The 72,089-nt window shown below is 45.0% G+C and overlaps 2 long non-coding RNA genes and 1 pseudogene across 5 annotated transcripts; 1 reads left to right on the top strand and 2 right to left on the bottom strand.

Annotated features, from left to right (window-relative positions):
* Positions 1 to 22,071: 22,071 nt before the first annotated feature.
* On the bottom strand, positions 22,072 to 55,095 carry LOC109276326 (uncharacterized). Of its 4 annotated transcripts, XR_008419735.1 has the most exons (6): positions 53,901 to 55,095; positions 32,177 to 32,593; positions 24,105 to 24,386; positions 23,367 to 23,435; positions 22,439 to 22,636; positions 22,072 to 22,143 (listed from the first exon to the last, which is right to left on the bottom strand). It is a non-coding gene; the product is annotated as an uncharacterized LOC109276326 (long non-coding RNA). The 4 variants fall into 4 exon arrangements; XR_008419732.1 differs by having other exon boundaries at positions 23,367 to 24,386; XR_008419733.1 differs by lacking the exon at positions 32,177 to 32,593 and having other exon boundaries at positions 23,367 to 24,386.
* LOC109276325 (dCTP pyrophosphatase 1-like) lies at positions 24,396 to 28,635 on the bottom strand (annotated as a pseudogene).
* LOC109276327 (uncharacterized) lies at positions 53,268 to 56,777 on the top strand. The gene is made up of 3 exons (XR_002084601.2): positions 53,268 to 53,648; positions 55,924 to 56,051; positions 56,613 to 56,777. It is a non-coding gene; the product is annotated as an uncharacterized LOC109276327 (long non-coding RNA).
* Positions 56,778 to 72,089: the final 15,312 nt, after the last annotated feature.

Raw genomic sequence — 72,089 nt, 5'->3', positions numbered from 1 at the left:
AGAACAGTCTGACAGTTTTTCTAAAACATGAAGGATCTTTCTGAGGTTCTTTGGGAATCCTGAAATCTATCATAGGCATTGTCCCAATGTCCTTCTCTCCTGGAGAGGTGGGACAGGGGCGGGGCATGAAATGAATAAATAAACTGGAATAGGAAGAGGGACCGTTGAACAGAGAGACCAGCAGTGCTGAGGACCATCAGCCCTGGGACTGGAGCCGAAGGGGGTGGGGAGGGCCTCCCTCCCCCAGTGAACGAGGAACGTGCAGGTTAACATCAGGGCCTCAGCTCCAGTGACGTGCCGAGAAGCCTGATGGAGAAAAGTGCCCTGGGACGCTTTGGACTTAATATCCGTGGGTCTCTGTTTGCCCTTTTTACCCTCAGCCTGTTTCCAGCTGTTTCCAACTTCAAAAGGATTAAAGGATTGTGGCTTACTTCAGGAGTTGGAGAGTAGGAGGGTATTTATGGCTGATCCCAAGGCTTAGGAGCCAGAGGAGGAAGGAAACCTTGATCCCAAGAAACAGGTGGGTACAGTGGAAATCAAAGCCATAGGACAAACCCAAGAATTCTTGGGGAAAAAAGAATTAATTGACCCAAGGCAAAGAAACAGCCCAGGGAATAGCCATCTGGAAGCTGAGCCCCTACAAGCAACCCCATTCCCATCCCTGGGAAGTCCCTTCTCCTAGAACCACTCACTAGGTACTAGGAGTCAGAGATCCCTGTCCCCATCATGTAGGAAGTGGGGGAAGACTAAAGGAGCCCCTAGAGCCTTTGCTCAGAGCTGAAGGGCACTTTCCTGAAGAAATATTAGGGTGTAGAAACACAAATAATGTAACAAAGTAGGAACATGGAGGTTGCCAATTTCGGCTCAATACAGTTAAATGATGAGGCAAATGAAAAAGACAAAGGATGTAACAGGAAAGACTGGGACTCAGATTTATTGGAGGTGATTCTTGAGTCACCAGGGATGATGTTTGGCTGTGACCCAGGATTGGTGCCCAGAAAGTCTGAGCTTCTGGTGGTGAGGCCCAGGAATCTGCATTTTAGCAAACACTGTAAAACTTTAATATTCTTCTGCATGTCAATATTGGAGAACTACTGGTTTAGGTTTTATTATCTAGAAATTCAGGCACCCGGATGGTAAATGAGAACAAGGATCCAATTGTTTTCCAGAACTATGAAGTCTGAGCCTCCATGAACAGGCCATAGTGTTGTAATTGAAAAAACAAAACAAACAAAAAAAAACCCTCACATGCAATGTCCCTAACACACATAATCATTACTTTACTGCAGGATGATTAGGCATAAATGTGAAACTGTTTACCATGTTACTTTAAAACATTTGAACTCAGGAGTGCCTGGGTGGCTCAGTCAGTGAAGCATCTAACTATTGATTTCAGCTCAGGTCATGATCTCACCATTCATGGGACAGAGCCTCATGTCAGGCTTCGTGCTGAGCATGGAGCCTGCTTGGGATCCTCTCTCTCCCTCTCTGACCCTCTCCCACTTGCGGTCTCTTTCTCTAAAAATAAAAAATAAAAAAATAAAAATTTAAAAACATTTCAGCGCAGCATTTCTGCAGTCAGTGGGAGACAGGCATGAGCTGGAAGGGTGCTACACAAGGGAAGAACACCAACTCCTACTAGAATGGGATCTGGGTGGTTAGGTGGGCTCTTTCCTACAGTTGAGGTACCAGAGAAATGAGAAGTCATAACTAATCTCTTCCTTTCCTGGATAGAAGGCAGCACCGGTCACAATCTTGACTTTCCTGTTCCATGTGAATGTCCCCTTAACGTCCCTGCTCCCTGATTCCTTCCCAGAGGCTCAGCACACCCGTCACTGAACTTCCCAGGGCCCTGATTTTTCCTTTCCGTGGCTTGTCTGGACTGGGAAAGGTAGTGGGGCAGCCATCACGGGGAGTACATGAGAGAAGATATGGGCAGGAACTAGCAAATGTTCTTATGCACCGTGGCCAAGGGGAGCAAAATTAAATTCCAACATTGCCTGTGGTAACTTTGAAAGGCTGAGGTAATGTAGCTTGGAAGTGAAGCAGGTTTCTGGGGACAGACGTGACAACACTCAATCCAGCCCAGTTCAATTTCTTTGCGCTGAGGTAATTGGCAAGGCCTGGGAACTTCCTGGGACATTAGACTCCACCCCTGCCCATAAAGACCGTGTTTTTCAGAGAAGTCTGTAGGCCGTAGGGGAGCATCCTCAAATCTCTCAAAATCTTTATACTTAAGAAGAGCCATGCCCCCTAAACGCCTGGTGGAGAAGTTTGGAGAAAAAAAATAATCTAAGTCCTTGTTACTTCTCCACCCAGTTGTCAAGGAGCATAGGAGACCAGGAGGGCATATGCTTTCAAAAGGCACACCTGTTTCTCTGTAGGTGGCCTTTGTTTTAGTGGGACTAAGTGGACGTGAAGATGTCATTTGAAGCAGGTCCTTTGCAGGAGTTTATGCACAGCCTGAAAAACTCCCAGAGACATCACATGAGTATGCTTAGCTCCTGTCGAGTGATACTCTATTGCTCTACAGGGGAAAAGAAAGGCCTTCAAGTACCCGTGGTTTCTAGCCAAGTACGAGCAATTTGGCAAGTTTACCGGGGCAGGCTGCTAGATAATTCTTCTGAAAGTTGTCCTGGAATGGTGACAGCTTTGACTCTAATGGCCTTATCCAAGAAATCCCCAGAAGTCCCACACCATTGTGAACTCCACATTCCTCTTTTTGGAGCAGATAAATGATCCTGTCAAGAATCGACCCCATGGCTGCAAGGAGAAGAGAACAAAATTTTTAGTAGAAATTCAGTCATCACTTCACTCCTCTGCAAGAATGAAGGGGGGAAAAGGTGTTAGTGGCAAATAACCAAATATAATAGCTTCGGCTAGGTGAAACTCTTTATACATCTTGGAATTTTTGAAGCTAAGCTGTCTATGCCAAGATACACTTGGGCAATACAACCTGAGAAAACAAAGTTTTAAATAAAGCGTTCTGACATCTTTTTCTAATGACACATGCAATTTTGTAATATACCAAGCTTACGTCTTTCCTTCCAGCTTGGGAGAGTGCAACACCATATGTGTCTGGCCCCAAACCAGGAAGAAAGTTGGGCTTGGCCTCACCCTTAGATTCCCTGTAGCAGCTGATCCAGGAGGGCTAGATGCAGAGAGTTAATACATCACCCTCTTAAGCTGAGAGGTTTGAGGGACCGGTTCCCATTCCCTCGGTCTCTAAATTAGATACGACTTAGGCTGGAAATGGGCAATGCTGTTGCAAAGTCATTCTGGACTCGAATGAAGGTGGGATGAGTGATCCTTCATGCTTCAGAAGTTACTCAGGAAACCCAAAGTCACCTTTCGGTAGGGCGATCACAGCAAAATCTCCATTTTCTAGCTATGAGAGCCAAACTCAAAAGTTAATATGATTTTCTACAGTTTAAAACATTCTAATTAAATACCTGAATTTCTTTTTTGGCAAAAAGAAAGCAGAACATTTATTTCAGTCATAGAAATAACCGTATCTTTGGCTCGTATTAAAGACTGTTGGTCTCCCAAGCTCTGTTTGAAATTCACAACATGGGAATTTACAGAATTTTCATAAAAGCAATCGAAATTACAGCGTCTCCATGAACTCCCAGGGTGTACTTCTATTAACAAAAGATGTTTTGCTTTACTCACACCTGCTCAGTTCTCCGTGGGGGCTCAAGCGATACACATTCCAATCGAGCAGCGTCAATAAAATCAAATAAAAATTAAGTTCCAAGGAATGGAATGGAGATATGCGATATTACCACACAAAGTGCATTTGAAAAGAAGCTGAGCTATTGGAACTGGCTTTTTAAGTAGAAAATTGTTACAGGAAAATAGATTTTTCAACCATAAATCTTACAATTTTGACTGCGTTAAATTCTCTGACAACTTTAACACACCTTTCCTCTGTTTCTGCATGTGCGTGTATATGGGGGGGGGGGCAGGGAAGGACACAGGGGCAGGGGAGGCTGGGAAGAGGTCAGAGAAAAGGATAAAAGAGCTAACAAAATAGGAATTTTGTATTCCTCTTTGCATGTGACTGGACAGAATTGGGGAACTTTGACAAAGCCTGCGTAAATTAATGTGTTTATACTCATTAGATTAAGGTCTTACGAAAAGGAAACTCATGTTCTCTTTACACTAAGTCCATAACACCCCACTTCTCTTAAGAGGCCTTCTGTGTACTGGAAAATAAGGTAGGAACTTAATTCCCTCTAATTGCCAACACGCTCATGTTTTTACACAGTATCAATATCCCTAAGGTGGCGGTGGTGGTGTTCTGAGAGCCACAAAGCTCTCATGAAAGAACCCTCCATGTGCAGAGTATGACAGTAATAGTCACCCTCCCCTAACACCCTCCCCCCATGGACCACTAGAATTACAAGTAAAAGGCACTGTCCCTTGCCTGTAAAGAGATTACTCCTCTGGGGGAACAGAAACATGACAAATACACAACAGGAAAATGTTAGTTGTTGCGTGGGGAGTGTTTTGTCCTTTACAATTTTCTGGCTGCTTTTGAAAGATGGAGGCCCCTTCGAGGGGGCCCTTTGCAGAACGAAGTGTTGGGTGTGGGGGTGGAGGAGCAGGAAAGAGCTGTGTTGGATGGTGGGGAGAAAAGGGGAATAGAGGGGACTCCTAGAAGCAGGAAAGGCTGGCTCCAATCTTTGAAGGGGAAGGAAGGAGAGCAGGCTGAGGTCCCCTGTGGCTGAAGAGAAGAGCTGGGAGGGGAACAGAGACGTGCAATGGGAACTTCAGTGATTTTTCATTCATCAGTGAATTCACTTGTTCCAACATCTTTCCCGAGCACTTGCTGTGGGCCAGGCTTTGTGCTACATGGTGGAGATGAAGCAGACCCGACCCTCGGGAAGCTTCAGTGAAGTATCTCACTTTTCACTGATCCCTTATGGAGCGAACTTTTCCCCTGGGGGAGGTAGGGAAGTGCTTTGAGACGTCGCCAAGACTGGCTCAGCATAAGACCATGGGAAGCTGCTAGCGAGGACTGCCACACCAGCCTTACTCATATTTTTGGGGGGTGGAGGAAGGGTGTCCAAAAAGGAAAAAGCCAATGAGTTCTCTCTTACTTGTCATAACCGCCTTGGGAACCAAGAATTGTAAGCATCTAAGTGTAGGAGGAACACGCACAGCTATTCAGGAACGTGGAGGGAAGGGATAATTTGCCTTGGATTGGGTTATAGTCACGTTGCAATGTGTTCAGGTGGTTCGCTTGTTCTTTCACCTTGGTCTGGAGCAGACTTTGGAGTTTAAACCTCCACAGCAGCTGTTCTCAATGGAGGTGCCCCGACAGCCTGGTATGTTGGAATGAGTTGTGAGAGGTGCAATAATTTCTTACTACTAATAAAGTTCCAAAAGTATGCAAAGGAAGCCACAAGAATTTTTTAAGTGAATATTATGAAAACTTGCATACTTAAAAACAGCCCCACCCCACCAAAACTCTCAATCTTCTCCATTGCTGTGACACATGTGACAGTTTATGTTTGTTTTTACAGGCATGACCTATGCGTGTGCCCCACTTGGTAGCTGGACTCTACTCCTTTCTTTCCCATTCAAGAAGGAAATACAAGGAAAGGAGAGAGATATTATTATAGGCATTATTGTTTCTTTTTTAAAAAAATATTCTGAAAGAGAGAGAGAGAGAGAGAGAGGGTGGGGAGGGGCAGAGAGAGAGACAGAGAGAATCCCAAGCAGGCTCCGCACTGTCAGCACAGAGCCGACCTTGGGGCTTGATCCCATGAACCATGAGATCATGACCTGAGCAGAGATCAAGAGGTGAGAGTTTAACCAACTGAGCCACCCAGGTGCCCCCTAGGCATTATTATTTCTTAAGGCTAATTCTGGGCTCAGTGGAAAGAGTACTGTGACTGACTGATGTTGTCAGCTGTGGATCTGGGAAAAGGGTGCAGCAGGACATTGGCAGGGAATTGCCATTTCTGAGTGAGAATATTTCTCTGAACCCCATGGTGTTGCAATTGATTAATTTGCCTTATGTTGTGGTCACCTATGTTGTCATCATGTCTACGGTTACATCTTACATAGTTTTGATTCACTCATATCATCCAGCTCAGCCAGGTCTTACACTACTGGGGACTCAAGATGCTGTTAGAATTCAGTTGACCTTATACACCATTTAGCTGAGTGCCCCTAACCTGTGTTATTAAGCAGCTTCACAAAGGTGACACACATGCACCTGTGTCCGTATAACCCTCAATATAAAGTACACAGAATATTTTTCTCTTCAATTGTATTGATAAAATAAAATAAATTGTGGCCAATACTAAAGATTGTATTCAACCAGAAATTCAGGGAACACATTATCAACTCTTTTTCAGAACCAATGCTTTTTCAGAACCATCAAGCCTTCATGTCTGCTTTATTGACTTGGTAAACATGGTCCAAAGGACCATGGAAAAGGAAGCTGGGGCAGCATCTCATGGTCCTCATGCTAAAGATCATTTGGATGGAGGAGACTGGGGCCAAATTATATAAACTCAAGGCAGCCACTAGAAGTTGCTCTAAAAATAAATAAGGAAACAAACAAACAAGTAAACAGCCTGCTCAGAGTATTTTGTTGATAGTGACGTCTTTGTGAAAAGACCAGGTAAAGAAAAAAAAATCCAGTAATTGAAGGTTCTGGTAAGCCAGGGACAGATAATTCTAGGTTTTTCTATATCTAGCTGCCCAAACATGGGTAAGAGGTTAGAACTCTGAACCATCAAATATTTGGCATAATGTCCTTAGCTTGCAGATACTCAGCCTGCCTTAATTCACTCCCTTGCATTTCTGGCTCCTTAATGTTTCATTCTTCTATCATTTGAAAACAGTCAGTCACCGCTTTGAATAAGGCAGCACCACCTGTCCAGCAAACTCACACCCACCTTGTAGAATCACATAAAGCAAGCAAATCAATAAAAATAATTACTATTACAAAATGTTTGAATGAAAAATTTTTTTTTGAGAGGTAACATAATGTAGGGGTTGGAAGCATGAAATCTGGAGCCAGATTATCTAGGTTCAAATTCCAACTCCAACATTTACAAACCATGACCTTGGGCAAGCATTGAACCTCTGTGCTTCACCATTCTCATCTGTAAAAGCGGACAGGTTCAGAAAAGACCACATATGCTGGGATGTGGACAGGGTGTCTGGAAAGTAATTACAAGGCCTGGCTGGAACACCATGTCACCTGATAGAAAGTCATTAAAATCATCTTTATGTTGCCCTTTTCTAATCAATCAATTACAATTATTTTCTCTCTGAATATTGGGTTGACTCCCGTACATGCAAAGCTCTACTATGTATTGCTGTTCTCTAATTACACGAGTGAGGTCTGGTGCTCACCATGTGCACACCTAGAGAAAATCAATTCTCAAGCACACGTGGCCTTTCTAGCTACATGATGCACATTTAGCTTTTCAGTGATGACCAAATTCTAAAGTCTTCATGTCAGCCCGTTCTTTCAAGTGGCTCAAACTAATTTCTCACAGGATAAGAGGAGATGTGGGTCTGGGGTCTGTTGCTGAAGGCAGAGTGACCCTGGGGGCCAGGCACTCTGGCATGAGAGCACCTACCAGAGAGAGGGTGAAACCCGGCTCAGAGCAGCCGTGAAGCCCTGTGAGAAAGGGACAAAAGAAAAATGGATCGAAGGAAGGAAGCCAGGGGTCAGCCTGATGGAAACAGTATGGGACCACAGGTCAAAGGAGCAGGAAACAGGTCTAGGGCCGTGACCTGGGACAATCAGGACCATCTGGGGAGGGGAAGTGGCCAGCAAGATGGACTGAGGCAGAACCTTTAGGATGCAGTCCGGGAGCACATAGGAGATGCCGGGTGCCTTGGGAATCGGTGCCAACCTGTGATGTGGGAATGGGCCTGCTAGCTTAAAAGTTTGCAAATGACTTGAAGGTCCTCTGAGGTGCAGTATTTACGCCATGAATAGTCTAAAATTCCATTTCTTCAGAAACCTCACAGACCTTTTGAAGTTTGAGACTGAAGTGAGCAGGCCCAGGAGTTAAACTCTGACACCTTACCTTCTCCAGGCCTCATGCCTTAGTTGAGGATGCCTCTGGGGCAAAACTCTTTTAAAGTGAAATTATGTTCGGAGCACCTGGGTGGCTCATTTGGTTAAGTGTCCAACTCGGTTTCGGCTCAGGTCACGATATCACGGTCTGTGGGTTCGAGCCCTGCGTCAGGCTCTGCACTGACAGCTTGGAGCCTGGTTGGGGTTCTCTCCTTCTCTCTGCCCCTCCACCCCTCTCAACATAAATAAATAAACTTAAAAAAAATAAAAATAAATGAAATGAAATTATGTTCAGGAGATACATGAGCAACATTGGTGGGCATCACAGAGCTGAATGACCAAAGTTGAGTTTATATCCAAGGATGCAGTTGTACAAAGCTGAAGTTGCACAGGCCAACCTCATGCCAATCCAGGACCTTTATTCCTTTCCTTCCCTCTTTCCCCTTCTTGTGGCCAGCGCCATCCTGCCTTCCAAACCACTCACCGTATGAATAATAATAGCAACAGCTGCACCTATGTATGTATGGAATTGTAGCCTGTGCTGGCTCCTTTACACATAATAGATGATTTAATCCTTGCAGCAATCCCAAGAGTAAGTGTTATTGTTGTCCCCATCTTATGGATGAGGAAACTGAGACTCATGAAGATTAAGCAACATGCACAAGGTCACTTAACAGGCAATTGGCAGTTATGGGAATTAAATCCAAGTCTGTTTTTTTTTTTAAAGTTTATTTATATATTTTGAGAGAGAGAGAGAGAGAGAAAATGAGGTGAGGGTAGAGAGAGAAAGAGAGAGAGAATCCCAAGCAGGCTCCACACTGTCCGTGCGGAGCCCACTCTCGGGCTCCATCTCATGAACTGTGAGATCATGACCTGAGCCAAAATCAAGGGTCGGCTGCTTAACCAACTGAGCCACTCAGGCACTCCTGCAAGTCTGACACCAAAGCCCAAGCTTTTTACCACTCTTCTCAGGTTCCAATAAGAATGGATTACAGCTAAGGGCACCTGGGTGATTCAGTCAATTGACTGTCCAACTTTGGCTCAGTTCATGATTTCATGGTTTGTGAATTTGAGCCCCATGTTGGGGAGCCTGCTTTGAATCCTCTGTCCCCCTCTCTGTGCCTCTCCTCTGCTTGTGCTCTCTCTGTCTCTCAAAAATAAATAAACATTAAAAAAAAAAAAAAGGAATGGATTACAGCTACTGATGGATTCATTACACCCAGTGAACATAAGTTTCAGGCAAGATGCTACTACTCTCAGGATTCACATGTGAAGATGTTTTATCTTCAACTGTAGAACAAAAGTTTGTGTCCCAAGTTAAAAGGAGGGAGGCGGCAGGAAGGAGGGGCTGGGTGATAGAATGGATGGAACTGTAGAAGGCCAGTTGAATCGATTATCTTTTTAGCATTGACTGGAGTAGGTGATCTGAAAAGATCCGTAGGCTCTGACCCACTTCTTCCAGAGATCCGGGCAGAGGACCAGCTCAGGGCTGCCCGGGCCCACTGCCAAAACTATTTTCAGAACTTGCACATATTTGGCCAACTTTCTTATCAACTTACCCTGTGGCCTGGAACCCCATGAGACCTAAGACAGATGCGTACTTGGACGCTTTTCCTCCCGCTGTCCATCCTCTGTCCTCCCTCTGAACCCTTCCCCTTCCTCCGGCCTTTTCCTCAACTGGCCCATGTGACGCTGCTGCTAACAATAACAGCAAACACTTCCATTACATTTACTATCCAAACACTCAACACATCTCAACTCCTTCGATTCTATTTTCCTAAGCGTTGTAGATTTTTTTTTCCCTTAATAATCCTCTCTTTGCTGTCATCCCAAAGTGCATTCTTAGGTTCCTTATGTCATTTCTTACTTCTGATGACAATGTTTTTGACAACAAAGCATGTCACTAGAATGAGTCCTTTGTCAACAGAGGAACGGTGTTAACCTCTCTCCCAAGTTCTTCTGTCACCCCTGCTTTGCCCCTCCGCCCTCCCACTCACCTCTCAGGCACCCTGCTTTTACATGTGTCACATTTTCCAGGGCTTTCCAGGTGCTTGCCTGTGAATTAGCTTCTATTTTCCCCCACTACCTGTTTTTCCTCTCAACCACGTATTTGCAGTATTGGGACCGTCCTTCAAAATTAGCTCCAAATGTGGCTCCTCCTATTTATTTATCTTTAAGGGATAAGGTCAGCAGCCCTGAAACCTGATGCTGGCCACAAACATGGTCTCCTCTCCCCACTCTCTGGCTCTGCTGTTGTCTAACATGTAAATTGGGAAGAACCATAAAGCAGTCACAGTTGTACCCCACACCCTGCAACACCTCACACAGAGGAAGGTCCACGGACCACATTGAGGCTGCAGCCTGTCTTCTCCACTTCCCTTCCACACCTTTGAGAGAAAAGAAAAGCACCCAACAGACTTCCACGGACCTTGCAGGGCCAAGGGATGAAACAAAGAAAATACCTTTACCGCACACCGTAAGTCACTGTGAGATACGTGCCATCATTTTCCTGGTTTTGATAAGTAGGAGGTGCGCTGAAATTAGGGGTCATAAATTTGGGCGCTGAAAGGAGATGACTTAGATTTAATAGCACAAACTGCTACATGAAATCTGTCTTATTAAAGTTAATTAAAGGAAGTGGAAATGGTCATCTATTACCAGAATCTAGCTCTCTGAGGAAGAGCTTGTGAATACAAATTTACAAATGAATGTACAGATTTGGTTGTAGGTACACTACAATATGTGTGTAGATATACAGCGTGTGTCTGTATTTACATTTGTATATAAATGTTTTGGGTCTTCTGATTCAAAACAATGAGACCCAAAAACATTTTTTTTTGACTTGTTAATTTATTCCAAGAATATTATAAAGGTATAGAATCAAACAACACATCATTGTGTGGTCAATGTATACTATTATTGTAAAGACTCAAAATGCTTTGGAAAAGGTAAAGTGGCTTTTGCGTATAGTCTGTCATGAGTTTTGTATTTGCATCAAGCTCTTTATTTTTTATCTTCAGGACTCACCAACTGAATGGATCCCGGCTTTCACTGCTTACTCCCACGGCTTTCAGAGAGATGGGGCCAAGACGTGGGTAGGACTCCTCCTAATAGTTTCTGCTCTTATAGAGGGCTAAGCTCTTGGGGTGCAGGAGCTCAAAAAAACAATTAAAGGTGAAGAGAGAAGGAAGAAAGGAGCTTCTTCAACCGAGTTGCCTAAACCAAAAACGTAGCCTTTGAGCCATACCGAAAAGTTTGCATATCAAATCACTATATATTCTAGCTTAGAATGTTAGCAAAAGGGTTAACATGGATCTTAATTGCTATAAGCTACACAAGAAAGCATTTGTTTATTTGTTCATAAAATCAGGAGCGAAGGCAATGTCTTGAATGGAATGAGGGCACCGTCTGTGGATGTGGTAGGCGATAGCCATTTGTACCGCTAGTTGTATTTTTACGTTCTGCACGTAGCAGCACAAACTGAGACGACCGGCTTGAAAAGCATTTTGCCAATGTGCCTTAGAGTCATAACGCTTTTATCCTATTCTTTGACACAGAGAGTATTAGTCTTTTGAGAACTTATCCTAAGAGAAAGGAAAACCAAATGCACGATTTCCATTGCATCTTTATACTTTCGAAAGCAAAATCTTGGCCATAAACTGGAATGTTCAGGAATAAGGAAATGATTAAGTAAATGAGGTACAACCACCGTGTGAAAGACGGTGCAACCATTTAAGATATAGGCTGTGTAGTCACATCCAAAATAAAGCTTTGAAGGTATGGGTTCCTTACTAAGCTACTGTCCCCCATCTGGGAACCCACTTTGCTCCGTGGTGCTGGGAGACGGAACTTTGCAAACTCATTTCTGCTATGCCTGCTGGCTCCCTATTGGATCCCAATAGGGTGCCCTGGAGGGAGCATGAAGGCAAGAGTGGGGAGAAGGGCAGGAGGCTTCCCTAGTGCTTCCTGTCTCATCAGTTACCCCGCCAGTGGCCCTGAACTCTGGACAGTGGCAGTTGATTTCACCAGTAGTTGGCTCTAGTTTCTGTTTGCCCACACCCCATCACCCCTCCTTTCAGAACTATGAGTGGAGCCCTGGTGGGGTACCATCCCTGAGGTTTGTGTCCCAATTTTGCTGCCCCTCCCCCAAGCTTCTAGGTTCTGATTACCTTGACCGTTTCTCTTTGTTCCTCCAGCCCTAGGGGTAGTAGCTGCTTCCTGCACTGACCATGTCTGTTTTATTTCAGAGTCTCCTTTATGTGTCTTCAGTGCTCCAATACCTGTTTACCTAGTTTCTTATATTAATCCTTTGGGCTAAGTCATTAGTGTTGTTTCGACTTTCCTGACCGGTTAGAAAAGTCATGAAATATAGTTGTATGTATACTGAATGAAACCATATGAAATGATGTAAAAACAAACATATAGGGAACATTATTGGAAATTTACCAAAATCCTAACGGTGGTTGTATTAGAGAGTTAGTCTTAGGAGTGATTTTCTTTTTCTCCCTTCATCCCTGTTTTCTGGATTTCTTGGTAATGTAGTTACATTACTTTCATAGTAAAAGTATACATTTATATGTAAAAGAGGATTTGATTCCCAGTGAAAGAGTACGTAGCCTGAAGAGAGCTTGGCCTATAAAACCAGATGAATTATAATCTGAGTAATGGAAAGTGATTGCAAATGTGACCCCGATTCCACTGGGGTATCTTTTGAAAAAGAGGAGCAGTACAGGAAGACTAGAGTGAAGTCAGTGATATCACAGCTGTCTGAGAAGGGACAATGGTATATAATTCCTAAATAACAAAACGAGAAGGTTGATGTGACTCTCTAGCAAATTCTACAGCAGCCTACTACACAGAGGACTCAACACTGGGAGGAAGCCTGGATTTATAGAGATCAGATGATGCCAAATTCACTTCATTCCCTTCTTTGTTGATCCTATATTTATTTATTTAGCTATTCATTCATTTGTAAACATTTATTACATACCTACTATGTTCTAGGAACTGTCTTGGCAATGAAGAGAGAAAGATTACCTGCTAGAGAGACAGACAGGTATGTGACATTTAAATGCTGTTGACATATAGCCTAGGAAACAAATCAGTCTAATTTAAGCTTTTAATTTTGTCCAATAATATGCAAAACAGACATCTGTACTTCATACCTGAGCCTCACGCAGCCCTTTCCCCCACCCCCACTTCTGCAGGGGGGATTAGGTTACAGGGACTGGGGATGACTAGGGAGAGTGGTTGGGATACGGCAGAGATTGGCATGGGTGGGAGTAAGGGAAGGTTCAGGGGTGGGGTAGGGTTAGGCACCATCTGGCAGGCAAAACACATAAAACCAGGCAGCATATGTTTTTCACACTTGCTCATCACAGCAGGGGCCATCAATCATTCTAAATAAGATGTCTGCTCCTTCTCTTGATTTCACATGAATCTTGAATGGTCCACATATCAGATTCTCTTAATTCTCCCTTAAAGTTGCAGTGGTCAAATGCATTTACTCTCCAATAATTAACAGATTTTGCTGTTTAGTAATGGGACTCACTCCACTTTCAATAAGGACATTCTTGCCTTTTTGGTTTTCTTTCTGATTTGGTTGTCCTTGTTGATTTAGTGTACATAGAACATCAGAGTAGGGGGATATTTTGTCCATACTATGATCCTCTATTCTCAGCTCTAGACTAAAAAATTACTAGCTTTTTTTTTTTTGTACTCTCTGTTGTATGCATACATCTTAGCTAATACTCAAAAACTCCATTATAATGATGGTTGAGAGGGAAAAGCTAAAACTTCTTAGAGGATAACCTATATACAGAATTTCATCTCTCTTTATTATTTTTCCCTCCAATGATAAAGAAATCATACCCATAAAAATTACAAGCCATATGGAAATGAATGAAGTGGATGGTGAAGTTTTCCCACCATTAGCAGTAGAGGGTGTGGGAGAGGGAATAAGGGAGAAGGTTTGGCTGAGCATGACACTTGGTAACTCATAGTGATTTTATTTTTTTGCAATGGCTAAATTGATAGGGCTACATCAAAATACTCTTCTCTAAGGCAGGCAAGATTCCCAAGCAAATATTGGTAATAAAATGTGGTAGACTCCAGTGGAAGATCAAGAAGAAAGCGGTGAGCATCAGGGCAGAGTGACAGAAGAGAGTGGGGTGGGTGTAAAGCTGAAGGTTGAGGCTAAATCATGGCTCCATGTTACCAGCCTTAGCATTAAACAACAAAACAACAACTAATTCACTTATACCCACACTGTATTTCAAAACATATAATGTGACCTATTAAAATGTGTGCAGTACAAGAAGAGAATGTAAAAATGAGTAAGTTGTGAACATGGGACAAAAGGATTAGGGTAGGTAGGAAAAATAAGATTAACCCATGAGTAACGTTGATCCAAAATCAATATGTATTCAAGTAATATACATAAATATTTATAGGCGTTCCTGTGCATTTGCCAAAAAATAGACTACAAGTCCAGTTCCAAGTTTCAGGCACACATTTACAAAAACAGAGAACTCAGATCACATTGTCAATTACTTAATTACTTAATTAATTTTCTTAATTATTTAATTAGTTAAATACACAAACCAATTGCCCAAGTAAAGCACAACTCCTCCCGGGATTGATACTTGAGGGAATTTTTTTCCCCATGGGTCTTCAAAAAGAAGGCCCTGAGTAATATGTGATAAGTCTCCCACTGCCTTTGAAAGTGAAAAAGGCAATGAGTGTTGTGAAGATGTTTCTTCTATCAGCTGTCAAGAGGGCTGCATCCACCCTTCTGGTCCCACAACCACGTTCACACCAAGACTGTCATCCCTTGAGCTGCTACCAATGCCAGTCAGTGACTGAGCACAGCAGAGAGGGGAGTTACTGTGATAGCCAGGGATCCTGCTCGCATGGAGTTTCCATTCTAGTGGCAAAAGGCAGTCTATAAACAAGAGGACAAACATGTAACTGAAGTGGTTTTCCTATGGTAATTAATACTCTGAAGGAAACAAAACAGAGCGAGGTGATGAAAAAGAATGAGGGAAGACTACTTTAGATCAAGCAGTCAGGGGTGGCCTCATTTATTAAGCATGTAGCTAAATGTTGGAGGCCTGTGTGACGGAGTCATGGGGGACAAGGGGTTGGGTGTTCAAGGACTGAACGGGTTCGTGTGTGCCTACTGGAGAGAGCTCAGAACAGTTGGAAAGGCTCACATCAGCACTGTAGGCAGGGGTGAGGCAGGGGTTTCTGGGAAGGAGCTCAGATTTTATGCTAAGTGTGACAGGTAAATTAAAGGACAATTTCTAATTTTAGGGGCCTTATAGACCTCCTAAAACATATACATAGGATATAAAATCAAATTTTAAATGGAAATGCCTATGTGTTAGGCAATTTTCCATAAATATCATCTCTCTTTTTAACAAATAAAGTTTACCACTTTTGAAAACATGCTACATCTTTACTGTAAATAAAAGTGTTAAATATACAGAAAAATACAAAGAAGGTAAAATCATCTTAAATTGCACTACATAGAAGTGACTATTGATAATATTGGATAAACATCCTCATGTTATTATTTAACATCCCTCAAGTTAATTTCATATTAATATAAATACATGTACGTGTATACTTGTATATATACTACATACATTTATCACTAGACATTTTGTCACTCCTCAACATGTTTTGGACATATAAGATATTTAATTGATTCTAAAACGCCTTATTTTTATTAATTCTTTTTAATGTTTATTTATTTTTGAGAGACAGAGAGAGAGACAGAGTGCAAGTGGGAGAAGGGTAGAGAGAGAGGGAGACATAGAATCTGAAGCAGGCTCCAGGTTCTGAGCTGTCAGCACACAGCCCAACAAGGGGCTCAACTTCACAAACTGTGAGATCATGACCTGAGCCGAAGTCAGACACTTAACCAACTGAGCCACCCAGGCACCCCTCTTAAACGCTCTTTTTAAAAAACAATTTGCACCCCTGGAATGAGGCTGCATCTGAACAAATCGTGATGCCTGACCAGGCAGCCGTTGTAGACACATTCACAAAACCATCAAAACATTCGGAATGGGTGTTAATGGATTAGGAGAAAATTCATGAGCAAGAGGTGAGTTTTCTTTTAACTGTTGGGAGCAACATCATTGAGGGAGGAGTGTGGGAGTTTTGTTGGAGGTAAATATGAAGTGGTTTATCAATATTCCTCAAGCACAAGTCCAAAATTGGCCAATTCTACGTAACTGCAAAGCCAACTGAGGACCCCAATGCCTTTCTCTCTTTTGTGCATTCTTAAGAAACTCAGCATCCAGACACTCTTGATGGCTTCAAAAAATACCTGGACATTGACACGTCTGAGTTAATAAGCATTCAGAAGAGTTGGACTCTAAATACGAAGATGTTCCAGAAACATATTAATTTATCATGCTTATATATTTTTTTCAGGAATGCATTAAGAGTAATGTATAAAAATATGCCAAAATGTAAAGGAGCTAATAAGTATAAAGTAAAAATTCTAGATAACAGGAGAGCACTGTCTTTTAATTGACAGCACTTATTTTTCTTAGTATCATAAAATAATGATGCATTTTGAAAATGATGGTATCTCAGATTTGATGAAATACAGTAGACTCTCCTTCTTCCATTTTAAGGTTGTTTCCTATTCCGCTGGGTGTTATATTCCATAATTGATGGGACCAGCCCTCTATTAATGGACATTTGGGTCACTCCAATTTTTCACCATGATAAACAATGCTGCAGCAAATATTCTTGTGCATACATCTTTCACACTTGCATGATTTTCTCTTTAGGGCAATAAACCAAAATTTTGATAAGTGTCAAGTAGCAGGGATATTAAAATGATACACCCTGACTGGTTGTGCCTGAGGTGCCAGGGAAGAGCAGACCCAGAACCTGAAGAGTCAGCGAGCTGTGGCAGGGGGTGGTTATCGCTTGTGGAAACCCAGGATGTGGACCAGGGCTTGCCCTGCCTGGAAACCAGTCCTCTTCTTTTTGGAGCAGACTAGAGGGGGAAACTGCAGGCAGGAAAAAACTGCCTGGCCATTCATTCATTGCTACTCTGTGCCAGCTATTGTGACAAATGCTAAGTGACGAGACAGAAATGGTCCCTGCCCTGTGAGAGATGACTATACTGTGTAAGCCATGCTAAGAACTTTGAATTTGATCCTCCAAAGTATTTTGTTTGTTTGTTTGTTTTTAATCCCCAAATCCTTAAAAGACTTGAGGAAGAGAAATGTCACAATCAGATTGATTTAGTTTCTCTGAATCAAAATGCTTGACATTTGATATAGTTGAACAGGTGGCAGGAACGGGAGCCCACCATTGGGACCCATCTGTCTGAAGGCAGGGAATCTTCCTGGAGCTTTTGAACCAACTGTACTATATGGGGAAATGTTGCTGAGAACTTCAGAAAACAGAGGTGGGAGGTGAGGAGCTCCTTCTCTTTCACAATCCATCACGTTTGAGTGCAGCTGATCTGGATTTGGAAAGCTCGAAAAAGAAGCCTTCCAGATGGCACGCAGGACTGAGCCGCCATGGCATTCCTTATATGTACTCCTTGGTTAACTTGGCCCTACCACCTCTTGTCCCTGCCTCTGTCTACACTGTTCTTCTTACTTGGGCAACGCTTCTTCCTCTTGGTCTGGCTAACTCAGGCTGATCTTGAAGTCTCAGGTATAACGCCATTTACTCCAAGAAACAACCTCCTAGGCTAGGCCAGGGGCTGGTACTATGTCTCCCTTGGCACAGTATGACCTCTATCACTGTTTACATAGCACACTTTAGAAAACTTGCCTCGAGGGCTGCCACCTCTGTAGTTGGACAGGTCATGCCTTGCAGTGGGGCACCCTTTATACTGTACTCTATGTGACAAATGTCCCCTGAAGTTGTCCAGTGCACACTCTGTGTGGCTGTACGTGTCTGCCCTGATTGCTTATTTTACTATAAGTCTTCCCCATTAGATTGTCAACTCCGGAAAGTCCTGGACCATGTCTTCTTGCTCGTGATTTTATTCCCTGCCCCCCCACCCCCAGCTAGTAACTATTAGTACTTAAAGTTTTCTTTTTTTTTTCTTTTTTCTTTCTTTCTTTATTTTGAGGGGGGAGAGAAGAGGGGAAGAGAGAAAGAGGAAGAGAGAGAAACCCAAGCAGGCTCCACACTGTCAGCGCACATCTTGATGAAGGGCTTGATCCCATGAACTGTGAGATCATGACCTGAGCCGAAATCAAGAGTCACATGCTTAACCAACTGAGCCACTCAGGAGCCCTTATTTATTTATTTATTTGAGAGAGAGAGAGAGAGAGAGAGAGAGAGAGAGAGAAGGAGAGGGAGAATCTTAAGCAGGCTCCACGCTCAGCACAAAGCCAGATACAGTTCAATCCCACGACCGTGGGATCATGACCTGAGCCAAAACCAAGAGTCTGACGCTCAACTGACTGAGCCACCCACGTGCCCCAGTACTTAATGTTTTCTAATTAAAATAACAAATCTATCCTTGTTAATGCATATAACCTTCCCATTTGGATTTATCATACCTAATTTTTTCCAAGGCATTGTGTTTGTAATTAGACCTAAATTGGTAAGATCCTCACCGGTGTCTTTCCATTTTTGTTTTATATCCTGCTTGCATTAACATGATCAGAATGTTTCCTTCTCTATTACTTAATAACTTTTATCAAAATACTCACTGGAAGGGCAAGCCTCACAATTGCACAAACATGAGCTAAGACCAGTTTTAAGGACTCAGCAATCCACTGAGAGAGGATGAAAGGAGAAACTTCTCCCATAAGGGAGCTGACAGCCAGTCTAATGGAAAAAGTTCCACCCAACAACATAGGCCTCCCCCTCAGTGGCCCCCTGCCCTCCCCATCTACAAGAGAGTCTGGCAAATGAAATCTTTCTTTGGGCACGTTGCTGGTAATAAGCAAGAATAGACACTGAACAGGCAACCAGTGCTCATGACACAAACTCTAAAAGAAGTTTCTGTCAAATGCTGAAATTAAGGCAATTAAACACTTTCTACTCATCCAGCTCAGAATACCTACCTATAAAATAAAAGCTATCCTGAGGGCTGGGTATCTATTGTGCTGGCCACTAGAGTTGAATAAAAGCAAATCATGCCTACACCTATTTTCCCAGAGGTCCGGCATATACATAATTTTGGAGAAAATTTCCATCTTGGTGAACACAACTATCTTGGAAACAGTGACCCCAAAGGAGAAACTCCCCACTTCCCTCATTGCTTCAGGAAGGACCCAGTTCCAGCTTTAGCAGTTATTCCCCAGAGATCCTTAAAGGCAAATGATATATGGGAACAGAAAAGATAATGTCCCCCGTTAAAAGGACAAGGTAAGAATTCAGAAAAATCGTGTCCTGCTTCCTCCTGTAACTCAAGCAAGCTACTTTCATAGTTAAAGCAAACTCCACTGTCACTCTCTCCCCCACTAAAAAAGTCCTGTATATAGAACACCCAGGAAGAAAAGGAGAAGAAGATGTGTTAAAAGAAACTTCCAAACATTGGTTTGGAGAAAGTGGCAAGATGCTCAATGGGTTAGATGGCACCTGGAAATATGGAACTATGATTTGCTGACTGAAAATGGATTTGTTGGCTAACAGCCAGAGGAGGAGGAGTACGGAAACACAACAAATTCTTGGAGGGTTTCTTTCATGACTGGTCACCTTCCTGGCTATATAAAATAAACAGAATCAAACCCTTTGTAGTCAACCCATGTCTTCAAGAACTCAATCAATGAATAATGAAAAATGTCTATACATTTGAAAGGTAAGAGGAATAATATGCAACTAAGAAACACACAATGAAAATGATCTGAACTGATAAATCTTTGGCAGAAAACATGCTAAAGAAGTGTGTAAATACGTCATTATTTGCAGTATAATTGAGGAATGTTTTCTTCCATCTGAAATTAAATTTTGCAATTTAAAACGATCTGATGAAAAGGCCATTTATTCAATAAGAAAGCTATTTCTTTACAACATTAATCATCTTAAACTCACGGTCTCTCCAGGGGGATAACCCCACTTTGCTTTTCCATTGATATTATCTTTAACAGGAAATAAATGACTATGCTGGAGTTGTATCCTCACTGATACTGTTAGATGGAACTTAGGAATATGACGGACTTTATGACTTCCCTATGGGCGTCATAATCACCAAACAATGGCATTTTCTTTGAGTGCGATGAAAACTACATTAATGAAAACAATCAGGCTGCAGTGTACTTCAGTGCTGATGGAATTCAAGGAAAAAGACTCATTTGTGAGTTGCTTACATAATTGGAAGATTTTGACTGATATTCACTACCGTAATGATGACAGACTTAATTTCCAGAATTTCACATAACAATTGTAACATGTTGAGAAAAATGAATAATCCTTACTCTTTTAGACACCCAGATATGCATTAAGTATTTTTAATAATACTCTGAAATCTAACACTATTTGAAGTTATCGATTGAGTCTTTGCTCTGGCAAAAACTGTGTCATCAGAGGAATTCTTTATGCATCTTTGTGCATAGTGAAATACACATTTGCTACATATTTTAGTATTTTCCCTTTCCTCCCACGGCAGAGATGGCACACAGATGGCACCAGGACCTTGTCCTTCCATGGCAGACATCACTAATCCATCTCGCACACACGTTTGCTGAGCCCAGACCAGCTTTCTCAGCATGCCACTTCTGTGAACTGCCCAGTTCGTGCTCGGATGAAACCCATTTGTGATTCCTATCCCAGAAAGTAGCTCTACCTTCCTGGTTTAAAAAACTAGCTAAGTTCCATATATGCAACTGTATATGAAGTTTCTCCACAGGCTTCTGTGAAATCAGATGTGATGTAGACATAACTAAAACACCATCAATCTTTTAGGTTCACACATGTAGAAGATAAAAGATGATTAAAGCAACGGTCAGTCTACTAAATAGGTTTCTCCACAGGCTATTGTGAAATCAGATGTGATGTAGACATAACTAAAACACCATCAATCTTTTAGGTTCACACATGTAGAAGATAAAAGATGATTAAAGCAACGGTCAGTCTACTAATTTATAAAAGTCTGGGTGATACTTTTTATAAATATATTTTTATATGACAGGGCAAACCTGTAAGTACAATAAGTTATTGATCGGTAAAATATTATTATCTGGGAGACTGATTACACTTCAACACTGCCCTTTTGCCACAGTGGTAGCTACCACAGCATCCAACACCTTCAAAGATTACCTAGGAAGTTTTGTTTATGTTCACATAAAATGTGAAATGATTTTGTTAATAAGGTAAGTCGAGTCAGCAAAAACATAGCTTCCGGTGCCATGCTTTGTAACGCCTTTGTCCTCAAGTCCATTCTCAAGCAGTCTTCCCCTGAAAGGGTAAGGTCCAGCTCTTAACATCCATCAGCCACAGTTGCCGTGATCGTTATTTCTTTCCATCAAAATAGTTGAATCGAAAGACCAAGGTTACTGAAAGCTTACTCAGGCGGCAGGGAAATAAACCCAAATATGACAGGAAGATTTCTCAGCTGCTTCTTCCATCCTTCACCTGGGGGCCATTTGCTTCTCGTGATGTGAAAGAAGCTGGCAGGCAGGAGCCCTGCACAGCTGCCTGCTCCACCCGGCCTGCCAGGGGCAACCTGCCGTCTACCGACCCACTGTGTCTTTTTCTCCTCACGATCTCTTCTCTCTTGAATCCCAGAGAGCAACGACATGGACAAGGGAGACATGTGTTAGCTTCAGAAAAGGACTTGTGTAAAACGGAAAGGCAAAAATCTATCATATCTATTGTACATGCTGGATGTAAGCCGACTCTTTAAGGTGAAAATAAAACACAAGACACCTGGGTAGCTCAGTCGGTTAAGCTTCCGACTCTTGATCTCGGCTCGGGTCTTGATCTCACGGTTCTTGAGTTGGAGCCTTTCATGGGGCTCTGCGCTGACAGTGTGGAGCCTGCTTGGGAGTCTCTCTCTCTCTCTCTCTCTCTCTCTCTCTCTCTCTCTCTCCTTCTCTCTCTGCCCCTCTCTTGTTCACTCTCTCGGTCTCTCAAAATAAATAAGTGAACTAAAGAAAAAACATTTAATTTAAAAAAAGGTGAAAACAAAACACAAAGCTTCTTTCCAATTGCAGTCAAGTTGGGAGCTAATTCAAGTCGCTGAATTCTCTGCCTTTTCTACTACAGGAGCATAAAATCAACTAAGGGCAGAGGACCCTCCCTGCCCGCTGTCCCAGGTGTGCCACAAAACCAGCTGTCAGGCCAAGCTGATGGGATTGCTAAGGGGGAAAGGGCACGAAATGGGGGTCAGCCTACCCACTCGCACTGGTGGGGGATTTAGCAGGATGTGGCATGCTTTCATACCTGTGAGATGGAGTGACGGTGCTCTCACTGCTGGCCTCAAAGCACTAAGAGAGAGAAGAGGGAAAAGAAATGACCTAATGGATGTGTAAGTGCTGTGTCATTCTGAAGAGTCCCCAAGGAGCTTCAGCAGCATTGATATTTTTTATTATTGTCATCCTCATCATCTTGTGTTTGGTAGACGTCAGAAAAGGCAGTTCTCTGGATTCAAACAATATGAAAGAGACTTAGATAAGGTGCAATATTGTCAAATTCACCTTTTAGTTAATTTCCAACTACCGCCTACCCCTGGTTTTCAATATTGGCTCAGCATTCAGAATCAATTATAGGCTTGGGTGTGTTAAAAACATACATTAAAACAAACAAACAAACAAAAAAAAAAACCAAAAATGATGTCATGCGCGAGCTTTATCCCAGGACTGGATGGGACCCAGTTGTTTTCTATTTTTAAAAATTCTCCCAGTAATTCTGATGCCTAGCCAAATGTGACAACCACATGCACATGCACATGGTGATCCAGGGCGACTGTAGCCCCTCACATTCCCCTGAGGCCCCAAATTTCTTCCAAGCAAGTCTGGGTAGAATGGGCAGTGATGCCATAAGATTCCATTGGCAGAGAATTTTCTTCTTCTTTTTTTATTTTTATTTTTTTTAACGTATTTACTTTTGAGAGAGAGACAGATTCAGAGACAGAGTGCAAACAGGGGCGGGGCAGAGAGAGAGAGAGAGAGAGAGACAGAATCCAAAGCAGGCTCCAGGCTCTGAGCTGTCAGCACAGAGCCTGATGCAGGGCGTGAACTCACGATGGTGAGATCATGACCTGAGCCGAAGTCGGATGCTAAACTGACTGAGCCACCCAGGCGCCCCTCTTCTTCTTCTTTTTTAAAGTTTATTTATTTATTTTGAGAGAGAGCGGGAGAGAGAGACTCACAAGCAGGCTCTGCACTGCCAGCATGGAGCCCCATGTAGGGCTCGAACTCATGAACCGCAAGATCATGACCTGAGTGGAAATTAAGAGTCAGACACTTAACCGACTGAGCCACCCAGGCATCCCAACAGAGACTTTCCTTCTGCCTTGGCCTCTCTCTCCTTCCATTCCTCACCTTCCCAGGAAAAAACGGTGACCTGACTAATCCAAACGTTTCTCCTGCTCCCCATCCCACCTCCTCTTTCTTTAATTAATTCTGATGATGAGTTGGAACAGGAGCCACCTGAAGTGAGATGTTGGCTCCATTTCTCAGCATCTAATATCTGACATAATCACAATGTATAGTGTAATGGCTAATGAAACCCCGAACAAAATTTATTATACTAAAAGATAGAAGCGTGCATTTAAAATAAGTGCCCGAGATTACATTTTGCTGAATTCCAATTTTAAACTCAGCATTGAATTTATGTGGGTTTTTTTTTCCCCCAGGTAATGACTGCATTAGCAAAGGACGGATACTTTGATTCCTACTAATCCATTTCTCTTGGGTTAAAATACTTTATTATTTTAAATTGTTTCTCTCAAACTTACCCAGTCGTTGGCGGGTGTAATTGTGACAGGGTTAATTCTAATCAGCTCAATTCTAGACAAAGATTTTTGTGACTCTGTAAACACTTGCTTTTTTTTTTTTTTTTTTTTTAATCTAAGAACTCAGTTTAAATTAAATTAATCTTTACAAACTTTTGCTATTAAAATCCTCTCAGGTTGGTACAGGTAAGACCATCAAACTGATTGCTGACATCTAGAATGTTGTTGTTCTTTTCATTTCCCTTAAGTTTTTCAGCACGTTCATACAGTAATATTTCCCAGCTGGTAAGGGACCCAGCTTCTGGAAGAGGAAAAAGCAAGAAACACAGCCTAGCTCCCCAGCTGCATGTGATTACGTTATTCCCAATTCACAGGAAATGAACAATCATTTAGTCTTGACAGGTACATCCAGAAACTCCTGTCTTCCTTTTCAACCTGAAAAAAATAAATAAATAAATAAAAATCAGGGTCTACAGAAGTTAAGCATTAGCCTTTAAAGTATGCTTCATATTTTTTGCCAATGTTATGAGGATATCTTGTGAAAGCTTTTGAAAACACTCTGGGAAAATGCTGCCAACAGCCTTAGAAACCTGGGAGGAAGAAAATAATCATCCAAAATACTTTCTGTTCATGAAGATATGTAACTTAGCGGTCCCTTGTGAGCTGGTGAAGTTTAGACATATGTGATGGTAATTGGGGTGCGACCCAAATGGCCTTTTTAGTAGACTATTAGACTTAACACAAAAGCAAAGATGTCAGCGGTAAATGGCCCTCTGAATCAGTTCTAGGATGAACTAAAAGCAATTACAAATATGTTAGGAAGGGTTTTTTCCCCCTTTATCCTGATGGATTTGTCCCTCGATTGAAAATATTTCCATTTTCTGAACACAGTTTTCCAATGGAGAAATGCAATCAACACGGCATAATACTCCCATTCGTCTTGCAGCTTAAAATTCACCAAGCACTTCCAGGGCCATTACTTACTCCTCGCCGCTGTCGCGTAATGGAGGCCGGCCTCCATTTTACAGATGACCAAGCAGAGACACCAGGGAGGCTCCGCAGGCTGCCTGGAGTCGCGTTTCCCCGGTGGGAGCCTCGGGACAGACAGCTGGGTCTTTTGGCTCCTAGGCCAATACTGTTTAGTCTATCTAGCTGAGGATTTTAAAACATTTACTTCAGCTTAACTCACTTTGCCCCCTATTATGGTCCATTTGTGTATGTCAGTCTTTATCTCTGGACCTGAGTCAAACTTCACCCCTTCTCCCACCTCCTCTTGTTTCAGAAGGAAAAAAAAGAAAAAATCAAAGCCTAAATATGGAACACATGTGCTTCTCATCTGGGCTGTTTAGAGGGATTGGGGAAATGAGAACTGTCGTTGGCTCTTTGTCCTGATGTTTTGGCATGCCCTCACACCTGGGTCCCCCTGGCACTGCTACTGGCCCCAGTCTGAGCTGACCGCGCTCGGGATCAACGTCCGCGGTGTGCCTTTACTCAACTCTCAACATTTTGGCTTCTCTGTGTTTTGGAGTCTCGCTCTCCTGGTCCGTGAAAAACCTACTCTGGTCTCTATTCATGGTAGATTTGGAGATGCGCGGTGCAAGGATAGCAGACGCCTTTCGCCTAAAGACCTGGAATCCGCCGCCACCTCTCTGACCGGACTGCAGTGGGCAGCCATGACTCATGGTGAGGTCATGCATTCCCAGGCAAAGTTTATAGTAACCAGGAGGCTTAGCTATTTGCAGGTGCCCTACATACTGAGCATACTAATTCTAACTCACCTCCATGTTGCACTGGCATCTTTTGAAGTAGAACTTCATGGGGTGAACAGGAAGACTACAACATTTTTATTATAGTTGGCTTCCTTTGCTGAATTAGCGTTTATATTTTCCCAGTAGAAATCCCCAAATTGAAAATATAGAGGTGTCAGCTAACACCACTTTAGTTAAGGTTGTGTCAACATTTCCTATAAACCTTGTTTTTCTAGGGTTTATAACTAGACCATAAAAATTTGCTCAGCTCTGAAACTTGGCATAGAGAGTAAACCTGGGAGTGAATTTTGCAGAATCTGAAGAAGGAAAAATAAGTTCAGCTGTTTGGAACATGTGCCTGTTCTAAAATGGAACTGATTTTTAGATGCATTTTCTTTTTTGTGTGACTCAAATGGAACTTCGGTTAGAAAAAAAAAAAGAACTCAAGATTATTTCATTAATATGGGCTAATTGCACTTGTTAATTTTGAGAGAAAAAGTTAATGATTGAGTTAAATAAACTCAAACCCACTGACTGCATCTGCAGGTACAAGTTTTTGCAAAGCAGTTAGCTGTGCATAATAATGTGATGTGGCAAATCGTCCGCACACCTTTTAGTGCAGGAAATGACCAACACGCTTCGAAGGAAAGAATCCTTCTGATAAGAGGTTAATGGGCCATTTCAAAATGCTTACTCACTCAGGAGAGCATCCCTTTATTCGTCTTTACTTAGTCTGTAGTTCATGTTTATCGGATGCCCCCAAAAAGCAGTTCATGTACCATTTGCATCAGGGAAAGAAACATCCAATCCCTCTGAACACCTAGTTTTTCCTGAAAGCGGAGCTGATACTCTGCATCCCTAGCAGCTCACTGCCCTTTTGCTGCCAGGGTATCGGTAATTGGAGGCCATTAGTCAACGTGTTGCTATATGCTTGTGATGCCCTGGGCTGCATTTGTCTGTCTGTCTCAGGCCATGAGCTCTGGAAAGATGGCCGCCACCACCCGTGACAGAAGCATCGTGGAGGAAAGGACAAAAGCGTTAGACTCAAAGCTAGCAGAACTGAGTTCTCGTGCCCCCTCTGGGCCCTTACTGACTCTGTGGACTCAGACTAGTCAGTCTGCCTGTCTGCCGATAACAACACCCTGCTAACCTAGTAGGCTTATTGAGAGAGTCCACTGAAAGCATTATATATAGCAAAGCAGGTTTTAGACTGTAAAGGGCCATCCAAATGTGAGGGGATGGCACCTACCTCAGCATCTGATATCCAAGGATGCCTACTTAAATGTTGTTAGTAATGCAAACTTTCAGCTGATTCATGTGGAAAGGCCCTGGGCTTCCCAGCATAAAAAGCCACAACAACGTGACTCAACCTCGGCTTTATTCCTTCTAATTGCTCTTTTCTTTCTTTTTCTTCTTTTTTTAATTTTTCAATGTTTATTTTTGAGAGAGAGAGAGAGAGAGAGAGCATGCGTATGCACAAGTTGGGGAGGGACAGAGAGCGAGGGGACAGAGGATCTGAAGCAGATTCTGTGCCGACAGCAGAAAGCTCAACACGGGGCTCGAACCCACGTGCCGTGAGATCATGACCTGAGCTGAAGTCAGGCGCTTAACCCACTGAGTCACTCAGGTGCCCCGTTCTTTTTTTTACCTACCTGTCACTGATCACTGACCACTTTTCTGAATGGAGAATGTTCCAGAGTCTTGGCTAGTCATTTCACATGGACATCGACCCAGTCTGGCCCAACACCACCTTTGATGTCACCTCATTCTGCCACTGCTCATCCCACCCCCACCCTGCAAACGCAACGGCGGATCCTTTCGTTAGTGGCACAGAAACAATTTTTGGTACCTTCATCCACTCCCCCCGAGGGCTCTTTCCTCAAGGAGAAACATGCTACACGTCTCAGACACAAGTGATTTACGTTTGTTGTGGAGTTTTCTGGCAGGAGGATCCATGAAATGTCATTAGCATTGTCAGTCCTCAGAAGGGCCCACTTGGTTTAATGCTCTGTGGCCAGCATCTTAAAATTCTTAATCCATTTTATTTTTTTTAATTATTTTTATTTTTGCTAATCAAAACCTTTGTAGAAAATATCAGGAGGCTATCTTCTGAAGGTTCTTGGGCCTCAGAACTTAGGAAGCAGGGCCCCTACGCCCATGATCCGTTAAGAAAGGACTACAGCAAAGTTCCACGGCCAGGTCATCCTCTGCTTCTTGGATGCTATGCCGAGTTGCAGGTCCTGTGCTCATGTTTCTAGGTTGAGGCCTGGCCTGTGGACTCACAGGCAAGGTCTGCAGGCCCCAAGCTTGGCCTTCAGAGGTGGCCTCGTGGGGCAAGTCTATTTTTTTTTTTTTAATGTTTATTTATTTTTGAGAGAGACAGAGCATGAGTGGGAGAAGGCAGAGAGAGAGGGAGACACAGAATCCAAAGCAGGCTTCAGATGTGGGGCTCGAACTCAGGAACCGTGAGCTCATGACCTGAGCCAAAGTCAGATGCCTAGCTCACTGAGCCACCCAGGCGCCCCAGAGCAAGTCTATTTTTGAGGGCAGAGTCCGCCAGTTGATGTCCTTCTTGGAGAGTACCACTTGGGGCAGATTCACATGGCAGTGGGCTGTGACTTCTACCAAGTAGATGAAGACATCACTAAGTTCCCCTTGAGAGGCTGCCTGTTCTCTGGGGGGCCCGGCTTGGGGGCCAGCCTCCTCATCGGGCTTCCACTGGAAGAGCTCTGCCTGCTCCCCTCCTTCCCCTCCCCCCAAGGCCAATGGGAGGTTCTGAGCCTGGTGAAACTGGCACCAGTCTCATTGAGCAGCAAACTCAGCACAGAGGCAGCAGTGTCCTCAAGTGTGGGCTCTGGGCTGAAGCTGAAGGGGTCAGGAGAAGTACTGCCATCTCCCCCTGTGTCCTCACACGTGTCCCCATTTGCCCGAGACATGCCTTGAACTTCGTAATGCATTAAAAAAAATTTTTGTAATGTTTTATTTATTTTTGAGAGAGAGAGACAGACAGACAGAGCATGAGTGGGGGAGGGGCAGAGAGAGAGAGGGAGACACAGAGTTTGAAACAGGCTCCAGGCTCTGAGCCGGCAGTACAGAGCCTGACGCAGGGCTCGAACTCAGGAACGATGAGATCATGACCTAGGATGAAGTGGGATGCTTAACCAACTGAGCTACCCAGGTGCCCCTAACTTTGTAATGCATTTTAAACAAGTGTCCCCACATCTTCATTTTGGACTTGTCCCTATAAATTCTGTAACAGGTTCTGGTCCTGACCATTTCCTATCTAGCCCTACAAGCCTCAACCTGGAACAAGCCTAGGGCTGAAAGTTTTGAGGTCACCTTTTCCAGGCAGTGGAGGGGTTTAGAGTGAGTCTTGCTGTCCCCAACCGAGGCTGGAGGTTGGCTGTCTCCTGCCCTAGAGCCCCCCACCACATCCCATGCCTACAGCCTGTAGGACTAGGTTTCTGCTGCAGGTCTTGGCTGAAACGAGAACCCTCTCAGCTGTCTTGGCAGGAGCCAGACTCCCTGCCTAGCATTTACAGCTCCTCTTCCAGAAGCCTGGATGCTGATGTGGGCATTTGTAGTTTCCAGCACGAAAGGGGTGCTGGGTACCTTGGAGCAGCCACAGTATGTAACCGAAGATGATCACTTCTGCATCCGTTTACCCAACCAAGCATAACCAGGCACTACGTGGGCACTGGGGACATGTCAGTAAGATAAAGATGTTCCTGCCCCCAGGGACGTTCACATTCTAGCGGGAGAAGTCAGACAGTGAACATAATCAATGATTATATTTGTGGGTTGAAAAATGAATGGTGCTCTGGAAAAGTAGGCAGCAGGGTCCGTTAAGGAAATGGGGGGTGGGGGTGGGGAGGACAGTTTGCATTAGGAAGGGAAAGTCTGATGCAAGATTTGAAGGGGTGGTGGATGTTAATTTCTGGGGGACAAGCATGCTGGGCACAGGGTGCAGCTAGTGCAAAAGTGGGGTGAGCATGGCTGAAGAGGGGGAGGCAGGAGGCCTTGTGGCTGGAGCCCTTGAGACGAGAGAGGTAGGAGGTGAGGCCAGGAGGGGGGGCAGTGCGAGGGCTGGGGTGTTGTCAAACCAGCTGGGAGCAGCAGAGTGACCAGATCTGTTCCAAAGGAATCTCCCTGGCTGCTGTTCCAGGCCAGACCATGGAAGGGCGAGTGTGGAAGCATTAAGACCTGTGCTCCTTCGAACATTGTAATTTGGGCTTGATACCAACCCCCCTCCTTCCCGCTCAGGGGGCCTTAGGGCTGGTTCTGCCCTGGCTCCGCGGGGCTGCAGCCTCATCCCTTCCAGCTTCTTCCACACAGTCTGGTGGGGTGGAGCCCTCAGCTGCATCTGTAGGGAAACCCACCCAAAAAAGAGGAGACCCAGGGCCTGGCAGGGCATCCCCTCTGACTACAGATTTTAAAAAAAGAAAAGGTTAGCTCTTCTCCCGGGGACTGCCTACCTCCACCGCCATGGAGGCGTGCACGCTTCGTGCCACTGTGGACCCTGCAGGCCTGCAGTGCCTTCCCAGCCCTGTCTCCAGCAGCCCCACCCCTACTCTCGGGCTCACCCAGAAGCTTGCTTTCAAGTGAGTCTCCGTGGACATTAAGTCAGTAAAACACCTTTGCAGCCAGTACGCGAGGCACCCTCTGAGGTCAGAAAGCTCGCCTGGCAACACAGGGAAGTGGATGGTGCCTAATGGGCAGAGGGAGCGGCACCCATGGGGCACACCTGGCCGGCAGGTCACTAGTAAGCGGGGACGGAGGTGGCGTAAAGAAGTCCTGCCTGTCTCCTTTTGGTTCATCTCCCATCATCTTGGATTTTTTTCCCCCAGTATGTTACTGTACATGTTAACGAAGATGAAACCTTTCACACAGATCCCAGACTGGGTCTGGAATCAAGTAAGCAAAGCGTCAACGTGAAAGCACTCTCCAAAAATCAGGTAGCATCATTATGGGGGAAAAGCAGACTCCAGCGGTCTCCCTTAGTGTTGGGAAATGTGCTGACTACCTTCCAAACAATTAAATCCCACCAAGCTGTTCAACTTATCCTGATCTAATAATCTGCCCAGACTCTCAAAGCACCGCCTCGCGGGGGCTGCTAGGACTCGGGCTCAGCTACACGTAACACTTTCTCCAGGGAGACGGGGCTGGGTGGTGGAGCAGGCTGGACACTGGGCCAAAAGTCCGAGCACTCGCTGTGTTCTGTAACTGGGGACAAGTCACTTAACCTCTCACAGGCTCAGTTTCCTTCCCTGTAAAATGTCCTACCTACCTCACAGGGTTTGGGTAGTGTCGTATGAAATAATGCATCCAAAAGTCCTGTATAGATGGGACAGTACAAGGCCATGCCAGTCAGACCCTTTAAAGACTAACCCACCTGCACGTGGAACCATAACTTTATGCTCATCAGCATCTTGTTCCCCCCAGTTCCAAGATTCAAAGGCAGATTGAGTATCGATATTTTAGGGACTTCCCTGCCTTACCTCTTTTTGTTTTGTTCTGTTTTTCGGGTGGTTTGTAAGGTTAGAAAACAAAGAGGCCAGGTTGCTGTGTCATAGTGTGCATCGAGGCCTTTGAGTAATTTTAAATGTGAAACACCACGTCACAGGTCACTGCAGACCCACGCAGTAATGAACAGAGGCTACTGTGTCCCATAGATCAGCAGCAAGTGAGGAAAAGGAGAAAAAAACTCCAAGTTAAAACCTGAATCAATGGTGTTAGACAAGGGCTGCTCTGGGAGGTGATATGGGGTTCAATCATATAATAAGGGCTAGCCCACTAATTAGGGTTCAAAAACATTTTGCAGAGTAGCTTGTCCCCCACCCCCACCAGTTATGAGGTGTTTTCAGGGGCTGGGGGTGTGGAGACTTGACACATGGTAGCATCTTGGGATAGTTCTTCCTCGTCGGCGATTGCCTTATCTACAAGCCCACCAGTATGGCATCACAGAACCGCTGGAGGTGGGAGTCTCTCAGGGGGGTGCTGGCCACCTCGCTGGCTGAGGGGAGCACCCTGTAAAAATACCGCACTCTGAAGGGCTCAACTCTTGCGAGCAGGTTAGGAGGACTTCAACGCTCTCAGAATACGCAGATGAGGAACAGAGAGGTATATTAGAAAGCATTCGCCGTGGAGCCCCATTGCCCTGGCTCCAGCCCTGGTTCCAGCACATACTATAAAATTCTCGTGTTGAGGCACCTGGGTGGCTCAGTGGGTTAAGCGTTCAACTTCAGCTCAGGTCATGATCTCACGGTTTGTGAGTTCAAGCCCCATGTCAGGCTCTGTGCTGACAGCTCAGAGCCTGGAGCCTGCTTTGGATTCTGTGTCTCCAGCTCTCTCTGCCCCTCCCCTGCTCTTGCTGTGTCTCTCTCTCTCTCTCTCTCTCTCTCTCTCTCTCAAGTTAAATAAACATTAGAAAAGAAAAAAAAATTCCTGTGTGATTGCTCAGGTTCCCTGATTCCTCACCTGTGAATAGGGCCTCAGCAGTGGGGTCCGGTGAGCTTTAGAGAGGACATCGGGTGCAGGAGCTTCTGGCATAGGCACAGCCAACGTATCTTGAGTGCTTCCCTTGTGCCAAGTACCGTGCTAATCACCTTCACATGGGTTTATTCCTTTCTCCAATCACTCTGGGAGCTAGGTGCCAATCCTACCTTCATTCGTCAGAAGAACCTACTTTTAGAGTAGCCTAAATTGTCCCCGCTCTACATCTTTGGTCTACCAAAGTCCTGTTTTGGTTAATAAAAATCTTTCCTTTCAGTTAAGAATGCCCAAATGGAAATGTCTCTGTCTTCCTCGGCGTCCACATGGCCATAAAAGGATATCCCCTGGATACAGAATTCAGGAGGGATTCCTCTCTTGGGTGTGTGATGTTATGTTCTGGCTCTGGAAACGAAGGAATGTTCACTTAGCTAGTAAGTAACATAAGGTAAGTGCTTTACAGGTATTATACATAGATCATCAAAAACAACTTTCAAGACAGGCTGTTACCCACCATCTCCAATTACAGACGAGGAGACCAGGGCGCTGGAAGGTTAAAGTGATATGCCCAAAGTCACACAGCCGATTAATGGCAGAAATGGGGCTCAGGCCCAGGCAGCTCTTCCTCACTGCCATTATCTGCCACCCTGGAGGGCACTCAACAGAGCATTTGCACTCCTTCCATCCCACCTACCTTCCTAAGTGCCTGGGCCCCTGGCTACACTGGTACTAAAAGGCCCCAGAAAACATGTCACGTACATGCATCAGAACTGCAGGCCAGATCCAAAATGCATGGGGCCTACCTTATGGGGAACAGAACAAAGAAAATTGAAAAAGGTGAACTTCCTACTTGTGACTTTTAACACAGGAGCAAAACCTGATTTGAAATATTTTATTTTCCTAATACTTTGCTAGAAGTAGCCTATCTCTGAAGGCGGGGTTATATATATTATATATATATATACATATATATATGTATATATATATTATATATTATATATTATATATTATATATTATATATTATATATTATATATTATATATTATATATTATATATTATATATATAATATATTTACAAGTATAATATATACTTGTATAATATATATACAAGTAATATATATATATATATATACACACACACATATATATATATATTACTTTGGGTTATAATAAAGAATATCTTGACTACAAATTTGGTCTTGAGACATCATTTAAAATGAATGTCTGCTCAGATATCCAGAATCAAGACTTTAGTTTCTGGTAGAAAACTGGACACTCAGCTTCCCCTACTAAATTGACATCCTTTGTGCCAGCCTTTTAACACTCTCTGAGGGTCTAGTGGCCTAATAAAATCATCGCTGTGATGATGTACTACATACTAATGGAAATCAAGGTGATTTTATTAAGAGACATTTTGCTTTATATAAGGAGTTAGATGGTACAAGTAATTTAAGATAACAAAGGTCTTCATTTTGTTACAGAATTGGCTCGCACTGCTGATTCAGCTTTGGAACGGGTACATGTTGAACATGGAAGGCAGGCAGAGGGCATTTGAACGTCACCTAGAGCCCAGGTCCCTCTGAAGTCAATGAGAGTCCTGTCTGCCCCATCATTATGGTGTTAATGGCATTTCTTTGGCCATTAGCGTGTGCTGCCCGTCACTGCAAAATGCTAATAACTGCAGCTCTCTGGGGTTCCCCTGAGTAAGGGGTCTGGGAAAATTTATCTCCAGTTTCCAAATCAGACTGTCCCAGGCCCCCTGTAGCAACTGTGTTTTTCCCGATGTTCTCTTACATGTCACAAGGTTCTTAGAAAAAGCATTGATTCCCAGGGAACTGAAGCAAAGGGAGGGTTTGCCTTCTGGAAAGATCCCGCTTGCTTGTGGAAAAGTCATCCTCAGGCTATGACCAAGCCAGGGCTCGAGACTGTGTCAAACCAGAAGCCACGGGGAGTGTGGGGATGTGGGACGGGGATACCAGGCCTGGGAGAAGCAGCCAAGAGAACGAGGTTCACAGTTTACTGAGGTCTGATCCAGAAAGGGTCAGGCAGATGTGGAGGGAGCAGCGGCCAGTTTTCAGAGAGCTGGCCAGCAGTGGGTCATAGATCAGGGACTCACTGATGGCCACAGGATTTTATAGAGGGAGTCTGCTCACTGATCCTGCTGTTCACCCTTTTGTTATGTATCCTGCTTGGGGAGGGGAGCAGGGGAAGCTGCCTTCTCCCAGGTACCACAGGGCTTGTGATATGTCCCCTCCTCTTGGGGGTGGGTCCTTACTCAGGGAGGCACTGATCACTGTGGCCTTTAGAAAACCACCCTTCACAGCTCTTATAGCCCTGGCACGGCTCTGCTCGGCCAGAGGATCCCAGGCCTGGAAAGAATCTGGAGGGAAGCTGGACACTTCCCTCTTCCTCTCGAGGTAAGAGCTAACCTTAGGACAGAACAGTCTTGAGAGGCCAGACAGGTAGATAAGTCAGGCCTGTCAGGAAGACAGCCCTCCTTTCCCAAACTTTACACATCAAGGGCTCCCAAGGCTCTGGGTTTTCAAGCTCAGGCCCTTGTCCCTCCTGTCCCTTCTGACCAGGTTCAAGAGGAACCCCAGAACCTAGTAAGTGGGTCTAGAGTTGGTTTTGCTGCCATAGCCAAGTAGTGTGAGCCGTCCTTGGCTTCCATGGACTTAGTCAAAATGGATTTCCATGCCTTGAACGTTCTGTGTAGCATTCCAAGTCACAGCCTCGGATCTGCCTTCTGGTTCAGTGACGTGCGCCTCAGCCACGTAGCAGATATTGTTTTACAAGTCCGTAATTAACGGCTGTCATTCTCATTTCTGTAGTTCCTGTGTGGTGCTTTTACAAACCTTTGCAACTGCTGTTTTTAATGTATTCTTTTTTAATGGTTTCTACATCCTATCCTGTATTTTTAAAATGTTTATTTTATAGTCTCTTCCAAGTGTTCGATCTGTGTAGTTTTTGTTTCTCCCATACTGATCTGGCTCTGCGTGCAGGTGAGATTTTCTGGTACAAGCTCATCTTCAGTAGAGGGCATCGTTCTGTGGGGGCCAGCCAATGTGCCACGGGCTGTGAGGTGTCTGCCCTAGTTCTGTGCAGGCATCCACGGGACATCAAGCACTCTTCAGTTTGGAGCATTTTGTTCCTCGGTCAGGGAGTCCCAATCCATGTGTATAACGTAAATTCAGATCCTACCCCAGAGCATGAAGTAAAAGGTTGGCTTTTAATTTTTTTCTTTATTGTTTATTCATTCTTGAGAGATAGAGTGTGAGGGGGGAGGGGCAGAGAGACAGAGAGAGAGAGAGACAGACACACAGACAGAATCTAAAGCAGGCTCCAGGCCCCGAGCCGCCAGCACAGAGCCCGACGCGGGGCTCAAACCCATGAATTGTGAGACCATGACCTGAGCCAAAGTCGGACGCCCAACCGACTGAGCCACTCAGGCACCCCAAAGGGTGGCTTTTAATTTTATTCACTGTAGACATTTTCTCCAGCCTGGAGCCCTAGGTCTGGCAGAAAGCTTCCCTAATACCCATCTGGGCCATGGGATGGAGTTTTCTTGATCCTGTCTCACAAACCAACAGCTCTTCAAGAGTTCTGGCTTTAGGCTAAAACCTCTCTTCTCACTCCTCTCCTTGATCAGACTCGAGGCCACGCTTCTTATCCATGCATGGGAATGAAAAGTCTAGCCTTTCACCTCCTGGGTCACTGTCGGTTCGGCTGAAGCTGGCCATTCTGATTTTAGTTCACTCGTTGCTTCGGTCATGCGAGAGTTTCCATTTCTTTCTTCTGAATTCAACTTGCATTAAAAAAATGACAACGACACAGTTTTGTTTGTTTGTTTTTTCCATTCTATTAACTCTAGGATCACTCTGTGTCTCTAGCAGAAGGGCTGGCTGAGTTAACTCAGTCCAGCGTGTTGCCAGAAGTGAAGCCTCTGGGAGTTGAATTTCATCTCAGGTACCCAGTCGCTGAGTCTTGCTCTGAGCCGGCTAACACCCCGAAACTGCATTGATGCTGCCCATCGACGTCGAGCATCACTGCCTCTCACCCTCTGATGCTGAAATTGTCTCACAGATTAGATCTGTATCTCTCTTTGTAACCAAACCATGCCTACTTTTCCCTTCCCCTATGGACCCTTCTGGTGGCCAGCTAACTACCCTCTGGAGTGCCAGCCCCAGAGGATACATGTGAGGAAGGGACTTACTTGGTTGGCCAAAAGTTCTTCATTCCCTCTTCAGACAGACTGTTCGAGCAGCCTGACTAGACAAGAATCTCCCATCATGTGAAATCCTATAACTTTGCAGGGCTCACAAAATCCCTCTAGGGATCTGAAGAAAACTGTGTATCTTGGGGCACCTGGGTGGTTCGATCGGTTGAGCGTCCAGCTCTTGATCTCGGCTCAGGTCATGATCTCACAGGTTCGTGAGTTCAAGTGTCATCTTTGGGCTCTGTGCTGACAGAGGGGATCCCTCCTTGGGATTCTGTCTTTCCCTCTCTCTGCTCCCTCCCCTCTTGCGCACTCTCTCTCTCTCAAAATAAATAAATAAGCTTAAGAAAAGGAAAGAAAGAAAGAAAGAAAGAAAGAAAGAAAGAAAGAAAGGGAAAGAAAGAAAGAAAGAAAGAAAGAAAGAAAGAAAGAAAGGGAAAGAAAGAAAGAAAGAAAGAAAGAAAGAAAGAAAGAAAGAGAAAAAAAATGTTTATCTTGTCCCGAGGGACAAAAGTGCATCCACAGAAACTTCTGTATGAATTTCAGGGAGTCCTTAATCCCCCGATTCATGGTAAGAACTTCTGCTCTGGGGGCTGATTGTTCTTTGGCAAATTGGAAACCCTAGTTTGCTAGTTTTATTCAAATCAACTCTAGTGAAAAACATTGTTAAAACGAGACCCTATGACATAACAACAATCTTTCAATTTGTCACTCCTCTGATGCCATCTTTAAACAAAACACCGGCACTGAGAGTAATGTCAATAATTAGTGACAATGTCCTATAAAATCACTTCCTCAAAGTGCTTTTTATTAAATAACTGAATTGTTACTGGAGCATAATTTCCTCAAACGCTGCTGACTCAAACCTCTGTCATCTGCAGGGCAGAAGCGGCTTCTTGAAATGAGACAGAACTAATGTGTCATGGTAGAAATAAAGCCAGAATCTAGATTTAATTTCCAGGTTTGGGGTCTGGCTTTGCCACTAACCATCAAGTGACTCTGGAGAATTCCCAGTCTTCTCAGCTTCCTTTTCCCTTATCTGTAAAGTGAGCAAGTTGGACTAGATCAGGGGCTGACAAGCTAAAACCCACCAGTCGAATCTTGCCTGTTGCCTGTTTTTGTAAATCAAAAGCTGTGTTAGAACAGACACACTCTTACTTCTGTATCATCTACAGCTGCTTTCATGCCACAGCGGCAGTTGAATAGTCATGACAGAGGCCACATGGCCCACAAAGCCTGAAATAGTTACTATCTGGCCCTTTACAGAAAAGTTTGCCCTTGGCCTAGATGATCTCTCTATTCCTCTCCACCTCAGGATGATCAGTGATTCTTGGAGCTAAAGAGAGTATCACCCAGGGCGATCTAAGGTTACACGTAGAATAAATCGCTTCTATTATTTTGTTGAAGCAGCTCCCTCAACAACTGTTACTTAGGGAAGCCTATTGGTCAAGTGGAACCACTTAAAACAATCAAACTTCACGTGTGCTTCTAACAGTTTCATAATCCAGACATTCAGTGATTCAGAAAGACTTTTCTCCAATGTATGCAAATCAGTGAGACTGTTAAAAATTACTCCCTCTGATAATATCCATTAATAAACACGATGAAGTTGGGGAAATACCCGACGATGATAGCATCTCTAGTCCCTTTTACCCAATTCAAAGCCTGTTTTGAAATGAGTGAGAGCATCAAAAACCAACTGAGAAACGTGCCCCTTCCACAAGTACGGTGCTAACCTGAGCATAAACTTGCCAGGCTGGACATTCAGGAGAGTGATATATTTTTGTGATCTGTGTTGTCCAAACCACCCTTTCCAAACATCACGGACCTGAGAAGTTACGGTGCCACAAGGACATGGCTGGTGTGGCAGCAGACTTCCCAGAGGTGAGGGTTTCCCACCAAGTCAGACTTCCAACAATCTCATTAGATTGGAATGAATCTATATTTTACGTTGACTGTTTTATTCCTCTTCACTTAATTCATCCAGGAAAAGATTATTTAAACTAAGTAGCAAGAAATGTTTTTTCTGAAATTAACATATTTGAAAGTGTTAAGCCTCTATATTAAGGGCTGAAAAATGATACTGGAGCCAAAATTCCAGGTCTAGAGAAGCAAGGAAAGTCTCCTACCATTGATGTAACTTAATTTATGCTTTCAATCTACTCCAACCATTAGACTGCGAGTTCTCTTCCTAAAGCATCTTTGCACACAACCACTTTTTTGTTTGGGCGCAGTGAAAATAACATAGTGTGGGCTTTTTTGTAACTGACTTGGAAACGCACTTTCCAAACAGCTTTGAAAAACATCATCTGCCATTTTGTTCCAGTGGTGGCAATTGGAACAAATTGCCCCAAATGACAGGACACTTGTGATGACAAAAACCACGGTGTTTGAATCCCTCTCTACCTTCTCAAAAGCACAGAGGTTTGGTCCCCAACCCAGCTGGTGTGGTTCCTTGGAGTCACAGCTACAGTTGGACATGTAAACACAAGATTCTCCAGAGGCGCCCAGACTGGATTGTGAGAACAGAAAGTCAAATTATTCCTGAGGAGCTTGACAAGCACTGGAGACTTCCCTGCACCTTGGGTATTAGGTGAACCAGGCACAAACTCCCACTTTTGGCAGTCTGGAGAGTTCTTGGTCAGCCCCATGATTGCTGATCTTGCTTGGGAACTTACCTTCTGCTTCTTGCTTGGTACCACAAGACATTTGATCTCACCACATACATTTTTCATTTGTGGTGTTTTTTATTGTGTTTTTTTTTTTTTCTGGAAGATTCCAAGCATCATTTCATGCATCTTACACAGCATTCCTCTGCCTTCCTCCTGGCCCACTACTTTAATTCCTTTTCCCAGGAATCATAGTTCCCTCTCTCTCTCTCTTTTTCTTTTCCAAAAAGATCCTTAACCCTGACAATCTCTTAAACTGATTCCTGTTCTTCCTCATGGGTCATGGCTCCATCTTTGCTCCCCTCCCCACATCCCACCTCACCCTTGTTCTCACTGAAAAAAAAAAAATCTCTCTCTTGCTATTTGGGAGCAAAAACAATTGGGGAATTGTCTAGAATGAGAGCTTTTGCTGCTCACAGATTTTTGGGGGGTGAGGCAAGCAGCTAGGCTGTGGGTCACAGAAGTGGAGTGGGATGGACACGTGATTTTGTGATAGCTTAGACTGTTCAGGACTTATTAGCTTTTAGAGTCAATCCAGGCAGGGACAAAAGAACAGAAAATGTGAGCAATCAGCATCAGGGTCCCGTTGCTTTGCCGCTTTTAAATTTCTTTACTTTCTCTAGTAAAGAAATTTTTGCATTGCCTTGTTTGGCGCTGGAACATCGGTCTTGCTCATAGCTCTGCTATGAAGTTCTTAGTTCCAACGTCTATCTCTGTTCAAATCTTGGTTCTATATTTTGCTTTACTGTTTATGTTTTCGTATTCAACTTCCTGGTCTAAACTCCGTCAAGTTCACCTTCTGCCTAATACAGTTGTAATACTTTCTAAATTAAGTGCTGGCAGTTCTCAAAATACAAACACCAAATTTATGAATGTCCTTTACATAAAAAAGCCTGCTCCCTCTTCCTTCTGTGTGGCATCATCCGAACTGTTGAAGGGAATTCTCCCTTCTCTGTGAAGTTCTGGCAGCAGGATGAGAGTTTCTCACATCCAGCTTTTTGAGTGGGGACTGATTTCCCCCAGGCACCATTGCACATGGTGGTCTACCTCCTAGATCAGCCCACAAAAGCCCCTTTAATCCATCATATAGCGGAGGAAGACAGAGAAAAGACAACTGCTACAAAATGGGTTTTGCTGATGTGTAACATTTCACTGTCATTAGGGGTTAAATTTTCATAGCCACATGTATTACAATGTTTTTATGGGAAATGTTTGTTCCAGGTTCCCAAAACTGATTTACAAACAAACTCTTGGAAGAAAAATCCGATCTAAATTTAGCGCTCCCTAGATTAGTTTTCAGCACATATTCTTCCTTTTGTTTGCACAAGTCACCTGGGGACAGGTTTACTGAGGCCACCTCTGCAGGCAAACCAAAGCTGTGAGGTTGGCACCTGTCTAGTGTAAGCCACCCAGGTGTACAGGGGCCAAGGGAAAGGAGCCTCTGTAGCCAGAGAAAAGAGTTTTGGTTTCAACTTGGACTGAATTTTCTGGTCTACTATTACATCACTCTGCCTGTGTAGAACAAACACCAGACAGATTTTGTAAGTAAATTCTCCCCTCACACCTTCTCAACTGTTGGATTCGTTGTCAATGAGTCTTCCTTTAAAAAAAAAAATAGTATGGGGCGCCTGGGCGGCTCAGTCTGTTGAGTGTCCAACTTCGGCTCAGGTCATGTTCTCACAGTTCGTGAGTTTAAGCCCTGCACTGCACTCGCTGCTGTCAGTGTAGAGCCCGCTTGGGACCCTCTGTCCCTCCTCTCTCTCTCTCTGCCCCTCCCCGGCTCACGCTCTCCCTCTCAAACATGAATAAACATTAAAAACAAAACCCAAATAGTATAAAACCTAAACTTCCAAAATGGTACATCAGAGGGTTGTCCTTCACAATATGATGGACTTAACGCACGTTGGACTTACCCAGAACCCTTTGCTCCGGCACTATTCCTACAGCAGCCGTTTGACCGCATGAGAACATGGGCTTGGGGCCTTCCTTCTGGTGTGTTCACCTGAAGGACGGAGCTGTTTCTTGCGTCTAATTAACCATAACTGAAAAGGCTTCCTTGTGAATGCTGTTCTCGGGACACAAGCCTGGCTTCTGGGCCAGGTGCTCTGGGGTCCTTGCACTCATTGCCAAATCACCACAATAGTCAAGGTATGCCTTAAACAGACACTGTAGCTCTTTTGTTCACAAGGCTTGTAAGTGGCATTTTATTTAAGCAATAATGACTGGTAGAGAGGGCATTTCCTGATACTTAATGACCAACTGCAGGAATCGTGGGCCTGAGGCAATGCATATAATATGCTATTAAACTCTAAAATTTAAAAATGTAAAGAAAAAATAATTACCTTCTTATGCATGTTACCATGGATACTGAGTGTTGTTTATAGTTTTAGTCTTTTCCTAGAGGTTAGAGTCCAGTTGAGCAACCAATAAGAGAGGAGAACTTCAGTCTCAATTTCCACTCACTTTATAATGTTTGACATTACCTAGTTAGCACATGTTTCTTTAAGAAGGTGCACTCCACCCCTGAAATAGGATATGTAACATGTGATATGGATTGCCGTAATAAGTATTCATATTTTATTGAACAGTTTGGCAATCGGTATTTAAAATCAGCTAACGTTGTAGATAATCACGTTCTGTTTCCCTAGAGTGGCAGTAACTTTCAGACCATTCTTCATCCACCCCCAAAGAATGTGCCATTTTTCAGCCTTCAAACTGCATGCACATATTTTATGCATTAGTGCCAGAAACACTTTTTCAGTTGGATCTATTATTACAGCGCATAACTCAGAGATTAACATTTAATCATGAAGGAGAAAATACTCAGAGAAGCACCTAATACTCCATAATTTACATGGTAACTATTTGTTCTATGATTTTTTCCACTCTTAGAATACTTTTCTAACTCTTAGGGAAAGACAGGACTTAATTAAATCAATTTCCCGACTCTGCAGAAATACTGCTGCAAATGAATGCAACTAACTCATCAGTATCTATTCTAGGAATAAAAGAACTCTTAGGAAAATTTAGAGACTTAATTTCATCTACAACTCCAAACCTTCTCCCTCAAATAAGTTTTCCACAGTTATTAGATTTATCTGCTTTTAGTTTTCTTTATTCTATCACAATCGAAGGGTAATATAACAAGCCTTTATCACATACTTAATACGGAAATAACAGTCATTTATATATTTATCCGTTCATTCATTTACTTACTTATCTATGAGGTATTTTTAGTGTACTGACCTTTATCATGAGCCAGATCATAGAAGCATGCGATTGAAAAAGCTAAGCTCCCCGCTCTTTTTTATTTTTTTTAGTTTATTTATTTTGAGAGAGAGGGCACGTGAGAGAGAGTGGGGAAGGTGCAGAGAGAGAGGGAGAGAGAGAGAGAATCCCAGGCAAGCTCCACGCTGTCAGCACAGAGCCTGATGTGGGGCTCGATCCCACGAACCATGAGATCATGACCTGAGCTGAAACCAACAGTCAGACGATTAGCCGACCGAGCCACACAGGCACCCCTAAGCTCCCCACTCTCGATAAAATCTATCTGTTAAGGAGTCAGGCACGTAACATAAGTCACGGTGCTTGGCCAAGGGTGCCACACTTAGAGGTTTGACAAGAGGTGTTGGAGCACAAAGAGAGGTGAGGGCAACTGTCATGGATATTTAGGATGGCTTCTCAGATGAGGTGACATTTACTTTAGATGTGAACTGTAAAGCTCTATGCACAATTATAAAGTTATTATTATAATTTTATTTCCTTAACTACTCTCCTATAGGAATACAAAGATGGAAAATTCCTAAAGAATCTATAACTCAGCTGGGAGTCGAATATAAAAATTTGATAGTGGGGAGCCTGGGTGGCTCAGTCAGTTAAGAGTCCGACTTTGGCTCAGGTCATGATCCCACAGCTTGTGAGTTCAAGCCCCGCATCGGGCTCTGTGCTGACAGCTCGGAGCCTGGAGCCTGCTTTGGATTCTGTGTCTCCCTCTCTCTCTCTGCCCCTCCCCTGCTCACACTGTCTCTCTCTCTCAAAAAATAAATAAACATTAAAAAGTTTTTTAAAAATTTGATAGTGGTTATAAAGCCCATTTTAACACATTTCTTCTCCAGATTTCTCCCCAAATATCCCTATCTATAAACAGTGCTAGATTTACATAGAGAACTATGTTTTGACAGTAGAGGACCAGGAGTTTCTGGGCAACGGAGGTGGGTACCTTCTGCTGTGCTGACTTCCACACAGAAATGCAATGCACCGGGTGCTGCATTTCCTGCTTTGATAAAAGGATGAGGAAAATCCTGACACTGTTCTTTGGGTGATTTTTATCTACAGACGTCCAAATCATGCTCAGTGCCAGTGTGGTTTATCTGCATTCTTAGAATCAGACTGTACAAGCTAAAAGCTTAAGCTGTGAATAAGAGGGAAATAAAGGAATCAGAAGAGAATTCATTAGGGAAGGCTGCCCTAGACCCCTTGGGTTTGAGCAGGACCTTTCAGGATGTAATGAACATACATTCACAGAGAAAGGCTAGCATGGACGAAAGGGGCCAGACAGCATCCAGCCAGTCCTTGGGGGTTACAGAAAGCAGATTAGTTCCCTGGAACAGAAGGGCTGGCAGCCTGGGGAGTAAAGAGAACTTAGATTAAAAAGATAAGGGCAGGAAGGGGAGCAGATGGTAAATGGTCCCGTCGTTAGCTTAAGGAGTATAGGTGGACTGGTAAATTCCTACTGTCCTCAGGACTCTGCACAGACCTCATCTCTGGATTGCTTTCTCTGATCTCCACCCCTCACCTCACAACACGTACAATGTTGCACTGAAATGTTGTTTAAACATCAGTTTCTTCGCTTTCTCCACATCCCCAGCTCTTGCCTGTGAGGCAAGAGGCACTCGTCCTGTCTACTGTGTGCTCAGAGCCTAGCACGGTGCCTGTCGGTGAGTGCTGGCCACGCCTGAGGCAGGACTCGCTTAGCCAGCAAAGACTGAGGGTAGGCCCTGAACCCACACTGTTCTAGCAGTCAAGGAAACGGTGGTGATAAAGAAAGACCGTGTCCCTGATCATGTGGCGCTTACACACAGTAGGCATCATTCTACACACACATTCTACACACAGTAGGATCCATTCTAGATTCTTACTGCCGAGCATACCTGAAGAAACTGAGGAAGATTCTTTTGGATTGAGTATGGGGAGGAGCCTGCAGTTCCAGTCAGAAACTTCATCAGGGGGACGCCACCTTATTGCACGTGTGAACGTATGAGGAGCTAGATCTGGCATGATGAGAGGAAGAAGCCCTGGGGAAAGATGGCCCCTCAGACGACCCACCAGGGCCGAACACGTTGCCAATACTAGAAAATTTACCATTATTTTCAACAGCAGCTTTTTCAGTGGAAAAGTCAGGGGAAAGTGCAAATGTGTTCGAAAGGAAGAGGAAAAGTACTGCTCCAAGTGTTTTGAGATCAAAATGCACATTGATGAGGCAAACAGGAGGGCTAGGCTCAGTATTCTCATAAGCCAGCTCCCCTGGTGCTGGCTAAATCAATTGGGAAGTCCACGGGAGGGAGACGACCTAACCTAATTGAGAAAGCACGCAGACCCAAAAGATGTGAGCTCTGAATCACTCGCCCCAACTGCCCTGCTCCCCTTGTCCCCCCACTGCTCCCGCCCTCAGCAGTCCCCTGGACCCCGTGGGCCCTAGCCTCAAAGCTGGGAAGCATGAGGAGACTTGTGCTTACACTCCTTTTAACCAGGGACTTTTAGAGCTGATGGGATCATCCAGACCATGAAGGGAATAGCTGGGGATGGCAGGAAGGAGGCAGGAAAGGGGGATACAGGACCCACCGCATGCAATGACCTCACATGATGAATTAGCCTGTATGAGAAGCATGACAGCAAATAGGAAAGCTAGTTCACTTGCCTCCTAAGAATCATACAAAAAGGGGAAAACATTGTCAGCTCTTTACTTAAGTCAAAAGAAGAGGCACATGTGTCCAACTTCCACTGCGTTGTTTATTGGAAAAATCTGCTTGTGAACATGTCCATTCAGGCTCATTATTACATGAGGAGTGTCAGCAAATGATCGTGTGTGTATTTTCTTTTCTTTTCTTTTTTTTCAAAGTTTTTTTTTTTTTTTTTTTTTTTTTTTTTAGTTTATTTATTTTGAGCATGCACATGAGCAGGGGAGGGGCAGCGAGAGAGAGGGAGAGAGAATCCTAAGCAGTCTCCACGCTGTCAGTGCAGAACCCGATGTGGGGGCTTGAACTCAAGAATTGTGAGATCACGACCTGAGCCGAAATCAAGAGTCGGACGCTTAACTGACTGAGCCGCCCGGGGGCCCCACATGCATTTTCTTTATACCTGTCCCCTTCCTGACACTCAATACATAGACTGTACAGAAGTTTCCGGGGAAGAGGGTATGTGGGCTTATCCTACTTGGCACAGTTAGAGTTCTAAGTTGGGTAAACTTGTTGAAGAGGCTTTCTGAACTACTTCCTCAGGTCAATAACTCTTGGTCATGAAAACACTCAGAGGAAGCACCTTGCTCTTTTCCCCGAGTTTAGCAAGATGTGACAAGACCTGCACTTAAAGTGGCAAAGAAGATAATAAACTCACTTTGATCACTTGTCCAGGCGTTAAATGAACATGGGCGCAAACAGGCAGGAGCTGGAGACACACTGCAAAACCTCCACAGGGTGTAGAGAGCTGCTGTTGGGTGAATCTAAACTCCTAATTCAGGAAAAGACTCACAGAGTTTCGTAAAAATGAATCATGTTTTTAAGTTTCTACAGTTGCCCCTGGAATGCGTACCTCAGCAGATATCTGAATTATTAAACGTTTGCTTTATCAGTGTGGTTTAGTTGCAAGAGCTGATTAGGCTGAAAAACAAACCATGCGTGCAAAGGAGGCACAGAACCTTAGGAGTCTAGAAATCAATCTATGAATCCACAAGTTCTCCTGAAATTTCTGACCATGTATCAAAACTCTGAGGAATGTCTGCAACTACTTACTTTGTGGAAATGCATTCTCTCTTACAAAATGGCTAAAATCCCAACAGAGAACTGAAATCAGAGTTGGAAATCTGGCCTCTGAAGTGAGATATGCCCAGATTGAGTGTACTTAGGAATTCTCACAAAAAGAGTTCAGTTTGCTACATATATGTGTATTTGATTCAAATCAATTGGCAACCAGCAAAAGAGACTCATAATTATAGTCTGGCATTAATAAAATCAACTAGTTCGTATAACCAAAGTGTTTTCTCACCAGCCTTTGAATACAAATTATTTCATCTGGTAATAACCCAGGTTTTAATGGCTGTTATAGGTCGTGTTCCCAGGAAGCAGTTTATTGAGTGCTCTTGGGATCACCTGGGAAGTGGGAGGGGCAAAGTCAGATTCACAGAGGGAGAAGTTGAGACGTAACGCAGTCTTGGTGAAAGCATCAGCCAACCCACGTGAGGTAGCCTTTGAGAGCTGACCCAAGTTAGGGCAAGAGGTCATTCGGTGAAGGCTGTCCCTGGAAGACAGTGTGACCTTCAGATGATCAGAAAGTCTTCTTTACATGAGGCAAAACCCACAGGCTAACAGGTAAGGACCACCTTCTCAAACAACTCCCCGCAGCTGGAGAATAAGACCTTCATTCCTGAATAGGAATCTGTACAGTGCATCAAAGCACCACTACAGTCCACCTTTTACAGCACTTGGATCTTCTTCTTCGTATAGGTTCCAAGAAAAGCTCCTCTAAGATACCAGTGGGCTTCTGTTCCTAAGGGGACCTTAATGGAGGAAGGTTAAGTGGAATAAATTCTAGATTTGGTGCTATAGCTGATTTCAGGGTGCCTACTAATACTCATCTTCTCCCACCTGTTATCCACTAAAGATGTTCCTCACTGTCAAACAGGCATGTCTGCTGATCTTGGGGCCTTACCTAGTGGTGAGACCAATCCCTCATTCCTGAAGGGTCTGAGCTCCTAACCATTATGCCTATCTCAGGCTGTGGTAGATTTTCTTCCAAAGTTGGAGTAGGGAAACCATGAGGTACCTAAGCAGATCACCTAGGTTCTACATTATTCTTCCCTTCCCTGCACATAACAATATCTCCCTATCTCTTCCTTGTGACCAGGTTCAATGATCCCTTCCAAGACAGTGACTTCTCATATTTCCTGTTGGTTCCTTGGTGCAAGGAGCTAGAATTGCCCATGGATCAGCCATACTTAAAGTTCAAAGAGGCAACCACTGTGTCTCCTGTCAGAAGTATCCCCCCTTTAGGAACCAGGATCTCAAAATTCACAGGGCTCCATTTTGTGAGGATAAAAAGGCAAAATTCTTCAAGTAGGACACTGGGAGTGATGGTCAGAAGGACTGCTTCCACTTCGAATCCTTGCTTCCTGGACTCATGCGTTCTACCCATTGCGAACACAGTGCCATTTAAAGGTCTTTGATTTAAGGTCTACTCTGAATCCTGAAGAATGGTACTCCATCCTAAGAAGTATCACCTTTGAGCTGGCACATCAGTTAAGCTTTCAACAGGTCTGTCTATGCTATGCTGTCGCTGGCTGGCAGCTTCTAGATGTATAGCATGAGATAGAACCAGTGGAGTCATGCTAAAAAATGTGTTCTTCGGTCTGATGTGATATTATATCAGATTCCATGACAGTAGATTTAACACTGTTTAAGCCTTGGATAGTGGTACTAGCTGAGGCCCTGAGAGCAGGAAAATATAAACCCATATCCAGTATATGTGTCCATTCATGTTCGAATGAATTGCCATTTCTTCCAGGTTGGAAGATGTCCCATGTAGGCAGTCTGCCAGAGTGTCAGGTTGGTCCCCTTAAGGGACGGGGCTATATTGGGAGCTCAGCATCACTCTCTGCTACTGGAATGTTAGCCATCTGGCAGCGGCATTAGCTGGAAAAACTTTGGTAATCGGGAGTCCAGGCTAGTGGGCCCAGGCATAGCCTCCACCCCTGCCACCATGGCTCTTCTGTTCATGTGTCTATGGTGCCAATACTAGAAGTGGCTGATGACAGAGGCTGGGTGCCATTAACCGGTCAGTCATTTCATCTTCTTGCAGGCTTAGTGCCTCCCCCTTGGAGTTCCAAAATGCAGTACAAAGATTCTCCCACAGTATGCCCTCTCAGGTCCGTCCACATGTCTGCTCCAGACGTCCTGGTTGCCAGTCTGCCCATTTTCTCCTTCTAGGCCCTTGTCCATCTGGTCAAGCTATTTGCTATAGCCCATGAGTCTAACCTCAGGCCACTTGTCTTTCGACACAAAGCAAATGACCAGGGACACCACCTGAAGCTCTCCATCACCACTGTTGTTCAAGACTACCCTTGACTGGGGCTAGAGTGCAGTCACTGTCTTCAGCTTGCACCCACAGACAGAGCTGGTCCACCCATGCAGCAAGCTTAAGCTCCTTCCTCTTCAGTCTACTGATCCTAAAGGATCCTCCATATGGCCATAGGTGTGAACTGATGGGAAGGTGCTGGTCCAGTAACAGTGGGTGACATGAAACCCTCATGTCAGCTTGGCTGTGTGCCCTGGTCCTGCTTGTGCTTAATTCCAGAGGTACCAGTCCGGCCTTACACTGGATTGTTCCTTGGCCTATCCCATGACATGATGTGGTCGTTCTGACAGAGCCCAGTTGTGATGGGCTCATTTGGCCATATGGTCAGGGTGTGTCCCATGGCTAGGAGCTCTGTCTCTACTGGGTCCCCACAGCATGTAAGAACTATTGTGAGAAAGTATAGAATTCCCTGCTGCCAACCGTACAGCCATCCTCCAGAAGCCTGGAGGTCTGCATTGTGATTTTCCCATTGGGGCTTGCCAATAACTCCACATGGCATTTCTTCCCAGCACTGATGCCTCTAACACCAGAAGCCCGAGTGGGAGGACTGCTTGCACCACAACCCAGACCCAGTGCAGAACTCTTTCCTTTTCTGGTCCTTCCTCAAAGCTGTTAACCTCTGGATGGTATTCCGGTTGGAGCAGTTTTCCCAAGGGTGGAAAATGCTGCTTCCAGAACTCGAATGCACACTTCAGGTTTTACACTTCCATCTTATGGTGGAGAAGCAAGATGGAAAACCTGGTGTCTTACTTCGGATGTGATGTCCTGGCATGCCCCTGACCGCTGCACCCATAAAAGCTGTACCACTATGGCAGGTGCCCAGCAGGATGCAGACATGAATCCAGAGGCTTATTATTAGTGATGAAACAAATTCAATAAATGGTCTCCAAATGGAGACAATAAAGTTTTTCCACTGCTACTTTCAAAACCCATGATTTTCTTATCATTTTAAAAGCTTTGTCACATGGTAAGGGTATTATATGTGCCTCTGGGCCATTTGAGCCCTAGGATTTTTTTTTTTAAGTCCTACTCACGCTAATCTTTGCTTATTTTTACTCCTCAAATCCATAAATAGAGCAAGATAAAATGAACAAATAAAAAACTTAGGATGAAGTTAAAAATACAGATTGGAAAAATTAAACAGAGCCAGGTTAAAGTTAGCCGACGAAAGCACGGGGCCAAAGCTGCCGACCAGCTGCCAGATGCAGACGGCAAACTTCACCCTGGGTCCTGCTGTGCTGAAGTAAAGGCAGCCAGGATTCCTCACTCTCACTAAGTCCCACCGTATCCAAAGGAAGGAGAGAGGTAACCCCTTTAACCATCTCACAAAATAACTGGACAGAGACGCTCACAGTGAGAAGAGGGATGGGGTGGGATGAGAGGGCATGAAGACCAGTGTAAACACTATCACTTCCTTTGGTAAAAAAAAACAAAAAACAAAAAACAAAAAACATAATGTCAAAATGACTTAGCCTGGGTCTCAGACGGCAGATCCTGAGACAAAGGCTTAAGTGAAAATACTTGATTGCAGAGGGTGATCCAGAGAGTTGGAGTAAGGGACATGAAGAATGAAGCAGAAAAGGATGGAAAACCAATGCAAAGACGAGTCACAGCTCCTGGCAAACGGTTGCTGGCTCTGTGTGTCCTGTCTGAGTTGCAGGAAAGACATCTCGGGACGGTCCATCTTGGGGGAAGAAAGGAACGCATTTATCCATTAGGGCTTCTGCTTCGTAGGTTTGCCCTGAAAACTTATGCCACTGTGTTTCGGGCTTAAGTCAGCACATTGGCCCCGAGTGGCTCAGAGCACCTCCGGGGCCAGTGGCAAATGTCCAGCAGAGGTGTGAGGCTGGTCAAGAGGCATGGCCCTGTCAGGCTGCACCTACAGGAAGCTGCTCAGAGCCTGAATCAACAGCTGGAATAAAGGGCAGGGGGTGCCCAAAGGTGAGAAGTGGTACCCAAGAGGTGCACAGGGCACACTTCACGTCTAAAACTAGATGTTGCTTTTAAAGCTTCTTTTTAGAGAGAATCTTTTGATGTTTAGCACATTTCTGATCCCTCAGCAGTGACCCCCTGTAAGATTTAAGTGATATCAGCATATTTGGTCCAAGTACCATTCTGGGCATGGAGATTCGATCCACGAATAGAGGCAACCTTTCAGAAGTATGTCCTGGGATGCCTGGGATGGCTCAGTTGGCCGACTCTTGATTTTGGCTCAGGTCATAATCCTGACGTTCGTGAGACTGAGTCCTGAATCAGGCTCTGGGCCGACAGTGCGGAGCCTGCTTGGGATTCTCGCTTTCCCTCTCTCTCTGCCCCTCCTCTGCTCACGCTTTTGCTCTCAAAATAAATAAATATGCATTTTAAGAAGTATGTCCTTTGTTACCTGCTTCAAAGTATAAAGCTTTCATGAATGCGTCAAAGATTATATCTGAAAACAGATTCACTCCAAACATCTAGTCTAGCAAACTCTACCCAAGTCAATGTTCTACACAGAAAATAAAGACTTGGAGTAAAACTGTTGATATTATACATACAGGTAAGAAATCATTTCTACGTTTGCTTTCAGAGTACCTTTGAATTTCCAGAAGCAGCTTTCTTTTATGCAGGGAAAGCATGAAAGTGCAATGTTTAACATTATGCACAATGTTGAAACAATGTGAATTTTCACACTGTGGTCTAACATACAGGATCTGAAAATTTTTCCTCTCTGAGACGCCAATATCGATTTTTTTCATGGTCAAAGTAAGCTCCAACAAACAAGACAGGAACGCATTCACTCTTTCATTGTAAGCAGATTTCTATTCAAAATAATATGGACTTCTGGATCACAATCCTGTTGCTGAGGAACTTAACACTTGGCTATGAAGTCAGTCCTGGAAAATTGATAGTAGGCAAAACTTTTGAATTTTGATGTACCGCTGCTACACTCCTCTCTGAGAACACAATATAATGAAATCACAACTTAAGTTTACTTAGAGGGAGAGCTCAGCAAACGCTGTTAAAGAACTGCAATCCTTCTGGCTGGAAAAGTAATGATGAACACCCAGAATGCCTCACTTGAGCTAAGAAGGCAGCGAGCAGAGAAAAATTCCTCCCTTAGGCCATAGTCCTCTGTGATCCTGCTCCACTAACAGGAGACTTAATTAGTTAAATTAACCTAGTAAAGGTTAGATATTTAATTTTTAATTTATTAATTATTAGCAGTTAAATAAAATTTATATCCATCATGAAAAGTCTAAATGCATATGAGAGCTTTTAAAACCTTAACAACATTGTAAATTAGGTACCACTATTTCTGGTCACAAACGGAAGTGTCTGAGGTACAGAGAGGCAAGAGACTGCCTCAAAATCACACAGCAACAATGTCGTAGGGCTGCACTGTAGCTCAGACAGTCCTATGTCACCAATGCCTCTCCATCTCCACCCTTGTTCTCTCGATGAGGTCAAAACACAAGGAACAAATTTGTCCAAGGTGTAACAAAGGAACCAGGCAGAAGGAGACAGCCTTCATGCTGGCAAATCAATCTTGGTTAGCTCTCCCCACAGCAGCTCCTTCTACCTTCCTGGGCCTGGGAGAAGTTGGGGAAAATGGTGCAGCAAAGTTACCATTACCCTTCATCCACATCAGCCAGCTTCTAAACGTTACTAGACGCGCCTTGAAAACCAGCAATCTGGGTCAGGACGCTGTGCAGGAGCTCGTTAAAGGCTCTATGCAACCCTGTCTTCCCCAGACTTGCTTCATGATGGTATCTCTCTTTGGGGCGGGGCGGGAGCAGCAACCTCACACTGATTCTGTAGAAGAGAGTTTTGAAATCACTGCACTGCGGGGATACCACAAAATAATAAATTCTAAAAGGTCATTCTGTTTCCATGTTGTACCCGTGGGACTCAGAGTAGAGGAGGGCCCACAGTTTGGCCTCACCTCCAAAACAGAAAATGCATGAATGCTTTGTCCTTAACTTAAAAAAGCCTGATTACTCATGGGTTCACCAAATACTTAGGGAACGTGGTGGGGGCAGGCACTGTGTTGGATATGTATGTAGACTGTACCCATGAACAGGCCAGTTTCTGCCTCAAGAAGCTCACAGTTGGAAAGAGACGATAAACTTTGTCCAGCTGTGCATGTCTTGAGAAGTGCGACATGCCACAGGATCGCTTAATAGGACAACCTCATGTTGGTTGTCCAGGCACCAAGGAAGTGACATTTCACCTGAGGCCTGAAGAATGGGCAGGAGGTAAGCAGGGTTAGGGGGAAATCCACGCAGAGGGACCTGTGTGGATAAAGGGCCCTTCTCCTAGGAAGCTTCTACTCACCCTTCCAGACTCAACTTAGACCTCCTTCTCTCTCTGGAGGCTCGATCGAGGAGTCCAACCATTGCACTTAACACCCAGAGTCCTGGTTAGCTGTTTCCTTGCACCCGGCCCCCCTCACAGAGCGGCCACATCTGAGGACCCCCGGGTCTTGTTTCTTCATATCCCCAGCCGGTTGCCTGCTATCCCGCAATAACAGAGGCACAATAAGACGCTTGTCAAAGAAGGAAATGGAAGAAAAGAGGAAAGTAATTCACTAATAATAACCTAGCTGTATGCACAGGTTCATTCTCCGCCAAGTCTCGTTTTTTGTCATACACAAAGAGAAACAGTTATACTCAGGGCTCACAGGTCCACCTCCATTTCACACGTTAATTTAGTCTCCAAACATTTGTGTTAGGACCTGCGGCCACAATAATGCAGAAGATGCAGTGTCTGTGTTCCAGGAGCTTATGATTTAGTGGTGGAAACTCAGAAATGCAGGGCTTTCTTTCTTTCACCCACTGTGAAGCACAAAAGGCAGGACGAGTTCCGATGTCAACTGTCCACGCAGGATCTGGGCCTTGCCCACTGAAGGCTGGCTTTAAAGCTGCCAGCCCAGAGTCCTGCCCACGGAGGGGCTGAGCTGGATTTCTCACTCTAGTTGCAGTAAACTTTCCTGCCCCTTCACGTGTTCCTCCCAGCAAGGCTGAGACGACCCAAACTCCGGCTGCCCGAGGAGAGGGACCGCGGGGCCGCCCGACCCTTCGTCACCGAGCGGGATCGCCGCCCTCCAGGCCGCCCACCTCCAATGCTCCGGGCGGCGCAGCCCGCGCCTCTGCAGACCCGGGACGAAAGCGGGCGTCGGGCGCTCAGGGGGAGCAGCGCGCGCCTATCCGCCGGCCCGCCCCCACCCCCGCACGACGTCACCCGGATCACGTGAGTGACCGCCCCCCGCCCCCCGCGCCCGCCGGCTCAGCTGCTCTGCCCGGGAGCGGGGGGAGTCGGGGACGGGCGGCGCGTCTGCTCGGCCCCTCCCCGACCCCTCCCCCGGAGCCGAGGCGAGGCGTTAAGCAGGGGGCTCCGGTGAAATTGGAACCAGTGTTCTAAATTAAGGGGAGCAGATGTCCCTGTTTTGCTCGGGAGGCCTGGGTGGCCTGCTGTTCAGACAGAAATCGTTGAGGCACTGACCTTCCGGGGCCGCTGTCAATCTCCGCGTGCAGATGGCCAGCCCGAAGCCCTGCCCGCTCCTCTGCATTGGAAATGCGGCAGCAGGGGGATCCGGGCAGCTTGAGAGAAAAGTCTGCGTGGGGAGGCGGGGGAGGAGGCCCGGGGGAGACAGAGGGCAGGAGAAAAAGGCCTGCTCCGCGCACAATGGAGCCCCCGTGGCGGCCCCTCGGAGGACAATGCGGTCCCCCGGGACCCGCGGTTGGCTGCGCCAGGCCGGCCGGCCCGCGCTCCAGCTGCCTCTTCAGAACAAGGCCGTGCAAATGTGCCCACTTGATTCTAAATCCTCTTAGGCGCTATCCATGTGAACGAGGGAAGGGGTGGCCTTAACAATCCTTTACAATCGGAGGCCTGGGAACCCCGGTGCTCGGCAAAATGTCTGCACCACGCATGCAAATGGAGTCCATCGCTTGGAGAGATCGGCAGAAAATCTCTCTGCCCGGTAGTCGGTGAACAAAACCAACCGCCTGCAGTAAACACTCATACATCTGCCCCTTCGATGTCACGCAGGGTCCTGAAAATTTTTCAGGGTGTTTCCCCCAGAAGAGACTTAAATGTTCAGAAAAGCCAGCTAAGCTGCGCAAAGTCATTAGTCACCCAGGTATTTACACTGTTTTTCCTATTTCCTTTCTCTCTTGGCCTCTGTGGTCAGTAGTATAAAATTCCTAGGAACTCCCACCTAAACACCAGCTTCCTGTTTATGCTCTCAGTGGCTTTAATGTTTAGCTGTTAAAAGCAGTTGACCAAAGCTCTATGCAAAGATCAGCAAAGGTTTGCAGGTGAATGGGGGGGAGGGGGGAAGAAACCCCAAAGGAGTAGGTCAAAGGTCCAGGTTCATTTTTAATCACTCATGTCAAAATCACAGGAGAAAAAAAAGATAAAATTAAAGTGTAACTTAATGCCTACGATCTTGGTTCATTTCATTTGGCCCCTGTGTCTACAGCATGAACCTATAAAATAGGATACGCTAGTCTAAAGGATGAACATTTTCATTTCTAGCCGTCAAAAAAGGCTTTTTTTCAATGTGGCATGAAATTCTTTTGTTTTAGAAGGTTACAGTTCACACATAGGCACAATCTGTGTGCGCCTGTATGTGCCTTACACCTCGCCATGGCTGTTCTTGATGTTGCTGTGCAAAATGCTGCACTTAGGTAGCTATTTGAATTACAGCCTCCCTGACCTGGGAAAGAACCCTAGAGGGCACCTCACCTAGCTCTTGCTAGGTGACAGAATTCCATGCACAATTCCCAGGGAGTGATTAGCTATTTTGTGATAGAATCTCTGTAGAACTCCCTTCCTTAGAAGATAGCATCTCTCAGGGGCGCCTGGGTGGCTCAGTCGGTTGGGCGTCTGACTTAGGCTCAGGTCATGATCTCACTGTTCGTGAGTTTGAGCCCGGCATCAGGCTCTGTGCCGACAGCTCGGAGCCTGGAGCCTGCTTCGGATTCTGTGTCTCCCTCTCTGTCTCCCCCTCCCCCCCCCCCCCCCCCCCCCCCGCTTGTGCTCTGTCTCTCTTGTCTCTCAAAAATAAATAAAGATTAAAAACATTAGAAAAAAGAATATAACATCTTTCCTTGACAATTTTTTTTTAATAAACTTTTCCCATATATAAAACTGGAGTCTGTCTTCGTGGAGACTAACACAGTCATGCAGAATAAATCTAGTCTCTCTTCCACATGATGCTACCCTTCAAATATTTGGAGGCAAGGCTCATGTCCCCTCAGTCTTCTCCCAGAGAAAACATCTCCAGATCCTTCAGCAGTTTCCCCTGTGGGTCTGAGTCTCCTGCACTGTCTGTTTCAAGTTATCTAGTGATGCTCGGGTTAATCTAAGTCCCTTTGAAGCTGAAGATAGGGCTTCAATTCGTGCTGCAATTCGGCTTAGGAGGCAGCATGGGAGGAGTATGGCTCAAAACCCAACAGGGAGAATCGGTCGGAATGTGTCCCAAGTTGTTCCAACAAAAATAAATTTTGGTTTTCCATGTTAGTCTTTTTTGACTGTGTGTCAGTAATGCCAGACTCCGTGATGAAGCCCAGGCATGAAGGAGAAAGCCGTATTGTGTGCCAGCACTGGGCCCTACACGTTCTGCATCTTACCTTCACGAAAACACTCTGAGTATGTACTACCGTCACTCCTCTTTTACAGAATCAGGGCTGAAATAATCTGCCCAAGATCACACAGCTAATAAATAGTAGAGTGAGGTCTCTGACCTGTGACTTGTAGACAAAGCTGCTGCCCTAGGGTCTTGTGGTCAAAACTGAGATCCTGCATGTTTTCTTCAGCATGCTCTTATGACATACAGCTTTAAGTCGAGGCCAGTTTGTATGCATCATCTTTATACAGCTTCAAAAAATTCTGAAATACAAGAACTTTAGGCGGGAAAAAAGTTCTTTCTGGAAGCAAATGAAACAGAAATTCCAAGGTAATGCCCAAAGTCATCCCAAACATGCTTTTATTCCAGCGGTATTACTTAACAGCAAAGTGTTATATTACCCTTGAATTTCCTGCCGTAGGCTAAGAGTAGGCCAAGCCCTTGGCGCTAAATTGTTCCCTGTATTTGGACTATAGCACAACCAATGCCATTGCCCCTTACTCACGCCTGCTCTCCAGTATGTCAGTTAGTCAAGAAAGAGGGAAGAATATGTTTCCCGTGCACACACTGTAATTTTTTTCCAGGGTGGCTCAGCCTGCCAGAACAAAAGTAAAACCACAGAGAGAAGATTTAGATCAGCCTCTTGATCGCCCTGCTGCTATTTTACAGTTTTAGGAGGGGTTGAACATCGAGCACTTGAAACTGTCATCTACACATTCCTTCTCAGAATAAAGCAGCATTAGCATGTACGCTGCCGAATTATTTTCTACCCCAAAATTTTGGAAACTCTTTCTCTCCGGGAAAATACTCTACAGAAGGCACACTGAATTAACGGAGTTATTTCTAAGGAAGGCTCTTACAGTCTGCAGTGAACTGTCATGTGCTGACATCCGGCCAGGTGGACTCTGAGCCTTAGCAGACATGTTGCTTAGCCGTTTAGATGTTTCTAATTTGTTTTTGATTATAAATAGTGCTTGAGACACCTTTTCCTTACTGCCTCATCTGAAGGACCCTCCACAATCACTGTCACATGAATCTGTGTCTTTTCTTCATAGTATTTACAGCAATCTAATGCTGTTATTGCTTACATGTTTGTTACTGTTCTACCTTATCTAGATCACACTGTGCATAAGACAAGTACCTTTGTCTGTCTTGTTTATTACCAAGCATATATTTTTTTTGAATAAATACATCTTCGGGGTGCCTGGGTGGCTCCGTCCGTTAGGCATCCGACTTTGGCTCAGGTCATGATCTCGCCATTCATGAGTTCGAGCCCCGCATTGGGCTCTGGGCTGAGAGCCTGGAGCCTGCTTCAGATTTTGTTTTCTTCTCTCTCTACCCCTCCCCCACTCACCATCTGTTTGTCTCTCTCTCTCAAAAATAAGTAAACATTAAAAAATTTTTTTAGGGGGGCCTGGGTGCCTTGATCGGTTAAGCGTCCGACTTCGGCTCAGGTCATGATCTCACGGTCCGTGAGTTCAAGCCCCGCATCGGGCTCTGTGCTGACAGCTCAGAGCCTGAAGCCTATTTCAGATTCTGTGTCTCCCTCTCTCTCTGCCCCTCCCCTGTTCATGCTCTGTCTCTCTCTGTCTCAAAAATATATAAACGTTAAAAAAAATTTTTTTTTAAGTTTTTTTAAATAAATACATTGTGTGTGTGTGTGTGTGTGTGTGTGTGTGTAGTGTAGTTCTTGTACAATTCTTTTCTTAAATCCTTGGAGTAGTCAAATTCCTACTGACAGAAAGTAGATCATAGTTGCCAAGGGCAGGGGCAGGGAGAATGGAGAGTTAGTGTTTAATGGATACAGAGTTTCAATTGGGGAAGACAAAAAAATTTGCAGAGGATGTACAACAATGTGAATGTACTTAATGCCACTGAACTGTGCACTTAGAAATGGTTAAAATCATAAATATTAGAATGCATATCTTTAAAAAAAATTTTTTATGTTTACTCATTTTTGAAAGAGAGAGAGCACAAGCAGGGGTAGGACAGAGAGAGACGGGGACACAGAATCTGAAGCACGCTCCAGGCTCTGAGCTGTCAATACAGAGCCCGATGCCAGGCTTGGACTCATGAACCATGAGATCATGACCTGAGCCGAAGTCAGAAACTCAACCGACTGAACCACCCAGGTGCCCCTAGAATGCATATCTTTTAACACAATGAAAATAGATTCTTTGAATTGGAAATCTTGGGCTAAGAGTAAGTATATATATTTTATAAGTTTTTAATGTTTATTTATTTTTGAGAGAGAGAGAGAGAGCACGAACAAGGAAGGGGCAGAGAAAGAGGGAGACACAGAATCTGAAGCAGGCTCCAGACTCAGAGCTGTCAGCATAGAGCCCGACATTGGGCTCTAACCCACAGCTGTGAGATCATTACCTGAGCTGAAGTCGGACGCTTAACCGACTGAGCCACCCAGGCGTCACATTAGTGTATATATTTTAAACTGGGGTATGTATTACTAAACTTCTCTCCAGAAATTATGCCAATTTCCATTCCAACCACTGGTGCTTAAGAATAGTCATTTCTCAGCACATGACCAATGCTGTTTTCTTTTTATTCTTTGTATTTGATGAGTAAACACACACACACACACACACGCACACACTTTATTATTGTTTTATTTGCGTAACCATACTTATTATTAAGGGTTTAGTATATTTTTATACATTTGGTATTTCTTCTTTTGTGAAAAGCCTATGTGTATCCTTTCTCATTTTTACTGGGCTGTTTCCTTTGATTTATAGGAGTTCCTGTACAGTAAAGATAATAACTCTTAGTCTGTTATACAGTTTGCAATTAATTTTTCCCAGTTCACTCTTTCTCTGTAAATGTTATTTGTGAATTTTTGGTACGTGAAATTTAAAATTATATGCTGAATCAATATCATCTTGGGGTGAAAAAAAACCCTTCCTCAGTCCAAGGATATAAAAATATCCATCAGTGTTTTTATGCCATACATTTGTGGCTTCGTTTTTTATACTTAGATATTTGCTGCATCCATGTGTTGATGGCAAGAGGCAAGATAAAGATCCGGAAAAAATTGTTATTTAACTCATCAGTTATTTCATCATCATTTATTACGTAATCCATGTAATAAATCTCTCAGTAATTTCAAATGACTTCTTTCTGTTGTAACAAATAACTGTAGTCTTAGATCTGTTTCATTGCTCTGCCTGTTCCACAGACCACGCTCTTTTATTTACAGGAAGTTACCAGTATATTTAGACGGTACCTATTGCCATGAATCCTAGATTAGGGACCAACCTCTGTGTTTGGGAATTAATCCATTACTGGAAAAATTTTAAATCATGTATAAATATGAATTGCAACGGTATAGTCTGATAGAGAATTTCCTCTGCTGGGAGTCAGCAAGGAAGAGAGAGTGTGCTCTCAGCAGACACTTAGAAGAACCAGTGATAGGAAGGAACAGGCTTGGCTGGGATGCTTGGCACAGAGCCAGGGTCTGCCCTTACATCCCACTCATGTTCCCCAGCTAGATTAACTTACCCGTGTGGCAGACAGAAAGCTGGTGGGCTTTGCCCTCTTGCTATTGAGTCCTACCTCTGCCACTTCCTAGGTCTGTGGTCTTAGAGAAATCCCCTAAATGGTTTGTTTATTCCAAGGCTAACGCTAGTTACCTAACATGATAGGTAGAAAGCTTGAGCAATACACTTAAATGCACTCTAGAAGTGATAGCATCTACGTATTTATTACCATTATTATTATTGCTGCTACTACTACTACAGGGGAGGAATGCTTTCCCTCCACGCCTTCATGCTTCTCCCTATCCACCTGAATCCTGGCCTCGCTCCTTCCTCGCGAGACATCCTTCTCATCCTCACAAGAGCTGCTAATAGAACGCGGGCCGCCATCATCTGAAGATGCGCACTCAGGCCGTCTCTCTTCCGCTTGACCTCACTGCTGGCTTCATCAGTTAGGTCAGGGTGTGCTCTACAGACATTCTTAATTTGCTAGTCCCGCGATTCATTTTTTTGGTGGGGATTGGGGCGGTTAAGAGGTCTGTTTGGCCTGAAGTCTAAACCGCAGATCCTGCTTAACCAGTGAGCACTCTGCTGGGGGCAGTTGGGAGATAACCGTCAAGTGGTATTTTGATTGCCATTCTGTCATTATTCCTCGTGTGCTGTTACACACTTACCCCTCATGTGTCATTACACACCCACCTCGTGGGACGAGGAGAGGCTGACAGAGACCTGGGGGCATTCCTAGTTCTCCAGCGACAATACGATCTTGGTCATCAAAGCTTCACCTTTCTGACCTCTAACCCCTGACAATTACCGGTCCCTTGTATGGGTCAATCACTCCCATGAGGAGGATACTCTGCACGGTACACATAGTTAGAGCTCAGGAAACATTAGTTATTATCACTGCTATTACTGTCAGCGGTGTCTCTATGGAAGGCAGGTACATGGCATCTTCTGTGAAACAAGGTACCTCCACGTCCAGTCTCCTTCTTCATACCCTTGGCCTTTGCTCACCTCCAGACCCTCTGTGCTCTGGGCCTGGGACTCCCTACCTGGCTCTCTCTTCACTGTCAACTCTCTGGATCCAGCCTACCCTCCACCTCAGCCCCTGTCTTTCCTTCTCAGGTTTGCCTGTGCCCTTCACATTCTGTCTCCATTTCTCAGGGTGGTGTTTTACCAGGCAACCTGCCAGTGTGGACAAAAGAAAGCCTAGTGAGGCTTGAAGCGTCCTGGAGCAGAGCAGCAGGGAAGATGAGAGCTGCAAGACCAGAAAGGAGTTCTGGGAAGGACAAGCAGGCTGTCAACCATGGGCCAGGGAGCCCTGGCCACCGTACAGCCTTCTCTTGTTACAGGAAGGTGGGGGCAAGATCATCCTCCAGTGTCCATTCATTCATTTGAGGACTGTTTGTTCAATGCCTGTGCCACATACTGGGAATCAGGTGGGCAAAACGGACATGATTCTTATCCTCGAGGAACTTCCAGTCCAATGTGGGGGACAGACTATAAAACAAGTGACTAGAACCACCCAGTGTGGCAGGTGCTGTCCAGGCACAACAGGGCACTGAGATCAATGCTAAGGGCTGGTGTGGAGGTCCCTGCGGACCTGACTGAGGGAAGGCCTCTCTGAATCCCTAACGCAACTTTCAGCATGAACTTATTTTCTCATCCCACAAGTATTTGGAAAGATTTCTACCAACTCTTCCATTTGCGAGTATTCTAGTGACGAAAGGAAAAAAAAAATCACAAGGTAGTGAGCTAGGGAAACCTAAAAAGTAGGATGCCAGTGTTCCCAGTCATTTTCCCCTCTTTGTGTGCCCTTTGACACCTTTTACTTGATTGCTTTTAGGCCTGGATTAATTTTTTCTGGCCAGAGGCCCATGCTAATTTGCATGGCTATTCTATATACGGGTCAGATCCGCAAAGACAGCAGGCCAGCCTGAATTCATAAACAGAGTCACATCCATCAAGTGGCCCAGAGCTCAATATAGTCGCCATAGAAGAATGGAGGGTAATGAGAAATCCTACCACAGCCTGAAATCGTGACTCACCAGGGTTGCCCTGTGGTCAAGCTCATGGGTAAACCACTCCATCATCCTTATGTTCTGCTTGTCAAACACTTGTGGGATTCCATTTTGGGCTTTAGACATGTAATTACGGTTCCCATTGTTTCCAAAGCCAGAATTAAGCCTCAGATTATATAATTAATCGTGAGTTAGGTGGAGTGCCTGCTTTCATTTTAGACTCTCATCTATGATGTTAATACAAATCCTTGTTTCGTTCAGTAATACCACATATGCCTGAGCCACGCTAGTCGATAAAATACACATTAGTGTTGTCATATTTAGCTGTTCTTAAGAATAGGTAACTGGAAGGCTTACTTACAACTGGAGTTAAAATCCATTATGGGAAACTCCGTTCTTTCTCTGTCTTTGTTGACAGAATCAACAATTCTTTCGGTAACCAGAAGCGTGTGTTCATTTCTTCCCATATTCATTCATTCGATCAGTCAACACATACTATTTTAGGTCTATTATGAGGGAGGGAGCTGTGCTAAGTACAGAGTAAGAGGATAAGGTCTCTGGCCCCAAGATTGGACAACTGAGGCGGTGCCCACCTTGGGGTGAGCGGTGGCAGGTTGTATCTGAGTCTACAGTCGTCTGCGCCTGCCCACCCCACCCCAGACGCATCTGAGATTCTGATTTGCTGGGTCCTGAGTGAGGTCCTGGCATGCGGAGCTTGAAAAAACTTCTAGGGTAATTCTGATTACACCCTTGGATTATGAAGCACGGCTCCAGTGATCTCCCCAGAATCCGATAGAACTCCCCTCCTTTTGTGTTCTTCACCCAAACCAGAGAGTTATCCAAAGGCGGCCAGTGCCTGACATGGACCACAAGAAAATCATGCCCGTGGCTGTGAGACTCTGCCCATTCCTGAAGGGATGTTTCCAGTCACAGGGGCAGGCCTACTCTGGCCACCAACCAACTCTGGCCATACGCCTCTCTGCTGTACTTGATCCTGGGCTGTTTTGGGCCCCCTGTGCTGAATTTTCCTGGGCACCCGACCTCTATACTTGGCTGTAAAATCCTGTCTTCTGGTGCTGACTTTGCAATTACACCTCTCATGCCTGTCCAATTGCCCTCATTAGTCAAATGGAGACCCAGGGCACCCAGGCCACGGAGGGCAGACTCTTGGGCACCTGGACTGAGCAATTGCTTTCCTGGGGGCTGAGGTGTATGGAGCTGACCAAGCAGTCAGAAAAGAAGCCCTCAGGAAAGTGTTAACTCCCAAAGGGGCAGTTGGGCAGGAGGACTCAGCCACACAGAGGCTAGACAGGGAGGAAGAACTCAGCATGACACCCCCCAAGAAAAAGCGGGCTCTGGCAACAGGGACAGCTCGAATGTGGGTGGGGTGGGAGGGGACACGTTCTTTTTATCAAGTGCCCGCAGGTGTGGGAGGGGTGTGAGAGGACAGATAGAGGCCTGACCGGAAAGCAGGCCTCAGAAAGGACACAGCCCCACCTGCCACTGCCTCTCCGGCTTCCTCTCCTCCCCGGCTGTCTTCTTCCCCCTGCTCCCAGCCCAGGCACCTCCCGCTCTGCCTACCCAGGACTAAGCAGGACTAAGCTCTGGTGACCCATAGACAGCCACAGACATCGCAAAAGTATCGTCTTTGAGTGACCGGCAATAGCGTTTATCAGGCAAAGGCCATTGCCAGCTGGTGAATTCTGGTTTGTCTTAATCTCTGTTGTCATGTCTGATCTGATATGGATAGGATATTCTGCCTGGTGGGGCTGACATTGGGGACAAGTCGGAGACAGTATATTCCACGCACTGTAATTACGTTTAAATTTTGCACATGGAACATTTGGCCCAACCCACCCTGGTTCAGGCGCCCTAAATCTCTTGAAGTGATAAATAGAGTCAATTCATAACGCCTCACTTAAACTAATGAGCTTTATAAGTACCGACAAAACCAAGAACATGAATTAGCTAGTTTTATTTTTCCCAGTTGTGGCTCTTTACTGTATCTTGACTTTAACTTTTTGTCGTGTGTCATGTGTTTGTTCATTCAGCTTTTAGCAAAGCCCTGTTAATGTGGGACCACCTGGCCCCAAACTACACCTCCTGTTCCATCTCCCATGCATCCCTGTCATGTCCTCCACCCCACCGCTCACACCCGCCGTCTTGCACACTCGACGTGTAAGCAAACAGACACAGTCTCTGTCCATGGCGTTGCTCAGTCAGGTGAGGGTGACAGCTATGCATCAATTGTCCCAAGGTGATGAAGGCTTTAGTGGCATTTGGCCAGGGATCTTGAAGGACACAGAGCAGGTCATCAAGGACAGTTCTGCAGTGGCAACAGGCGCCAAGGGACCGGGGAGTGGTGTAGTCTGGAGAGGGCGTGCCCCCACAACAGGGAGTACGCGGTAAGAGGGCAGCCAGAGAGGAGTGCTTTGGGCTGGTCCTGATCAGGACATTCTTGCCATTCTGCCTGCCAGATTAATGGGACCACATTTCCAGTTCACATGTGTCCAGCCACCCTCATGGCTTACTGCTAAAATAGAAAACTCCGACCGTTGTTCTTGGGAGACAGGGAGGGAGTTGGTTTAGGGTGTTTATTTCTCTTCCTTTTGACGTTAAAGCAAACCACATTTAACTGCTGCCCGGGTCCCTGTTCAGGTGCGCGGCAGTCCTGGCAGCACCTGGGTCCCATCCCTGGCATGGCCCGGCCGCGACAGAGACTGATGGCGGAGGCCTCAGGAAGCTCTGCAGCCCAGGGCTAAAAATAGGTGAGCAAAGAAGCACAGACTCAGGGATAAATGCTCTTACCAGGCCCCAGGAAAGCCAGCTGTATCAAGTTCAGGCTTCCTCCTGGCCAAGCCACAGGGTCGTGAGAGACTTCCCATCTTGGCTTCTGGAGCTGGGAAAGGGGAGGAGGAAGTGGAGAGGCAGGATGTGGTGGTGGGGCTGTGCTGCCTGGAGAGCCAGAGCTCAGAGCAGAAATCCTCCTAAGGACTCTCTGAATGGTGCTAGTCAGTTTAAACACACACACACACACACACACACACACACACACACACACAAGCACAAATGCACAAAGCCCCCCCCACCCAAAATCTCTTTGCTTTAGTCCCTTGTGGAAACTGGGATTTGGGATAGTTCTTATATGGGTGGCCAGCTCGTGGTTTTCAAGGTCTTCTGAGTATGTGTAGCCACCAGCAAAACCATGAAAAACATGATATTTGTCCTGATAAGGCCAGATGTGCCTCACGTTTATGGTCATGAATGAGGGACAAAACTCTGAGCAACAACTTATCAGGGGTGATTCGCAAAGAACCCGGCTGAATCAGGATGTGTGACTATAGCATGAGTCCCTTTTCTGACCCTTCATGCCAACCTGTCTGCTGAAGGTTGGGACAGTTTCCTTTCAGGGGACTTGGGTCCGAGGGGTTGGGAATGTGATAGGTTTCAATCCCGATTCAACATGTTCTAGGACAGAAAAAATACTTCCTCTTCGTTTTCGATGTCGTTCCAGAAGAAAATAGAAAAAAAAAAAAAAAAACACGCCCAGGAAGATGTAACATCACAGTCACCAGTAGATCCCCAGGGAACCACTTTAGTTGGCTTCCATTAGCAGGTGGATGCACTGTTTTCCATGTGTATTAAACACGAGAAGCTTTGAGCACATTTCTGGTGAGTCACACTGAGGGGGATGACTAGTTTTTTTAGACTCTGACAAAGATTGTGACCAAAATATCTAATGCAGCTATCATCAACATTTTGGGACTGGCACATTTAGAAATATTGAAAGGCTCTACCCTTTACCTTTTTATTTTTATTTTTTAAATTTACCTTAAGCAACGCACTTTATTTTCTTTTTTCTCCTAGCTTTTTTGAGATGTAATTGACAAACTTCTACCCATTTAAATCCTCCTGCAATTTAGGGAAAAAAAAAAAAAAAGATCCTCTCAAAGAGGCTGCTCCCTAACTCTTTCCTGACTCTCAGAAGAGTCTTTCTTGAAAATATATTTTCCCGGAGTGCCTGGGCGGCTCAGTCAGTTAAGTGTCTGACTCTTGATTTCCTCTCAGGTCATGATCTCATGGTTTGTGAGTTCGATCCCTGCGTTGTGCTCTGCATCGGCAGTGTGGAGCCTGCTTGAGATTCCCTCTTCTCTCTCTCTCTCTCTCTCTCTCTCTCTCTCTCTCTCTTCCCCTGCTCTCTCTCTAAAAATAAATAAGTAAACATTAAAAAAAAAGAAAATATATCCTCCTTTATGTCTGTAAGATAGGATTGACACAAGAAAGGATGTGTGAGGGCATTAGTATTTCCTGAGTGACTACTGGATTCCAGGCCAATGAATGGCCAGTGAATCAGAATTCTAAATGGGCAGGGCTCCTCCATCAGACTAGCACAGGAAGCCTGGAGGCAGGGTAGCATATGGTTAAGACTGTCACCTGAAGCCACACTGCCCAGGTTCACATTCTAGTTCTGCCTCCTCCAGGCAATGTGACTCTGGGCAGTTGTCTAAGTTCTTTGCAACTCAGTTTCTTCTTCTCTAACATGGAGGAAGTGAGTTTCCACTCCATGAGTTTGTGTGGATTTAATGAGCTGACGTACAAGCACTTGGCACAGTGTCTGGCATACAGTAAGTGCTCAATACATGCTCCTTCTCCTCCAGTGATTATCATTTGCCACCGATAGATCTGAAAACACCTTTTATTAGCTGAACAGTGACTCATTTGGAAAGATTAGCCTGGCACAGGATGGTAACTGCTGCATAAGAACTATGACTTCTTTCAACACACACACACACACACACACACACACACACACACACACACATTTGTTGTTGTTGTTGTTGTCAAGGCACAAAATACCCAATATAACTAGTAGCTTGTCTTTTGGTATCATAGAAACGTGTTTCTCCCGGCACTGTTGCATTCGCAGAGCTAAAGCCTCCCAAGTAGGAAAAAACCTCCACTCCCAGAGGGTAGTTAACTCACCGTTTGGGTCAGGCCATTACCTGATCCTTCTCCCTTTTATTTCAAAGACACTTTTTGCAGTTACTCAATTTACTTCTAAAGACCTGAAGTGTTATGGAATAAATTTGCTTACGGTGATGGATGGGCATTTTGACAACCCACAGCGTTGCTTCTAAAGCATTTTTATTACCACTTGATAGCACCAAACAGTGAAATAGCACAGGACACCAATCAACGAGGTGTATGTTCCTCCCTGCTTGCAGACAGATCAGGTGACCTGTTTAAAACGGCCTGGCAAACTGGTGACAGGCAAATTGGGATGCCACGGAGCCACACTCTTTTACACGGAGTTAAAATGAGGGAGCTGGTCATCTTCTGCCCATATGTCTTTAATTAGAAACAAAGGAAGTCAGGACTTTTTATCCACTTGAGAAAAACAGTGAAACTTTACAGCTAAATCAAAAATCCCTGTCAGCAAAAGTCTGTGCGATTGAGCTGCTGGAGGGTCCACACAGGGGTAAACATTTGCAACCTGGCTGTCCTGTCCAGTAAGGAGTAACAGTCACCAGAGAACCATGAAGAGCAGGGTAAGGAGTAACAACATGGCCCTGAAGCACTCGGGACAGTCATTGTCCTTTGGCTCTGTTCTCCTGAGGAGAAAATGACACCGCATGTTTTTTCCAATCCGGATGCAAAACCAAAACCTTGAGCGCAAATGTTCCCAGTCAAATGAAAACGTTCTGAGACCTCAGAAATGCTCACTCACCAAAGACCATTTTCCTGACTCGTAATTTGGTCAGTGACCACTGGTTTTAGAAAGGTTCCGGGTGGTCCAGTTTCCTCTGGGAACTCTGTAGGTTTCATGGTTTCAGTTTCCGGAGTTTTCTGCTTGCCTTGGAGTTCCACGGAAACCGACCTTGCTGAGGAAGTGAGTGCCAGCAATTCAGCTACAGAAGGTGGTTCAATGCTGAGGAAAAGAAAACCTAATTAGGATTCCTCCCCCTTTCTTGATACCCTTGGCTGGCCTGAGCATGGCCTGCGTGGTGCAGATGGAGACTTTAAAGTTTTGACCCCTAGTACACTTGCAGAAGGAAGATGCTCAGCTTACAATTTCAGAACATTTTATAATGAGCTATACATTTTTACAAGTGCCTGTAGATCTCCTTCCACTTCTTTGGGGTGTCAGAACCGCTAAGCCTCAAGCGTGGCCCTCCCTAAGGGCCGGAGGCCGTTGTGACTGGGCCTGTGTGAGTCTCTGATTCCCGTGTACTTTCATGCAGACCTCTAATTTGAAGTATGCAAACTAGGTTTTCCCCTTTCGGAACCATCCCATACAATTTAGTTGAGGAGTGTGCACGTTTCACAGCAGGAGGAATAGGGGCCGTCCAAAAGGGATGGAAATCGCTCAGATGAACAACTTGCATTTACTCTCCTCCTGGGGGAAAGTCAATGAAGAAACATCTGTTGTGAAAGTTCGAGCACCATCCAACTTTCTTAGTCCTCCTCCAACTTTCTTAGTCCTTGTTTTGTATAGCAAAGCACTAACTGAAGGCAAGGTGGGGTTGTTGTTTGTTGTTGTTGCTGTTGTGGTTGTTGTTTAATGAACACCCAGGAGAGTCTAATATACAAAACAAAACAAAACAAAAAAAAATGGCCCAGGGCACTGTTGTGGAGACAGAATATGAAAAGCAGGCCATTCAGCTTGTAGAAAGAGTCAGAGGAGGGTCCCTCTGACAGCAGACTTGGTTGGGGCTGGTCCACAAGCTCTGCCCGCTGAAAGCTTACTCTGTAAGAACAAACAGAAAGCAATGGCCAGTTCTTTAAAGAGGCAGGACACTTCCCACACTTACCCACCTCTGTCAGATATCTCTCCTTCCAAAGGTGGGAAGATCATGTGTTTCTCGAAGCTAATCAAGAAGGGGACGGTTTGAGATGCCAAGTGGAGAGTCACCTCTCTAAGGTTCAGTCTTCACCGTCTGTCTGGCAGGGGGAGCCCACATGGATATCAGATGGGAATTTCTCCCTCCCCACTGCACGGCTATTGTGGGAAGATCAGGCAAGGCCAGATCCAGAGCTCTGTATCCAATTAGGGCAGGTAGTTCATCAAATGCCAAACTACAAGTTGGTTTTCTTCTTTCCCTTCAGAGCTGCTTTTTCTAAATTCATTATGTCCCTAAGTTTGACATCAAGACCAATTAGAAGAGAATAAAGATAATTCCCTGGAGTGTGTGGGGCTAAACAGATAAAAACTGTCGCACATAGATCACAGTAGAACTCTCTGGCCCAGGCAAGTCTCCTCCATCAGAACTACTTGGAGCTTATCTGTAGGATGCTTTGGCCTTCCAGCACAGCTGAAAGAGCCTGCTGCAGTCTGTTTTGCAAAGGTTCCCAAAGTTTTTCACCTTGACTTGTCTCTTCTTGTCTCTTTAACCAGGCTGCTCCCAGAGTGTAGTTTGGTTCCATGGGCCAAAGATGTTAGAAGCCCAGGCTGCTCAGTCTGTCACTCAGTCCTGCCTCCTTGCTTCTCAGGATGGAGGAATTCTATACAAAGGGCTTATCTCTGCTGATCTTGGCACACTCTGATATCCTGTATGTGTGGGCCCCAGATGAGCCCCAACCGTGGCCAGCTGGATGGATGTCACCAGGGAAACTTCTCATCACAGCAGGTCGTTTCCTTTCTCAGGCCACAGTCACAAGAGCTATGTCGATTGAGGCTAGGGCTTTCCTTAGGCTAAACCCGAACTGGCTAGAGAGGGAAATCGGCAGTTTATTGGAGATGTCTGTGATCCTCAATGAGATAGATACCTCATATCTGTTGAGGGTGACCCTGGAATTATCTCTGCCTGTCTTCTGTTTCTGAAGGTCATGTACTGTGGTCCAAACCATGTGATTTACCCAAATTAGCACAGTTGAACTGTTCACATACAAATGTCTTTTCTAAAAATCAGCCTAATTCTCTCTCTCTCTCTCTCTCTAAGTAGGCTTCACAACCATTATGGAGCCCAATGCAGGGCGTGAACTCACAACCCTGAGATCAAGACCTGGGCTGAGATTGAGAGTCAGAGGCTTAACTGACTGAGCCACCCAGACACTCTAGAATCTGCCTATTTCTATCTTGTGCCTCTAAATATTGCCTGTTATGTGTGCCCAGGGTGTGGATACAGTGAGGCCAAACTTGAGTTTCCATCTGCATGAAGAGATGTTCCTCATATGTCCCCCTATGCCAGTTTGCTGCCTGAAATCCTTGAACAGGAAACTAAATCCTTAATTCTACCATCTGAGCTAAAGACTCTATGCCAATATGACAGCAGAAGATGCTCGCTGAAAATTTCCCACTAAGATTTCAATGACTTATACAGATTCTTACATGAGGGTCAGCTTTTTAGGCCATCAGTAGAGGGGATAGAAGGCTGGTTGGGAGCAAACGGTTCTTAGGACCCTGAAAAAGGAAGAGGGCATCTGGAGGTGCATGAGAAGGGACAAAGGAGAAAATGAAGCCAATCTCACTGATTCCACAGCCTGCCTGTCTGTCAGTTGAAGATTTCTCCTGTCATCAGCGAGCAGGCCTGTGTGCTAGGCCTTTCCAGAGGAGGAAAGCTGCTTTTTTCTTGGATGCCAAGGCCAATAGCACATGAAGATGGGCTTTGTTCAATTCACCCTGAACTACACTGACACTCCCCCCCCCACCCCCACCCCCAGCAGCGTGGGAAGTGGCTGACTTGGTCTGAGGTCCAATTCTTACTCACCTGGTTGTAGCACAGGGACACAGTGCTCTGGTTTCCAAGCCTTGGCTCATGATGTGTCATCAAGGGCAGGCAGGAATCCATAGGCCCATGGCCAATGCGGGTCTCCAAATGGGGAGAACTGATATTAAAACAGACTCAAATATTTGGGCCATTCCAGCAGGTTTTACAAAAGGCTGAACTAACCTTAACACAGTCCATCCAGGAAGAGGAACTTCTTAGGAGAAGGAGCGCCGCAAGAAGACCAGTCTAACCCCCTTCCTCATCCCCTTCCCCATGATACTTACTGTCCTTGCCTGACTTAACCAGGCAAGCTCTTTCACCAGTCTGTGCTTTGACGGCACCAGTGGGAAGGACACACGGAGGACCCACGTCTAACTTTTACTCATAATCATTTCTTAACCATTTTTGCCAGAAAGTCCTGGAATCACCAGTCGTATTCAAAATGTCGCATGTATTGCAGCATGGGGAATAAAGTCAATGGCCATTATAGCATGGTGCAGGTGGCAGATGGCAGCTATGTTTGTGGTGAGCGTAGCATGACGCAGAGAGATGTTCAAATCACCGCATTGTTCCTCTGAAACTCGTGCAACCGCGTGTGTCCACTCTGCTTCAATGAAAAATAAGTAATTAATTACTTAACAAATGATTGTGCATATATACTCCTATGATGAGTGCTGTCTGGTTTCACATCAGTGATTGCCTCACCGAATTGAAGCCACTTCCTCCCTTTAAAGAACTGGCAGACTTAAATCCACAATTACGATCCAAGTCCAAGAGTGTCTTCTTTTACTCTTTCATCTTTTAAGAAAAATCATACAACATATGAAAAGTAAATGGAGAGATTACTCAATTGACTGGAATCACGTTTGAAACCATTCTGAACGTGTTTCTTAACATTTCCTGATTGATTGCCTGGGAAATAAATAACCCCAAGTGGTAGCTTTGTATTTATGTTTTGAAGTCAGCATATTTCCCTCGGTTGCTCTGTTTCTAACATAAATTCCCCAGAAAGTGCATCAAATATCAAAACAGCGTTTCCAGTATCTGCCCAACAACATTTGCATCTCAGCAAGAAAGTGTGTAACTAGTGGATAAACTGCCTCTTTGTCAAACACAAATGTGGCAAATTCTAAGGTGGCTCCTTTTCAACTAAATTGTCTCAGCATGCAGAGCAGTGGGGAGAATGTTTGCTACAGGACACAGGCAAAAAAAAAAAAAAAAAATTCTTAATATGATTTTTCCAGGAAGGCATTATATTAAGTTCCAGGGAGAAATGATGAGATGTTGGGGGTGAAATGGCACATTTTCTTTCAGAATCACCTACTCCATTTAAATGTGCGGGACTCTTCAGGACGTGTCCCTGACTTCCACTGAGCCGCACACCGTGTCTGTCCCCCAGCCTCCTGTCCCTGCTCTTCCTGCCGAGGGCGGCAGGATGGTAATGAATTCTGCAACACGACTCGCTGCCCCGGATTTCCACCAGGCCTGACCTCCCCTAGGCTTACCCGGACTCCGCGTACATGCTTTTCAAGAGGCACAATTTTGTCTTGTCTGGAGCGCAATGTAATTAGAAAGCAATTTGGCCCACACACGCAGCTTCCCTGGTCACTTGGCACGGCCTCAACCCGCCCCTGGCGGGACTGGTTTTGCTCTGCGTTGGCTGTCCTCCGAGATGTCTAGCAGCGCAGGGATCCTGGGCCTCGTTTGCTGGGAGCCCGGCTGGCCCCAGGGAGGGTGGGGTGCCGCCTGCCCCACGTGGGCTCGGGCGTGTTCCCAGGAGGCCCGGTCGCCTGCCTCCAGCTGCCTACCCACTCCTGTCCGTGGACTTGTCCGCGGAGGGCACA

The sequence above is a fragment of the Panthera pardus genome, unplaced genomic scaffold (genome assembly GCF_024362965.1).
Source record: "Panthera pardus isolate Hobbes unplaced genomic scaffold, ASM2436296v1 HiC_scaffold_6, whole genome shotgun sequence".
Taxonomy (NCBI): domain Eukaryota; kingdom Metazoa; phylum Chordata; class Mammalia; order Carnivora; family Felidae; genus Panthera; species Panthera pardus.
The sequence above is the reverse complement of the archived record's forward strand: the minus strand, read 5'-3'. Positions and strand labels throughout refer to the sequence as shown.